At 35.1% G+C, this 72,089-nt stretch overlaps 5 protein-coding genes and 1 long non-coding RNA gene across 21 annotated transcripts in view; 2 read left to right on the top strand and 4 right to left on the bottom strand.

Annotated features, from left to right (window-relative positions):
* LOC125682568 (CD82 antigen-like) overlaps positions 1–4,287 on the bottom strand; it is a 16,543-nt gene extending 12,256 nt beyond the window's left edge. The window contains exons 1-3 of one of the 4 annotated variants that reach the window (XM_048923218.2): positions 4,117–4,287; positions 2,618–2,700; positions 2,422–2,504 (exon numbers count right to left, since the gene is read on the bottom strand). In XM_048923218.2, coding sequence (XP_048779175.2) covers positions 2,422–2,484 — 63 coding nt within the window. In that variant the 5' untranslated portion in view covers positions 2,485–2,504; positions 2,618–2,700; positions 4,117–4,287. The other 3 variants (XM_048923216.2, XM_048923217.2, XM_056155599.1) reach the window with 3 other exon arrangements.
* Positions 4,288–5,314: 1,027 nt separating this feature from the next.
* On the top strand, positions 5,315–9,607 carry LOC125682203 (tetraspanin-9-like). The gene is made up of 7 exons (XM_048922647.2): positions 5,315–5,374; positions 5,529–5,759; positions 6,041–6,115; positions 6,223–6,324; positions 8,131–8,325; positions 8,474–8,557; positions 9,394–9,607. Exons 1-7 carry the CDS (start codon positions 5,315–5,317, stop codon positions 9,487–9,489), a joined length of 843 nt encoding a protein of 280 aa, XP_048778604.1. The 3' UTR covers positions 9,490–9,607.
* A 5,940-nt stretch (positions 9,608–15,547) lies between these two features.
* Positions 15,548–27,556, bottom strand: LOC125682395 (tetraspanin-9-like). 2 transcript variants are annotated; one of them, XM_056155598.1, is made up of 9 exons: positions 27,449–27,556; positions 26,916–26,989; positions 26,650–26,792; positions 26,338–26,568; positions 23,360–23,434; positions 23,138–23,239; positions 17,195–17,377; positions 16,960–17,043; positions 15,548–16,808 (listed from the first exon to the last, which is right to left on the bottom strand). In XM_056155598.1, exons 3-9 carry the CDS (start codon positions 26,707–26,709, stop codon positions 16,638–16,640), a joined length of 906 nt encoding a protein of 301 aa, XP_056011573.1. In that variant the 5' UTR covers positions 26,710–26,792; positions 26,916–26,989; positions 27,449–27,556; the 3' UTR covers positions 15,548–16,637. The 2 variants fall into 2 exon arrangements, with proteins under 2 accessions (XP_056011573.1, XP_048778891.1); XM_048922934.2 differs by lacking the exon at positions 27,449–27,556 and having other exon boundaries at positions 26,916–27,081.
* A 3,068-nt stretch (positions 27,557–30,624) lies between these two features.
* Positions 30,625–31,566, bottom strand: LOC130051990 (uncharacterized). The gene is made up of 2 exons (XR_008800297.1): positions 31,469–31,566; positions 30,625–31,093 (listed from the first exon to the last, which is right to left on the bottom strand). It is a non-coding gene; the product is annotated as an uncharacterized LOC130051990 (long non-coding RNA).
* A 7,804-nt stretch (positions 31,567–39,370) lies between these two features.
* Positions 39,371–49,235, bottom strand: LOC125680860 (uncharacterized). Of its 12 annotated transcripts, XM_056155596.1 has the most exons (6): positions 48,500–48,594; positions 46,261–46,347; positions 46,021–46,126; positions 45,803–45,856; positions 43,375–43,504; positions 39,371–40,464 (listed from the first exon to the last, which is right to left on the bottom strand). In XM_056155596.1, exon 6 carries the CDS (start codon positions 40,452–40,454, stop codon positions 39,519–39,521), a length of 936 nt encoding a protein of 311 aa, XP_056011571.1. In that variant the 5' UTR covers positions 40,455–40,464; positions 43,375–43,504; positions 45,803–45,856; positions 46,021–46,126; positions 46,261–46,347; positions 48,500–48,594; the 3' UTR covers positions 39,371–39,518. The 12 variants fall into 12 exon arrangements, with proteins under 12 accessions (XP_056011571.1, XP_048776612.2, XP_056011568.1 ...); XM_048920655.2 differs by lacking the exons at positions 43,375–43,504; positions 48,500–48,594 and adding an exon at positions 49,132–49,235; XM_056155593.1 differs by lacking the exons at positions 43,375–43,504; positions 48,500–48,594 and adding an exon at positions 48,631–48,716.
* Positions 49,236–62,615: 13,380 nt separating this feature from the next.
* On the top strand, positions 62,616–66,304 carry LOC125680861 (transforming growth factor-beta-induced protein ig-h3-like). Its single transcript, XM_048920659.1, has 6 exons — positions 62,616–62,988; positions 63,878–64,092; positions 65,394–65,580; positions 65,697–65,795; positions 65,921–66,034; positions 66,133–66,304. Exons 1-6 carry the CDS (start codon positions 62,850–62,852, stop codon positions 66,270–66,272), a joined length of 894 nt encoding a protein of 297 aa, XP_048776616.1. The 5' UTR covers positions 62,616–62,849; the 3' UTR covers positions 66,273–66,304.
* The last annotated feature ends 5,785 nt before the right edge of the window (positions 66,305–72,089 follow it).

The following is a 72,089-nucleotide window of genomic DNA, read 5'->3' as shown; positions in this document are numbered from 1 at the left end:
GCAGATGTGGAGGACTCTGTGGTGTCTTTTATATCGAGTTCACATGGATATATCGAATCGACATATGAATGAAATGATTATTGTTGATAGATAATACATCGTCGATATATCTAAATGTCGAATTGAAGGTCACAGCAAGAGATTTTTTTTCTTCTCATGTAGAAGATTTTGAATAAATTCTGCTTCACAGGAATATAAAAACAGGTCAGCTAACAAAGGAGCACAATTTGTGCCCATGGGGATTCCAACAGACTGTTGGAAGACCTGATCACCAAAGACCACGAAGATATTGTCAATGAGGAACTCCAGCATATTTTTAATTTCAACTTCAGAGTACTTGTGCGTGGAATCAGAATGGTGGTTAAGAAAGTAATTTTTGGATGACTGATAACTATATATGAATATTTCCGTTCTCCATTTTTGTTGAAGAAGCAACTGTCTATGATGTCAAAAATGAGGCAATGATATCTGATTCGTTTGAAGCTTATTGGAATAATATTCAAAGGTCGTTAGGGTATATTTCCAAGCCGAAAAAATCTCAAGTCAACTATATACGCAATTCCTTAACTTTCGGGGCTTCCTTTAAGTATGTAAGTGCGTTTAGGATCGAAGTGGATTAGCTACATCCACCAGCCAACCATGGTTCTTAAGCAACCCTTCTAATAGATAATACTTTGACTTTTAAACACAGATGGTCAAAGGCAGATCCTCTAGGTACGAATATCGAAGCATATCTAGAACCGGCCACCTCTTGTGATGCAGATCCCAAAAAATTGAAAGGATGGTGTTTTGTTGCATCTTAAATTTACTTTTCTGTCCCACAATGACACAAAGTAACCTTTCTTTAGTTAAACGGGGACTATTTTAGTTTATCTAGGCTTTTAAGCCGACGTGGATGTATTTCAGACGTAGTCCCGGCTAAAGCGTCCACATCTCATTAAAAAAAAATAGAACTTGGGTTTTCTCTACTCTGTGATTACCATCCATGTAACTCCAATCCTTACTGAGTTATACCGGAAAAGTTTACCATCGTTAATGATTTTAGAATTGAACAGAACACACGATTTTTTTTTTAAAAGTTGGAATGCCTAAAGAATTAAATGTAAAAAAACATTTGTTCGATGATTTTTAGGAAAAACAATAAAGTCAGGTCACTGTATATCAATAAAGTCAGGTCACTGTATATCAATAAAGTTCGGGGTGCATGGTTTAGTAGGGAAATCCAGATTACTGAAGAATATTTCCGCTATTCTTTATAATGACATTTGTTTACTTTTCTGGACGATTACAAACTGCGAAATTTATATTTATATTAATGTTTTGTCAGTAATAAATCTCTGTTGTTTCTATGTATTTTATTTATCGATAAAAACACTGACATATCAACTTCACTTAATATAATTAAAGAAAAATAGATATAAGGAATACTTGTCTAGATTGTTTAGAAATTGCGTGTCATAGCAACGAGACACAGCACACGTTTGAGAGAGGGTAATATTTGTGTTTCGAAGATAACCCCACCAAATTCCCCCCAGGGTTTATGTAGCGAACCACAAGCTACAAAGATTATCAATTTTGACAGTTTGTCAACGAAAAACACAAGATCTTAAAGAGAATGTCCCAGGTCGAGTTTTTAATGTGATAATATTTTCATTGATTGTTGGTTGTTAAAATACGTTACCATCTCTTTGACAGGTACATGCATTTCATTATACTGATTTAAGGAGGAATATTACACCAGAGAATTTTGATGTCGGTGAAAAGTGGGGGATATGTACATCAATATTTTTGAAAATGAAAATTATCAAATTTACTTTATTAGTAAAAAAATAAAATAAAATGCAGTTTTAGTAGAAAGTAATCTGGAAAAAAATTAAAACCCCTGCTAGACTCAAAACCTCGATCTACAGATCAACAGTCGGCACGCTAACCCACCGTTCAGCCATTATGACTATGTAGTATACATCCTTAACTCTTTTTGTTACCCATGCTTTTGCATATAGACTGTTTTACAGTATATATATCTTTGAACACAAATATCGCTATGACGTCATTTCTTCAAAGGATCACACGTTACATATGAATATAATGGTGTACATGTATATGTAAATAGTATATCTCATAGTAGAAGAAAGGATATCTCATAGTAGAAGAAAGGATGACTGGATACATATCCAGCAATGATATCAATGAAAACAACTTTTCAAACCATAATTGCGTAATATCATAGTTAAAATGTTATATCCTAATATGTTCACAACTATTAAATTCAAATGAGCGAATAACCTAGTCTTCATCTATTCACAACATGTTTTGAAAACAAGAAAAAATCATTGCAAAAGAGACTAATTTCAATTTTGATAATCAATGCAAGAGAACACGGACTTTTGCTTTCTTCTACTGAAACGGACACATACTCACCAAGAACAAAGTGTTCAGTAAACCCAGAATAAGTTTGGCACAACATGCTCCCGTACTCCCCATTTCGAATCTGAGATTAATTCCTTGAAATAAAAATTGAAGAAAAAAAAAATCAGTCAATATGATTAAATTTCAAAATGAACGTTTCAAATCCTGGTCGGGCGGAAGCGTTTTAATCACACATTCAGAAGCATACCTAACGAAGAAGATCCTCGAAAGAACGAATTTCGTTTTGTTTTTCCTGAAGCCTCCTGTCAACACCAATCTTTGACAGCTTGTCTGTGCGGGAAATAAAATTTAGATAAGATTTAATTCAGAATTAGTGGAAACGTAAAAACTCATATCAATTTCGTTTATTTGCCTCTACCCCGGACCGGCCATCGATTCGTCGCAGTGTTTGGTTGCACTGATAAAATTGTCGATTCTTTCAAATTTATTTCGAGCCAATACGTTGGTATCCAAGGGAACTTTGGAGGACGTGGTTCGCACAATAACCTTCCTCAGTTTGTGGAAGGAAAAAGAAGATAAAACTGATACGAAAATCATAAATATTTCTTAAATGAGGTCATAACTCTTACCTTACCTATTAATTAAAATAATTCAATCAACAGTAGGTAGGTATTTTTGGTCATAGACATACATACATCATTAAACTGAAATTAAATTACAAAAGAAAAAAAAATGAAAAAAAAATCTACGCTTTGCCTTTTTTTACAAAGTTTTTAAACATTACAAAATCAGCCATAATGCTTTGTTTATTACTTGCAGCCTAGTGAATCGTCCCGTGAAGCTCCTCCTCTAGCAGTACCCGATAAATGCTTTGGCAGCGCGGATACTTCTGATTTCCGAGAAACGTTCAGTCTGGTAGATTATCATGGACAAACAGAGCAATCAAGATTTTACGTTTTTTGTTGTGTATACGAGGACAGAGAGGTGTTGCATAATCGTTTGATATCTATAAAACGAATGCCTGAACAGACTGCAGATTAGGTTTAAGAAAAAAGGTTGTCCCATGTCAAAAATAATCAAATTATCGATACATGAACATACTTTACTGTCAGGGTACTTGCATGGTGATATCACCCTGGGAGTAGAGTACGACAATTAGCGTGGACTATAACGTAGAATGTTCTAAGATGGCAGTGTAACCCCCCTCCCCATATAATACTTTATTTTTTTTAAAAATTGACAGATGAATATATTCATACTAAACCGGTGTTTTTTTAAATCTCATTTTATTGGCAAACAACACCCATTCTATCATTTTTTTTCTCACTTTCACTAAAGCACTCAAAAGAAGTAAATTTCATTAGTGTTCAAGTACGTGTTATGATATTGCCCGAGGATGTACGAGTAACAACTAATCCCGAAGGGTACGAAGAGTCATAAATATTTAGTCATAAATTTATAAGACCGTAGTAAAAGGACACACTTTGAAAACACGAAATGCCTTAAAAGTGTTATCATCTACGCAAAGAAAATAAAATATTATGCAACATGCAAACATCGCACATTAAGTAATAAAAGTACCAATAAAACCGATTCAAGATCGAACAAAATAAGTGTAGATAAACCAAGTCATAATTATCCAGATTTCTGCTCATTATATTCTGGCCAATGCATTTTTCATTAACATATCTTGTATATATTGAAATCATAAAAAAAAATTCTCTCAAAAATATTATGATTTCAAACCTTTTCCTTCTCATCATCCAAGCAGCTAAATAAAGTCACTAGGGATGCCCTTCATCTGCATTCAGCATGATAATGTTAAATGTTAATTTTCAGACAATGTAAACTATGGAAAGCCTGATGATATGGGACTTACGTTGTGGCGCTGTCCTTACGAATACCATAAGCCAATCTCTCACCAGAGGGCGTATTACACCTCTGTCAACGTCTGAATGTCAAGATTCTTGGCAAAACTTATTTCTACCTATTGCATTATAAAGTATGATTTTACAAGTTTTAGTGTTAAGCTTAAAATCTTACAGTATGTTCACAAAAACAATGAATTCCATGATTATTCTAGTATTATTGGATGAATGAATGAATGAATATTTATATATAAAACCTTTTAATTTGCTCAGGTGTCTCATATTTACCAGGTTCTGTGTTTATAAAATTCAGACAAGTGTTTGATTTGCTTAGATATGATCATTACAGTTTGATATGCAAAGTTAGTTTTAGTACGTTTTGATATGATTTTTAGACGTTGACAGAGGTATTAGTGGAGCATAGCAGGAACGATAACTCTGGGTAGAGATTGACCATAAGCAGAAATACCATGAACCGAAACACATAAAATTTAATGACGAGTATGAAATAGTTTTTACGAAAATTTCAACATATACTATTACCCGGCACCAGTATTTTCTAGACTCTGAATTTTATTTTACTTGTAACACCTGATAGATTTATTTTATTAATCATAACTAACCATGGTTCCATATACTTTGAATACTCACGACAAACATGTACAAATATTTTCCTTGCGATGTCTGTACAAGTGTTATTACAACATGCGCTGTAATATTTACTCTGGAATGTAATTCATCTCCGGTTACGCATGATTAAGCATTCAATTTGAAGCATCACTGACACATATTTAGAGTGGTAATTTCATATCTAATTAATGAGCAACCTTCTTGATTCATCATCCAACTATACCGCATCCATTTTAAATGAAAGATTGACAGTCATTTGATCAGAAGGTCAGAGTTTTTCAAGAAGAAAGGTTGGGTGTTTTCGAAAGCTGCTTTCCATTCGAGTGCTCCCTAATGTTGAAAATCTGAAGTCCCCTTCTGGAATAGCTGCTCTTTCTTGCGTTAGTGTGTGGGACGGCGATTTGAAAGTTTGCTACATCGATCTGGACAAAGAAGAAAGCGACAAAATGAATCTTTTAGGACGCGTGGGAACGGTCTTTCTCGTCGTCATTAACATTTTCTTTATAGTAAGTGTTCCCTTTCATTTGAAAAATTGTAAGAAATTGAAAATCTTGTTGACGATTTGTTTGGTGATCTAAAGTTATACTTACATCAAATATTGACAGATGATGAGAAGCAAAGTATTATATTCTAACTTGCAAATTTTATTCCTAACTTTAGATTGCTGGAATTGCACTGCTTATTGGCGGAGCAATCATGAATGAAAAAGGAGGTGCATATGCTGCACAATATATGCCGCTGCTGGAAAACATTTCCATTGGATCTTTTAAGATGGGAAGTCTAGTAAAGGCTCTTGCTGGATTCGGAGTATCTCTCGGGCTCTTTGCAATAGTCGTGGCTATCATTGGAATAGCTGGGGCAATATCGCGCATGAGACTTCTACTGATTATTGTGAGTACATGTAATTAACAATTCTTAGAAATTCATTCGGTAAATTCGGTTAGGATGGGATTTTTGTGTCAAACAGATTCGAAGATGAACATCTGAAGTATCCTATATTAGATAATATCATATTTTAATTAGCATCAGAAAAACGGAAAAGAAATTGTTGCTAAGTTATTTCATTGGTAGATAAACATTGTACACAACATGGAACTCGTCTACAGCCGCTTGCAATGATGCACTGTACAGATATGTAAAATAAATAAGTAAATATTACCCTTATATTTTAGTATGGGGCAATCATTATAATCATCTTACTATTGGAGTTTGTTGCTCTGGGAGGATGGTTTACGTTCAAGCACGAGGTAAATATTCCAGTCATTTTACGTCGTTTCCTTTACGCAAACCGTTAGCGTTAATTCTAAACAACAAACAATTAAGATACACATTTAGCAACTCTTCATCCTTTCAGTTGGTGGCTACAATCAAAGATCAAATGTTAAATCTGGTCCAGAGATACGACGGAAATACCGCCAATCAAATCACGCGGGCATGGAACTTCCTGTTTTTAACTGTGAGTACAATTTGTTTATACAGAGGGATGCTGTGATAGAGGTTCTTTGTATATTTATCACGGTATTACCGCTTTTCTCTACATTAATTTTCAATGTGTCGTCATAATCGAGTACAGTATGCAGTAACTTGGGAAATAAAGACGAATCATAGTTTGTTTTTTTTAAAAGAAAAGTTTTTTTTCACTTCTGAGTTTGCGTCGATCATTGCTAATCAAATCATTTACGTACATTATCACGGTTATTTCATTTCGAAAGAATTTTCAATGTATCGTATAATATGCATTTTTTTTCATATCAAATTTCTTCGTTAAAGTAGTTGTGATAGATATTAGCTGTAAATTTCGACTACAGTGGTAAAGCAATAAAATCATCATTAAAATTATTTTTTCCTACGTAAAGCATCACTTACCGTATATACTCGCCTATAAGTCGGTCCGCCTATAAGTCGGTTGTATTTTTTAAGGTTATTTTGTAGGAATTTGCCATTGACCCGCTTATAAGTCGGTACAAATTTTTGTCAGTTTCGGTTGACAATTTCAAGTCAATGCTCTAGTGTTTTTACATATGTTTCAACAAATAGTTCGAGAAATTAATAATTATGATCTGCTCAATATCCAAGCCATATCTATTGGGTTTAAACGCAACCATAGTTCTATTATGGGCAATGATCCCTTGTTACCTAAGCAATTATGTATCCTAATTACCAGTACCTGACACCGTGTTTACTTAGTGGCACGCGCCTCGCGCAAACTGTTATTGTGGGATTCCGGTATAATTCATTGTATCAACAATAAAGTTTTTAAGACTCAAGAATGATGATCTAAATTATCTGTTAACAATATTCAGTCTGTTATGAAATATATTTCAGCCGGTATACATATGAATATTTCAATATTAAATCGGGTTCGTAATTCAATTTTACCGATAAACGATAGATTAGTTGAATTGAAAGTATTAGTTATCGGTATGTAAATAATTCTTAACTAGATAAAAATATGTAAATACTTGTACTTTATACATGATTTTAGAATACACAAACAATACAATATGTCTAGATATTTGTGAACAATAATCATTTGTGTGGTAGTCCATGATAATCGTCAGAGTTGTTTAAAAAACACTACATTTCGCCGCCCAGAAAAATACCAATATTCTTAGGACGCGCCTCTAAGTCGGACATAAGAGTTTTGGACCAATAATTGACTCCCAAAAATCCGACTTATAGGCGAGTATATACGGTATCAGACTGTTTTGATTGAGTGATTTAACGTTCCTCTCGAGAATTTTTCACTCATATGGAGACGTCACCACTGCCGGCGAAGGGCTGCAAAATTTAGGCCTATGCTCGGCGCTTATGGCCATTGAGCAGGGAGGGATCTTTCTCGTACCACACCTGCTGTGACATGGGACCTCGGTTTTTGCGGTCTCATCCGAGGACCCCCCCCCCCCACCCCCCCACCCCCCACCATTTCGTCGCCTCTTACGACAAGCAAGGGGGTACTGAGGACCTATTCTAACCCGGATCCCCACGGATTATAATTTAAAGTTAATAAGTTCTAGATTTGAACAACTTTATCAGTACAAATTTAGCAGTGGCAAACATGATTATTGCACAATATTTAAATATTTAGCGGCCTGTGATCGTTTTAATGGTGAATTTCAAAATGAATAATCATGGATATAAACTCTTGGTAATCCCAATTAAAAGCAAATTTGAGCTTTCTGCAATGTAAAAAATAGTGAAGATGATTAGTCGAGGAAAGGATATGGTTTCTTAACGGTATGGTTTCTTTGTATATTTCTAGTTTCACTGTTGTGGAGTCAATCCCGTCATTCTTGGTAATGACTTTGTCAGTACCATCTGGTGGCTGAACCCTCTGAGAGGTCAATCTATCATTCCGGGGCACTGCTGTGTGGGAGCGGATCCAAACACTGCCGACTTCAACATCAATCAACTGTGTACCATCAATCCGTCAACCGTGACTGCGTACATCGACAGGGTAAAGAAATATTTGGCGCCTAATCATTTATTTTTGTTTGTCCATCCTTGGGCTAAAACTGTCAACAACAAAAATAGAAGGGGGAAAGGGAAGAAAAGAAGGTAAAGAGTAGTATTTTACATTCACTGTATTTCACAATTAATTTCAGGGTTGTTACAATGAAATGTCCAACATCATGAATCCATACAGCAGTACATTTATCGCCACCGGAGTAGTACTTGTGATTATTGAGGTAAAGAAATTAACTATGTTTTAATTTCACTCTTAATAAATACTCAGTAATGGGTCATAACAGCAAATTTGTCGGGGCAAATTTTCGTGGATGGGTAAAATTTCATGGGTATCTAATTTCGTGGGTTATTGATGTATGACTTTAGTTGTCAAACTTTGTACATTATATTTCTTTGTCGATGTTTGAAATTCGTCAGTATTCACAAAATACCACCACAAACTTGATTTACAAGCTTATATCCTAGTTTAAAATTAGATAAGAAGCATTTATATTCCACCTGCGTTACAGGAGGAATATAAATGCTTATATGAAGATGGTTTTTTACAGATCATTGCTATTGCTTTTGCATTCTTAATGGCTCGTCAAATGCAAAAAGAGGTGGAGTCATAGTTCAACAGAAGGAATCCCACCGACGAAGCATAACATGCGCTGAACTGAACTGTACGATTTAGACACCAAGTTATGCAATATTGAATTTAATGGAACCAAAGTCTGCGTTACAAAGTTTCGGTTTACGGGTTAAGCCTCGTGGAATTTCGTCTGTCTCGTGCATTTATGAATGAGACGAGAGGCCAACCCGATCTCGTGTAATAGACATAATATAATATGTAAATAGTGAGAGAGGAGAGTACGTCTGTAAAAAAAAAAAAAGGGGGGGGTCTTTAATATTTTTATCATGTGCTGTGACACATTTGCAGTAGTTGCTTTAGTCCCCGTATTGTATATATCCCGAGTTCATCGTGTAAATGTTTTAATTTTTGTATGTGGGATGTTTTCTGAGAGCGCCATCCATGTGCTGTGTTCTTTGACTAACGTGACGCTGTATATGATTACAGGTCATGGCTGTCAGCGCAGCATTTGGAATATTGTGTCAAATGAAAAATGGTGTCGAATATGAAGTAAACGAGAAAAAGCGAGGCGGGACAGCATAGATTCTGGTCCATTTTGTTACATCGTTTCGTATCTGGCAGGGACTTGTATGCAATTTATATTTCGAATAGTAATTAATCTTCTACTGATTTGTATTTTGAATACTACTCATAATAAAATATACAAATGTTTATAACTATATTCATCTGGCTTATATCTTACAACAAGGAAAACTGAATTTAAAAAAAAAACCCTGTATACTTGGAGGACATGCTTTGATAGCTTTCAGGTGCAGACCCAGGTTTTTGTTATGGGTCCAGTTATGTTTCTAAATACCTCAATACTGAAGAGTGGATTATTCGTAAGATTATCATGGACTCATCTCATGCAATGTCGACGTTAAATGCAGGTTCAAATCAACAGTGACGCTCAACATTTATGCGCGATTATTTGAAATCACCCGGAAAAACCCAGACATATCTATAGACAAACCGTAAGAAAAAAATGTTCATCTAGTGTGTTTCAGTTTAAAGCTAATCAGCGTATGGTCCGCAAGTTTGGTATATTTTAAACGCAATGAAAACTTTACCAGTGTTTGAAGCAGTCTAACTCGCGTGTCTTTTGATATCATCTGACCACTTTTTCTTGAGAAATACTTCATCTTTAAGTCTTAAGTCCCGAAAAATCTTGTGAAATTCCGACACTGACATGAACTATCTATGACGTATTACGTAAGATTGCGTAATCTTTGGTCAGAAGGACTTCCAACAGTTTGTTGAAACCCCCATGGGCACGATATGTGCTCCTTTCTTAAGTTAACCTGTTTTTGTATTCTTATGAAGCAGAGTTTATTTCCAAACTTCTACATGAGAAGAAAAAAATCGTGATGTGACTCGACATGTAAACTTATTTCTTAATAAATGATTCTCTACCCCACCCCACCCCCCAATATCGTTAAGTTAATGAATACAAACATGAGTCAATATAAAAGTCAGTGTCAAAATTCGTCAAGAATATTGTGATCCTACCGACTGACAGAATGTTTATTTTTCAGTACAAACTACATACTTGTCTATTTTGTAACCATCTCCAGTCACCTTTGTTTATATATGTATATATTTGTTTTTATCTGATGCACCAGTAAACTGGTTTTGAGTGGCTAAAGAAATGAAATTGAGTATCAATCATACACTTGACTTTTAATTACAGTCGTATATCGCACGCATACGCTTTGCCCTCACGATGTAGTGTATTTAGAATGATGTTCACGCCATCAATTTCAGAATATTGGAAATTATAGTTTAAAAAATTATTCCACATATATTTCGCTTGAAAATTATTTTCAAATTTATCAGAAAAATACGGTCCATATAGCTTACAAGGTTCCGAAACCCTGGAAAATGTAAAATAATGGCTTCAGTTCCCATAGACTGATTAAGCGAAAATTTTAAAAATAATCAGTACCTTTTTAAAATATTGTAGTGAATCATTTTCATTTGTTAAAACCTTCTCACAGATACCAATGATAGCATAGCATTGATGATGAATATAAACAAATAATTTAATTCTTATGGTATCCTTGTCTCTGATTGGTCAAATTCCAATTGAGGAACGCAAGTTATTTTTGTATAATTTCAATGTTATTTATTACAATCGTTTTGATTGGACAAAAATAAAGCTGAACAAGAGTTTATACATCAATAAACCCGAAAATGCGATGTATTCATACTCGCCTGAAAACAAATGACATAGTGCGGGGAAACTATTCAAATTTTTGCAATTGTTAATAAAGTGAATGAATTGGAATTATAAGAATCAAACATTCTTTTTGAAGAATTTATCGATGTGTAAACTCCGGACATTTTACTCACAAACTTAACATAAAAGTGCTTCGCACTTTTATTCAGTTTGTGAGTAAAATGTCCGGAGTTTACACATCGATAAATTCTTCAAAAAGAATGTTTAATCCTATAATAACCTGGTTTGGTATGGGGACACACCCCCTTGACAACCAGATGTCGGAACTATTTTTTCCCCTCTCTCTCTAAGTTTACATCGCAGCACTGTTTTCAGCCTTCTATGGAATAGAAAGTCAACGTGCACAATAAGATATTTCGGTTTGATACACATGTTGTTTTCTCGTTGTCAATATTAGCATCTAGGCCTACTTGTACGCAAATCACTTTTGTAAAACATCTTTCTCTGTATGTATGGTCGAATAATACTATTAATAGATTAAAACAAAGATATTATATTCGAATTAATGATTTGCCAAGTAAGCATTACCCTGTTCATTTTGAAATACATTTCTCACTGGGGAAAAGGAGGAGGGGGTGTGTGTGTGCGTTGTTTCATTCCTTGATCCGTCTTTCAACAAAGGAAACAAATATTCATACGTCACATTTTATCACATGACGTCAGACACATTGACATGTTACTTGTTACTTGCTTACATATTTTCTTGTGTCGGATTTACTATTAGCGACAACATTGCATACAAGGGTAAGTTTTCGTTTAGTAGAAGTTTTCACAGAGTTGAAAGCCGTAAATTATTGCATTTTCTGATATTTGAAGATTTATTTTGGGTAGGCCTAAACAATGCAATTTCCCGTATTTTCTCAACCTGTCGGAGATGAGCGACTTCAAAGTCGATCTCTATCTCTTAAGGGCAGCGAAATACGCATTACATGGATAGTCTGCACATATTTTCTATCATGATAAACTTCACTTTCGATACAATATTTTGATAAATGGCTAGGTTCCGTAGAACTAAGATTAAAGATGGCGACCTTTGGCTTCGCAGCTAGACGCTTCGTGTCGCTGTTGCTAAGTAAATCGTTGCGCGGCTTGGTTGACTTGTATTTTTCCGAGTTTATGTACATTTTGATAAACGAAGGTTAGCATCTTTGTCTCTTGCATTAAATTATAAGGAATGACTTTAATTCTGGGGCAAGTTATACTCGGATTATAAAGCGTAAACTGACCCAAACCAGGTTATACTCGTATAACTTGCCCTAGAATTAAAGTCATTCCTTAATTAATTGTTAAGTAAGATTATGTAATATGAAATTTCAGTTGCTAGTCATTTGTAATAAATGACAAATTCACACAATGGTATTCTTTCTCATCTTTTCATTAATGTACAGCAAAAACAAGCTGCAAATTACCAGAATGATTTATTTTCAATATGTTTTGGGTAAAATTGTGAACATGAAATATATTCCCGCTATGGGTTGACCTCTTTAAACCTGGATAGCAGTATACAAACACATGATATACGTTACCTGCAAACAAAATGTATGCATCTAGTTTATCAACTATAGCAAACAAATACTTTGACAGTTTCTAAACCTGTTTACTGCAAATTTGGAGTTTTATGACATGAAAATGTCGCACAGTGTTACAAATACCTGGTTATATTATCAGTTTGATGAGCACTGGATATCGATAAGGCTTTCCCCAAGAAAAACTTTCTTCGAGCACTTGCACATAATTTATGTCAACGGTAAGACAGTGGATTTCAAGTGTCAGTTCCGACCACACAGCGAGGGACGTATTTCGTAAAGGTACAGGAACAACCCTCTCAGGCTGTAAGAAGAGACACTGACAGAAGAGGTTGTTGCCTACAATAACACCCAGCAGTACCTTTTTTGTAACCATAAATTAGTAATAGAAACTGGTAGATGGCAAAATGTTGAATGAAACGAAAGGAAATGCATTTTTTGTGACAAAAATGACTTAGGAGATGAGTTTCATTATATTTTAGTTTGTCTTATTATTTTGGAAAACAGAACAAATGTTAATATTTTAAATACAAAAATCTGTTTCAATCTAAAAATACTATCACTTTGAAAAAAAATTAGGTAAATTTATCACTTATATCAACACTTTGATTACTTAAATTCCATACGCTAGTCCTCCAGAATATGTACATTACATCATGTACATGTTATTTTATGTACGGTATATGCGTAGGTGTACGTGTATATGTGTGTGTATGTATGTATATGTTTTGTTTTTTCTTTCTTCTTTTTCTCTTTTGTTCTACTCTGGATATTGACTTTGTGTATTGTATACTGTAGTATTTGTATTTCTCTATATCTTTTGTTCTACTCTGGGTACTGACTTTGTGTATTGTATACTGTAGTATTTGTATTTCTCTATATCTTTTGTTCTACTCTGGATATTGACTTTGTGCATTGTATACTGTAATATTTGTATTTCTCTATACCTTTTGTACATTGGTTTATGAGAATAAATCATCATCTCAATCAATTCAAGAATGGCACACGTTGAAAATCGTAAATGAATCAAGAACGGTTAATCTGTAATCATATGGTGAGGTTACATTCCTTTACAGATCAATAGAAGTATTTCTGCTACTGTTCACACATTTATATATAGGTGAAACTTGTAGATTCAATTAGCTATTATTGTACGTATTACTTATTTCTTCCAGTTGTACTATTTGTTAACTCAAAATTCATATTAATTTGCATGACATTTTGTATATTTGAAGAGAGTTATCAATATTTCATTTTCTAGTTCAGTAGTAGAGGTTAAAATAAACGCATAATCACTCAGGGGACGAGTAATACATGTATCCAAGCGATTCGCGAGTAAATATAACGTGGAATGCAATGATATATACACAGTTAACGTGCACATTTACGTGTGGGGATTGTTTCTTAGTATGTTGTTTTACGTTCCATTTGAGAATTTTTCATTCACCAGCTGTAGGTGAAGTACTGGAAAACTTTGACCTATTGATATCTCACAGGGCCGTAGTAGTAATATATCTTGAAGACCAGTAACCTTTACTATTAATGTCGGGCGTTTGGCGAAAGAAAGTTTATTTTTTAAATCCGTAAGGAGGAAGTTATGGGGTTCATACGCGTATCAGCTGTCGGAAATATTTGGGCACTGGTATCGGGGAAATATTATTTTGCATAGTTAACTAAGCGCGAAAATTTTCACGTTTACAGAATCATGAAACAATTTAAAAAGAAAGGAAAAATAGTAAATTACTGAAAATACACATTAAATCCACAATATCACGGATTGCTTTGTTCGAGAGTTCACAGTTTGAATTAACGAGATGACAAACAGTGACGAATCTCAAAATCCTATGACAAAGAGGTATAGCGCTTTTGCTGACGAAACGGCCGACTCAGAAATCTGAAGGGAAACCACCGGTTTCCAATAATAGACTGGCATGTTATTTTTAGATATAAGGCCAGCGTTTTTAATGTTTCGTTAACCAAGATAAATAACTCCTACAGTTTAGCATTACTGATATTCATATGAGTCGTTCTTTAATCAATAAACCATGTTCCTATGTGGAATGATGAACAATACAATATTTTCATAGGTGTATTTATATCACACAATAACCCTTTTACATATGGCATCACTTAGCTTACTGTCTTTTTCTGACATGGTTGCAGCACCTTTAATAGATTTCATAAGTCCATTTGCCTTTGGTTGATAATTCGAGTGTTCAGCTTTGCCTATCATATGACAGTTGCTATACAAGTTTTTATATTTACTTTTGAGAAGTCAAACTGTATAAGTTATTTTCCTCCCTTGACCTATTTTTACTTATTACATGTGCACCTGTGTCCCTTTTCTTGTAGTATTTGTTTAGCGTTTCGTCACCCACATTACGGTTTGAAAATTCTGTGCACACAGGAACAGGTTAGTGTAAACAAACGGAACTACAGTGATCTCAGAATAAATTCCTTTTCTTTAAGTCGTAACTTGCAAATATTGGAAGTTATGATAAAATTGCTAATATTTATTAAGATAATGTATCACATTTATACCACCCCCACCCCCACCCCCAACAAAACGACCCCAAAAATGAAAAAAAAAAAAAAAAATAGAATGGGAAAATATTGGACTTGAACTCGAAATGTATGCTTTAAGTGCAAGATTACCGAGCACCTGAACCACTACGCCACCCAGGCATACAAGTTTAAAGGTTTCACATTGACAAACTGCTAAGTCTCAAGGTAAATTCTGAGAACGATTTTTTCATATTTTAGCCATTTTCAACAGGAGGGCCACCTTAAACCAAATTTCCTCAAACGGACTTATGTACAGTCATACTCAAGTAAAACAATTTCAGTGTTTTATTTCTCGTTTAGGGTGGCCTTTTGCAACAGTTTGCCATTTTTAGGCCCATTACGTTACATCTACTACATGTATATACTCTATATAATCACGATGATGTTTATGCTTATCAAATAAAGATACTATCAACATATAGATATCTTTATTAAGTAATTTGGGTAAACACAAATATAAGCTGACATTGTATAGCAGAATATTTGTAAAAAATGATATTTTAAAAAAAGCATTTATGTGGGCGAAATTGTATACCAAGTGCGCCATACTTCTTTTCTACAAAATCAAGAGAAAGGCAAGCACGGACCTCTGCAAATACCAGAAGAGAGATCAGCTACCTGAGAGGAGTAAGCACCCCCTGTTGACCAATCACACCTACCGTGAGTCCTATATATCAATCAGGTAAACATAGTAATCAATGAAAGTCAGTATGTAAAGAACGACAATCAACAGTTGGAATTCCCATGGGCACGAATTGTGCTCCTTTATGAGATTGATCACTGTTCGTTATCTTCACTTTTCATTGTATGAAACATGTAACACAACATTCGACCCAGTGATAGCTTGTAATTGCAAATTAGATAATTATATCGACCATAGAATTTGCGCATTGCTGACTTTAAAGAAGAATGTTGAAACCCCGTAAACATCGCCATATTTGTCAGTTGCCTGCCTCGATTTAAAACTTGATCATATGTAGCATGTCGAATCAGCTGAGAGACATAAAAATATTTGTAAAGAGAACACTTGAAAATTTTTCAATCCTTGGATCTAGCACCGAGATTCGTTAAAATACCTTATGATCTAGCGCTTAAATTCTTATAACAAAACCCGTAGACTAAGTGTATCAATGAATAGCTACTACATGCATGTTGTACATATTTGTAAAAGGTGAGTAAATGACGGAATAAGCGGCACATTCAGTCTGCAAGTAGTAAATACATTGCACATCAAGTGTATGATGATGATGACGATGATGATAATGATAATGATATAAAAAAGATCCTCTTCACTTCTCCGATTCGGAAGTAATCACCAAAGGGAAGACTGAATTCCTCATGTCTTTTGTTAAACTATCTCGTCAAGCAATTGTTGCTTGTGTTGTCTGCTCTGACTGCCTGGTTAACGTCGCTTGTTGTTTCTGTGCGAGTTCAATATCCATGACCCGCCCTGACCTCTCCGCGCCTCGCCTTCGGTCTACATCCACAGTTATTTGCCAAAATAGAATAAGCGAAGCTATGATTGCCATCGCCTGTAAGAAAATAATTCTTCCGAGTACCATTTAACAACAATTACTTTGTAGAATGTAAAATGTGTTGTTGATATAAGAAAATCCGTGGCTATTTGCTAGTCTATGATATGGTACATTAATTCCAAAGACAAAATGCAAAGAAATGATGTACCTCTGTAAACAAGATGAATGTGGATACAGATATCACGGCATCACTGTATCCAGAGAGAATATCATTCAGAAAGTCGTAACAACCCTGTAATGGAGAAAACAACGATAGATCTACATGTAAAATGTAATGTACAAAGATTGAATTCTTTTATCGAACAGTTTATTTTGATTTCAAACTACACCACATATAACTATATTATGTAGGCATACCGCTTTTGATACAAACAGATTCTTACAGAATTGATATAAGCATTTTGGGGCGTGGGGTTTGTTGTACAAGTTGTTCCATTTAATTTAGATGCTGTGGTAAGAGTTGCTTCCTTACAGCAATACCCAGGTATGACGTCACTTCCTCTAGACCATGCCGTTGACTGGAAGTCATCCACGACGGATTGTTTATTCACTCCACAACACTCAAACTGTACACAAAGCAAAGTGTATTTGTAAAATGATAGAAACTTATATCCAACGAAGCCTTAATAACAACCATTAGTGGCAATAATTTGATCTTGAAACCACTAACTTCTGTTAAAACATAACTGATACAACATGATATCTTTTATTACCTATTCTACTGTATAAATTGATATTACATATTTTCCCCCTTGTTTTCCAACTTTAATCAGCAGAGAAAGGTACAGAAAATGAGCAGGGGTGAAACAGTTCATCACGTGACGAACTGTTTCCCAGTCACGTGAGAAACTATTGCCCTATTAGCAGATTAGGCAATAAAACAAATATTTCATGCCTAGTCGGGAAACAGTCAAAAATATTGCCCCTAGGTAGAGGCGAAGACCCTTGAAACAGTTGTCCTCGGCCTACGGCCTCTGACAACAGTTTCCCGGGTCTTCGCCACTAACTTGGGACAATAGTTTTGACTTTTTCCGAGTAGGCATATAATAATTTTACAATATCATCTAGATAGATTATATCTATAATATTAAACTAACGAATTCAACGAGTAAACTAAAAATTAAATAAAACCCTAAAAACAAGAGACCCACAGACCTTATCGGTCACCTGGGTACTAGTTAAAACAATCACTAGTCCCAAGGGCTAAAACTCTGGAAAAAATTCCTGTTCTAAAAGTATCTAAGCCAAATTCTAATATTCAGCAAGAGTATAAAACAAGATGTGTTCTTAAAACTTCAATGCCCTCAAAAGTGCATATTCGGATGAAAGGCTTTACATAATATAATATATGTACTATCATTAAACGATATCACTAATTTGAACCCTTCCTAAAGTCAAAACCCTGGGGTTGCGAATTTCACCATTTTTGTTCATTCTTTTCTGCTTTTCCTAAATATGCATTTAGTTTTAATACTGTATCCTGTATCAGTGAATTTAAAGAAATCCCTCAAATGATAAAGAGAGTATTGATTATAATAATAATTTTGGTTGCACTCTGAACCAAATCCTTACCCGCTAGGAAAGTTACAATTTTGGCAAAAGACTACCTATTCCTCCTAAATATCTATTTAGTTTCAACTAGCATTAAAGCAGATATCATTCACACGTTTTGCACACATACCAAGTTTGGTCCCGTCCTGTAGTCAAAACCTCTACCCCTGAGATCATGAACTTTACAATTTTGGCACAGACCTTCCTGTTCTATATCACTATGCATTTCGTTTTTCTTAAAGATGTGCAGACGTAGAGAAGACTTTCGAAAATTGATCGATATTTGACAGTTTTTGACCCACCTCTAAGGCCCCAGGGATGTAGGAGTCCTCAAATTTACAACTTATGCCCTTCTTGTCCCAAAGATGCTTCATACCAAATTTGAAAGGAATTGGAATAGTAGTTATAAAGAAGATAAAATAGTTTTATTTTTCACACATTTATATCTGAGCATTTTGACCCCACCCTGATTCCGAACCCCTACTCCTGGGATCATCAAATTTACGATTTTGGTAAAGCACCACCTGGGTTGTTTTTTTTTTTATTAATCTCAATTTAGTTTCAATTTATTATCAATAGCATTACAGATGATGTTATCTAAATGTTTTACACATAAACACTCTATACCAAGTTTGGTCCCGCTCTGGGGTCAGAACCCCTAACCCAGGGATCATGGAATTTTGGTAGAGGCCTTCCTGCTCTACATCACTAAGCATTTAGTTTGTCTTACACATGTGTAGTTGTAGAGAAGAAGATTTTTGAATTTTTTAAATTTTTTTGCAGTTTTTGCCCCGCTCCTACGGCTCTAGAGGTGCAGGAGTCCCGTAAATTGCAATTTTGGCCCCCTTCTCCCGAAAAACTTGAAAAAAATTGGAATGGTAGTTATCAAGAACTTAAGAATATTCTATTGTTTGCACATTTAATAACTGACCATGTTTGCCCCATCCTGATACCAATCCCTTACACCTGGTATCATCAAATTCACTATTTTGGTAAAGAACTACCTGTTCTTTCTAAATATTCATTTAGTTTCAATTTAGTATCAATAACACTGAAGATGATGTTATTCAAATGTTTTACACATAAACACTATATACCAAGTTTGGTCCCGCCATTTGGTCAGAACCCCTAGCCCGGGAATCATTACATTTACAATTTTGGTAGAGGCCTTTCTGCTCTACATCACTATGAAATTAGTTTTTCTTACACATATGCAGTTGTAGAGAAGAAGAGTTTTGAAAATTGGTCAAGTTTTGGCAGTCTTAGCCCCATCCCTAAGACCCCAGGGGTGCAGAAGTTCTGAAATGTATAATTTATGTCCCACTTGTCCGAATTATACTTCATACCAAATTTGAATAGAATGGAATGGTAGTTATCAAGAAGTGAAAATGTTTTATTGTTCACACATTTAATAACCGCGCAATTTGGCCCCACCCTGACACCAAAAACCCTACCCCTGGGATCATCAAATTTACAATTTTGGAAGAGGCTTTCCTGCTCTACATCACAATGCATTTAGCTTGTTCTTCTTTTTTTTTTTTTTTTTTTTTTTTTTTTTTTTTTTTTTTACACGTGCGATTGGAGAAAAGATTTTTGAAAAAAGGTCAATGTTTGGCAGTTTTGCACCGCCCCTAAGGCCACAAAGGAGCAGGAATCCTGCAATTTACAACTTATATCCTTCTTGTCACAAAGGTGCTTCATACCAAATTTGAAAAGAATTGGAATGGTAGTTATCAAGAAGTTAAAAATGTTCAATTGTTAACGCATGACGACGGACGCAGACCAATTGCAATAGGTCACCTGAGTCACTCAGGTGACCTAAAAAAGAAAAACCCCACAAAAACACCCAAACAAACAAAACTATACAGTAATACTCGCAAGCAAGTGTTTGTCTTCAAATATACTCCCCATCGTACGTGTGTGACTAGCAAAGAAGCCATGATAATTACAGCCTGTACCATATAACATACCATTATTCTATATCAAATATATTCTTACTGCATATATCAAGATGCATTGCTTTTATATCTTTAATAAACTCGTATAGCAAAAATATTCTTATTGCGCATGACACAATGCACCGAGCACCAGGTTCGTTGTTTTCCCACACATTTACCCCTCAAAGTGAAATAGAAAACGGAAACTTATTACACATCTAAATACGGAAGCGTATTAGTACCACGTTCTGGGAATAAGGGTTGGTGGGTTTTTTTTTCGTTTAAAAAAAACAAATTGGTTTTTTTTAACCCCCAATTTGCCCCCAAGGTAAAATTAAAAACTTGAAGCCCTATTGAACATCTACATGACGCCACCTATATATTCCAAAACATTAATTGATTATAGCATAAAATATAAGAGGAGTTTGAGGAAGAAGAAAGTGTGACTGACGGACGGACCTGGGTAACAATAACTTTCTTTAATAAGTGTGGGTATAATGAATTATGGTTGAAGAGGAATTGTGGAAGGATGCTTTTTGTTTATAAAAAATCTCCACTGCCACCACAAATACATTCTTGTTGCACATGACACAATACATAGAGCACCATGTTTTTGTTCGTCATTTTCCCACCCCATTTGCCCCAAAAGGCGAAAATAAAATCCGAAAACGTATTGCACATCTAAAGCACACCACCAATCATCTCCTAAAAGATGATTTGGATACTGCATAAAATTTTAGAGGAGTTCTGGGAACTAAGTGTTTCTATAGAACAACGTCATTTACAGGGTGAAAATGAAAATTCTGAAAGCATATTGCACATCTATAGGACACCACCAATTGCCTTCCAAAAGACGAGTACGCTACGGCGTAAATTGTAAGAGTTATGGGAACCATGGGGTCGTAAACAGGTCATTTTTAACCCAAATTTTGGTCCTAAGGATAAAAATTCCGAAGCCCTATTGCACATTTACAGGACACCAGCATTCATCTCCTAAAAGATGATTTGGCTACTGTGTAAATTTTAGGAGGCGTTCAGGGAAGCAGGCTTTTTTTTTAAAAAGAAAAACATCACAAGATTATCAAACATACATCACAAGATTATCGAAAATACATCACAAGATTATCGAACATACATCGCAAGATATAGAACACACATCACAAGATATTGAACATACATCACAAGATATAGAACATACATCACAAGATATTGAACATACATCACAAGATATAGAACATACATCACAAGATATTGAACATACATCACAAGATTATCGAATATACATCACAAGATTATCGAATATACATCACAATATATAGAACATACATCACAAGATATTGAACATCACAAGATATTGAACACACATCATAAGATATTGAACATACATCACAAGATATTGAACATACATCACAAGATTATCGAATATACATCACAAGAGTATCGAATATACACACAAGATATAGAATATACACACAAGATATTGAACATACATCACAAGATATTGAACACACATCACAAGATATAGAACATACATGTACATCACAAGATATTGAACATACATCATAAGATTATCGAATATAACAACGTTTTACACGCCATAGGCTACTGCTTAAAATGAAAGAGGAGTTCGAGGAAGAAGAAAGTGTGACAGACGGACGGACAGACTAAAATTACAACAATGTAACCGAACTTTCTTTAGAAAGTGCAGGCATAAAAACCTCATTGATTTTTCATTACATGTATATTGTTAATACTAGTATTTGAATTTGTCACTAATGGAATAATATTCTACCCTTTGTTATAAAGTTAGTGACATATGAATTTATTCAATCAGTAATGTGTATATGTGCACATAGTACATGTTTTGTGATGACACAGACCTTGAAAGTAAGTAATAAGTAAAAGACTGTCCAATATGTCTGATATTGAATGGTCCGGGACTGTTCTGGGAAGTTTGCGTCTTATAACTTAAACATTTTACCGAAATTAAGCTGTACACTACCTGTACCTGACAATGTCCAAGAAATCAGGTCACTGTTTATAATATAGCAGTTTTTCTGTTTGTCATTCATATAGTGTATTACGTTTTCGATTATTGCATTTGACGACAAAAAAACTATGTGTATTCATAATTTTGTCTTAAATTGTCGCACTGGATAAAAACTACCATTATAAACACATTCGCAATTTACTGAGCTTCAAATATTGCAGTTATGAAAGACCGTTTATTTTGTCTTTGGTCAACTGGAATTCGATTGCATTCGTAAAATCATTATCTAATTCTAATTTCATTTTTGCTGTCGCAGGGTAGTTTATCGAGAACGAAAGTAGGTGTTTAATTAATTTTACGACATTTACTAATCAAGTAAGATTCTATTATAGCTTACGGACTTCACCTCACATATCAAAGAATATTAAAGGTGCAAGCAGTAACTCTGAAGCAAGTGTTTCTGAGTTTGTTGGCAAACTTTGTTAATTTATAAGTATAGATAGATGTAAAACTTATACGGTACCAATTTTGATGCACCAGATGCGCATTTCGACAAATAATGTATATCGTCCTATGCAATCTAATTAAAATTAGATGTTAGATCCGCTCGCGTACTCGCATACATAACGTTATGTATGCGAGCGGATCTAACATCTAATTTTAATTAGATTGCGTCCTATGTAGAACATTATAATATTACACATCATATACTTTACTGTTAATTGCACTTACGGGGGGTATTCATCTAGAAGATCAACTACTAAGCGAAGCTAAAAATAAAATTAAAAAATTCAATCCCATTGATCTGTCTTTAGTTTGATTGATGTATAGGTGATGTGAAAACTTACCAGGTAAAATATAAGGTTCCAAGCAATCGAATAGACGTCCACTTCATAACCTTTGTAATTAGACAACAATGTCAGCAGAGCGCTTTTGATGGTATCGTTAAGCTAAAATAAACAAGAGTATCAAATACTAATTATTTTACCTTTTGATCTAGGACCAACCATGGTAATCAATGTTTTGAAACATTATTTCTATTTTCAAAGTGCAAAATTAGAAATCCTTACTTTGTTTTTTAACTTTGCCACTTCAACGAGAACGAAAATTTCGACGGCATCACACAAAAACACTGTCACTGCATACTGAAATATGACAGAGTGATAAAGAAGGTAAACGTGTGAATTTGTTATCATGTTTAAAGATGCACGTGTTCTAATATTAATATATACCTGAAGTATTTTCGATTTCCACTACATTTTAGCTGATCAGAGCTGAAGCAACAGTGATAATTTCTGATTGAGTTTTGTTGGCTGTATGTGTCTGGCTAAAACTTCATATTTTCTTCTCAATAACCATTGATTAAGCCATAAACCAAACTTCACATAAAATATCATGGGGTAAACGAGAGGAAGGTGTTTTTTTTTTAAATTAAGAAATCTTAAGATCCATTGAAACAGAGAAACTACAACCTGCATAAAAGCCTCCTCGTATAATGATAAAATCATGACGCGTGGGTATAGGACAGGACCAAAATAAGGTTTAATGTTTTACATAGAAAAACGATAGGAAAAACACTTTACAAGTATGAACAAGTGAAGATAAGGAAAACTGATCAATCTCATAACTCCTATAAAGAATACAAAATTAAGAGGAAGGCCAACAAGAACCCCTGGACACAACAGAGGTGGGATCAGATGCCTAGGAGGAGTAAGCATCCCCTGTTGACCGGTCACATTCGCCGTGAGCCCTGTATACAACGTAAATTGTCAAATTCATATGTTAACATCCTTATGTAGTATATCAAGCGTGCTCAAACAATGATCTCAAGGATCATGTTTGAAACACAACAAGATTTTAAGGAAAATGTAGAAAAGTCTCTTATAAAATCTTTCTTAAATTTAAAAGGATGCATTCTGACAATTTTTAAACAGACCCCGTCATGAATTGTAGATTCAAGTATGTTCAAGCCATGACTCTTATTGTCAGGGTGAGGTCATAAACAGGGGTGAGAGTTTTCTTAACAAGAGCTATATAACAGGGTAAGTACCAATTGTCAGAATGGAAACTGGTCCAGTGAATATGTAAGTTTGTTCAAACTATGAGCCTTGAGATCAGGCTGATCCCATAATATATACAAAGTAATGCGCAGTACATACAGAAAATTCTCCTCGGGAAGAAACTCAGGGGCGCAATTCTTCAAACTAATAGTAAAAAATCCCCATATAGTGAAAAAAAATCAACCTTATTTCAAATAATGGCGCCACAACAGAGGCTAATTTTTTGTTTAGAAATCTACCGTATATGAAAATTTAAAAAAATTAAGTATTACAAAGGTTCATAAAGCAGCACTATATCAGTATGTTTACAGATTCTGTGTAAATGTATATAGATCAAGAAGAATATCGCAATACTCAGGCTAGCATTGTGGCTCATGGACCCCTTTAACCATTGGTGATAGGTTATGCATTTATTTCATTGCTGTCCGGGTATGTTTGAGCCTTGAGACCATCAAAGGAGAGTAGGCTTCAGTTAAAAATTTCTATTTGGAACATTTCCGATCTTTACGGATTACAAGGCATAACACATCAGAATATTGAAACATACTTTTAAAAACAGCAACGCAAGGCGGATTATCTTTGCTTGGAAATATATGAAATTAAAAGGTTATCATAAAAAATGACTTTGGCAAAGGGGAGCACTTTCTGATTTTCTTTTGCTTTCACATGGACAATGTGTTGCCAAGAACAGAAAAAAAGACTGGATGTTCCGAACTCTGTTCAAATAAGGAGAAAAAACTACTCATGTACTCAGAGATACATATACAGTAATACTGGGCAGGCGCGTAGCTGCCTATACGCAAGTACGCAACTGTGTCCATATCATTTGAGAGAGAGAGAGAGAGAGAGAGAGAGAGAGAGAGAGAGAGAGAGAGATATTTGCCTTTAAAATACATATGTATTTGTGCCTCAAACATAACTGCATTATACAGTCCCAGTTTATAATTTAATCAGCATTATAATGTCCATATAGTCAAATTTAAAGTCGCATCAAATATCTCTTAATTTGATGTACATCATAAGTGTAAATATGTACATGCAGTAGACGGATTGGGGATATTCTGTACCAGTTGGGGAAAAAAAAACGAAGAAAAAAAATGGTAGAACGAATGTAAAGTCAGTCCACAAACGGTGGGTTGGCATGATAAAACACTTTAGAAAATAATTCTGTGAATTCTTTTAATTTTGGGTTTGGAAATTGGCAAGAAGCCATGTTTCCATGCACAAAAAATAGGTTATTTCATTTGTAAAACCCAGTATCTTGCCCCATGGACCCCCACCGAGGCTTTGTCCTGAACCCACTGGGTGTCTCAAGGCTCCTTCCAGACCCCTTGTCTTACTTTGCGTGCATTTTTCTTTCTGGCTACGCCTGCTTGGTTACAGCGAACACACTTATAATGAATTCACACTTACAGCGAAGTGATTTTCATTCCCTGTAGTTTTAAAATGTATCATGAATTTATTGGATATAACGAAAAGATGAAGATAATCAATCTCATAACTCCTATAAAGAATACAAAATTAAGAGTAGGACAAACACAGACCCCTAGACATACCAGAGGTGGGATCAGGTGCCTAGGAGAAGAAAGCATCCCCTATCGACCAGTCACATCCGCCGTGCGCCCTATATCTTGATCAGGTAAATGAAGTAATCCGTAGTCAAAATCAGTGAGTGAAGAACGGTATGAAACATGTCACACGTTAATAACGAATAAAAAGTGTTCATCCTCAGCACTTCGCTATAAGCGTGTTTTACTGTACATTTACTTCCATAAATGCCATCGTCAAAGTGAAAATAAATATACATGTACTGGATTATGCAGCGATTCCTTTAAAAAATCTTATCAACTGAACCCCCTAAATCCATCGTTACCCATTTTTTATTTAAAATCCGTTGATTTCGAATAGTTATATAATCAACAAACACATGACAACCGTCTAGTTGATTTCGGAGACAAAACCATAGTAAAGAGTTTTGATATACATACAACAACAAGAACGGGTCGGTTTTTTCCACATGCTCCGACGATGCCCGACCCAGAGACCAGAAAGGTGAAGACCCCAATCACTATGATGACGACAGCGATGATTTTGATGAGGTCTGATAAAGTAAAATCTCCACCAGTTATGGCATTCAAGACGGGCGAAATATCATCATTAACCAGCCCAGATTTCTGGTATATAAGGGCTCCTATGATTAGTAGTCCAAGGCCTAAAAGCTGAATGACACAATACATTAATGACTGCATCTTACGATCAGTGTTATTATCGCCATTTAATATTATGTCACTGCTACTTACAATGACCACAATGTTTAGAATGATCAGGAAAATGGCTGCTGCGGTTCCCAATAAATTCATGCTGCATTCAATCTTCGTACTGCCTTCCGTACTTCCACAGTCCGCCCCACGTTGTCACAACAAGGGGCTAACCAGAGTTAACACTGTATAGTAGATTCGGTTCATTTTGGTAAACATAACGAAGTTTGTATAAGCAATCTTAATTTATCACAATGTATTGAAAATTCTAAAATTCAATGACACAAAATGTAAAACGTGTGACTGACCTTTCAGGTCCAAAATGTAAACATTCCCACAACAATGGAAGTAATGGTCACGTCGGTCTGCATCTGGATGGTCGCTACCTCGGAAAGAAAATATCAACGATAAAGAGTGCATCACACGGAGGGAGAAAATGTGACAGCTTTGAACAGGATACCTTTAGAAAATACATGTAGGCTTACTGACTTTTCAAGACGGGGGCAATAGAATTGCAGTGAGTGGGAAACTTCCACAATACTGTCAGAGTACTATTAATAGCGTATGTATCTGCATATCATCATCACTTTTTCATTTACACCATTCCATGTTTAAACCAAGTATTTCTCAATCATGAAATCTGAGTTCATGGACTAATCCATTTAATTAAACATTAGTTCATAAACCAACAAACGTCAAGTTTTATAGGCCTACATGTATGTGTTTAGAAAAGCGAAAAATTCATCTTCGATCGATCGTCTGCTGTAGTGAAAGAGTTACCACACACGCCACAAGAATAGCCTTACCAGGACAGTTGAAATCCATTTATAGTTAGGCCTACCTCAGTATTGTTTGACGTATTTAATATTCCATTCTTCCTTTGATTGCTCATTTCTAGGTTAATATTGTCGGCAATGTATAAACGGATAAATCATTTTGAAGGTAGCCATTTACATGTAAGCCGGATCGGTCACAGGTGAATTCATCGACTGTTTAGACATGCTCCATATCTTTCATTTGATGCATGGTGGAATATTCATGATCAACGTTTACATTTAAGAATGTATGTGCTTAACACTCGCTATATGCATTTTGTAAGTCCTTAAAAATGCAAGCTCAGGTACACCACGCACTACACCTGTAGTACTAAAGTGATGAAGTTTCTAGAAGTCAATTCGACCTACATGTGTTTTAAACTCATTTGAAGGACTAATATAATCCTTCATTAGTACGAGTGTGGGATAGGGAAATTCCACCGAGGGGACAAGATTCGCAGTCTAGGACGAGGCTTTGCCGAGTCCTAGACAGCGAATCTTGTTCCAGAGGTGGAATTTCCCTATCCCACACGAGTAAATAATGAAGGATTGTTTTTATCACATTTTACCTACAGTTTAGTGCATAAATTTAGGAGCTTTGAGAAAATTCTAAATTATCAAAATCCTCATTTGAACTTCGATGCAAAAACTAATTAGATAGGCAGAAAGAGCATATACCCGAAAATGGTTTACACTGTAAGTGTAAACTAAAAAACCCAAGGTTGTCCAATGACAGAAAAATCTCACATGGCTGTCTCACATGGGTAAAGTCAATCTCACACTGGTGATTATGTGAGAAAACTTAATCTTATGATCGATCACAAGAAAATGTTTGCGTATGTACAGTTGTGATTAGGATAAAATGTTAAAAACCCTCGTTCGTTTTCATTGGATTCCCTGAAATAACCCCGGTAGAATCATTCAATCATGGAATTAAGGACTAGGTCGAAGGAAACTTGGGAAAGACAAAATCTGTGATAATTGGAGAAAAAGTGAGACAGATTAAGTCCACTTCTTAAATTAATAGAAAATCCCACTTTTCTTAGAATTATCATGTCCCATATATTCTGGCTTTTCCTCGGATAGCCCCATTCTTGCGCACACTCCATTAGACTCAATCCCACTTCAACACGGTTAGGTAACTTTATTCTCACTGGTCTACACTTATTTCCCAATCACAATCAAATGTCAAAATAAATCATATTTCGATGAACTCGATTTTGCCTGTTAACTATCACCCACCTTAAAGCATTTAAATGAAATATAATTGTTGTGACATTTGAAATAAGGATAGTAAACGAAATACGAGATGCCTAGTCACAGGAGATCAGCCTTACTATCACGTACAACTTTTTGTAATAACCGAACAAAAAGGATAAAAGTTTCTCTACCATACGCCTCTATACGTCTCATTAGAAGAACCTCTTTTTATTTAAAAAAAAAATTAACTTAAAAAAAGAGGCTCCACCATGTCACTCAGTCATAATTAGAAGGGACTGTTTTTAGGATGATAACATTTACTATCAGTATAATTTTGGAGACAAAAATATGTACCTTTGGTGTACTAAAAACCACAAGAGGTGCAATTTGTCAGTTTGAGACGAATAAATTATAATCAACCCCATACACCCTAAACTTTATTTTAGTACATGTATATATAGTGAATACATGTTCTATCAGAATTCCTTTGTTCATCGTTTAAGTTGGTGCATACATGTATTAAAAACAACCTAAATGCAGATTTATTATTCTACAACAAACCCTGTGGTTACGAAAGCATTTCGGATTACACCCAGAACCACCACTGGGGCTCCATGGTATTTTAGGTTCGCTCTTTCTAGATTTATTTTGATATGTTTTTACATTTTCCTTAGAATTCTTGGAGTTTGTCATGGAATTCTTTGTTTTGTAAATGGAAGATCTACCATTACCAGTGATAGAAAACTGCTGTGCTGGAACACGATTATACTAGTCTTGAGAAGCAGCTTGAAGTTTATGAATTTTGAATGTTGTCTTATCGATGATTTGTACTGCATATGGAATCTTTGGCCATATATTGGCAATACAATGCATCTATTTTTCTATTTTACGAATTAAACACTATCTCACTAATAAGCTGTGGTGTTTGTTCTTTAAGAGAAGGCGAACATTTCTAGATTAAGTACGACTGTCATAACATAAACACGTTTCATTCGCTTTGATAATAACACGAAATTATTGAAAGATATCAGGGAATTCGCGACAAGTTCCTCGCTTGAAAAGTGTGTTTAAGGGTAGATTCTTTTCATTTTAATTTGACGAATTGAAATAATACATATTTTATTCGACAATTCTAGAATATATGCATTCTTTTGAGATACAGAAAAGTGGGAGTTGGGGTTCCCATCTTACGTGTCAAGGTCGCACTCTTTGTGGGAGTTGAACTTAGTTCAGCTACCCACGTCATCGGGCAGAGCCGCACGGATATTTTACATGGGACTTTCGAGTGAGCCGCATCACACCTTCAACTTACTTTGATACATAACAAACGTCTACTGAAACATATAATCCCATTCTAATACAGAAAGACGTAAACAGTGTCACATGAAATAGAGATGCGGGTTGAAAGAAACCAAAGAAAGCATTCTATCTTTTAAATAGCACTGGGGCAATAAGATATATGATAATATAAAATAAAGTCAATCGGATCATAAAAGCGTCGAGAGAAACGGATTTTCTAAATGTTTTTCCGTCGGAAAATATTTGGAGCAGCTCATTTAAAATTACCCCCAGCATGTTCCAGATACCATACAAATTTACCCCTCCCTGTTACTTTCGTCAGTTACGACTTATTCTCTTAGTTTGAGAACATTTTCTTGCTTTGATTTTATTCTACTGGAGACAAAAGGATTTTTGTTCAAATAATGGAATGAACTGAAAAGTTACTACAGTGTTGGTTCGCTGAAAATATAATCTTCCATAATTCAAGTTACTCGGAACCCGCATCAGCATTTTAGACTAGGAAAGAGTAGTGTGGTTCCATGACCCATACGGGTTATAACTGAAAAATACAGGCACATATGGTGCACATCATTTAATAAGTCTTCATCATTAAGGAGTTCCCTGCAAATTAAACTACCAGACGTTCCATTCCTCACATGAAACATATATGTGTATCTCAAATGTGAGGAAAAGACCTGAGGCCTCAATACATGTACTTCCATTTTTCTTCTTTTTAGTGGGGACGTTTTTTTTTATTGAAAGAAAACAAGAAAACAAACACTATCATATTCGCATTTCAAAACTTCTGTCTCAGAGCGTCTTAAGTTTTTAATTCTTCTTTTGTGATTTCAGCATTTGGGTCTCTAGTGGAATCGTAAAGCACAAGGAAATCATTTCCCATCACCCCAGCATTATGCATTGTGTCTTTGGGAACCTGTATCATATCCCCTGGGCCCAGAATAACTGTTTGTCCATACATGGAGAATTTCATTTTTCCTTTTAGAATGGAGTTTTTCTTTGAAACTCCATGTTTGTGGTCTGGAAAATCCACCCCCGGAGGAAAATCATATCTTGTAGATGTGTAACCTTGTCTTCGTAACTTGCTTTCCATGTTGGATTCTGTTAATTCTCCGTCCTTCTCTTCGTTCCATTTTTCGATTTTTAAATCACCCGGTTTAGCGTTGTCCATTCTGTAAAAGAAAAGTACACTACTATATATCACACACTGACTGTCCATACGATGACTATTAAAGTCTAATTCTGTACATGTACTATGATAAATACTATTAGTTTTTCTATATCTTCATTGTACATTCCATTATGTACTAAATATATGTATTCAAAATGAAAAACTGCATCCCAAATGTTGGGAACATGCATGTTAGAAAAATGTTCAGGAACTTTTCTGTAATTAGTGAAACCCGACAAGAAGGTGGTCACGATTATGTAATGCATCGATTTTAACCTCCCCCCCGCTTGATTATTTACTCTACCATTACTTCGTTGTCTTACCACATACGACGAAATCATTTGTCATTATTTAAAAATGTACAAAAAATACTTACCGTTTGTATACAATTTGGTAACCAGCAGGGTAGTAACGAAAGTCAAGAGCGACAACTCGCAAGAGGTTAAGTATGGCGGGCAGATAACGTCAAACTCTATATGGTTTTTGATTCGTCGAAAAGACTAGGGTGCATTGTGCGAGTCTTTTGGAACATCAAAATTAGAACATTTTTCCTTGCTGAAACTTAAAGGGACTGATTAACGATTTCCCCCCAAATTTTAAAGGGACTGGTTCACGATTTTTGATAAAAATATTTTTCATTTTTGATGTTAAACATTAAAAATATAACTCATTTAATGTTGACAGCCAAGATTGTGACCTTCTGAATGCAAGAATAAAAGCAATATTTTAGCCTTAAATCTGTGTTATGTAAACAAAGACTCGAGTCTTTTTATGTAAACAAACAAGTGAAATATTGATTTTGCAATATAATGCATCTTAATTTTGCATACTCACAAATTTTAACTTTTAGCTGACACATTTTATCCCAAAAATGCTTGAAATGTGAAAAGTATAATAAACTTAGATCGATATCCATTTCTTTTGAAAATTTTGTAAACAATATCATACCGCACTCTTTGTTTACAATACAAATAATAAATTCTCTAAAATGAGCTTCTGTGATAATATATAACCTTAATTTTCATGTGAAATATCTCAAACACAATAGACAGTAGATTTTGATCATTAAAAGTGAAAAACAAAATTTTGGGGGAAATCGTGAATCAGTCCCTTTAATGATCAAAATCTACTGTAAAAAGAATTGATATAATATATTATGACAGCTCATTATAGAGAATTTATTATTTGTTGTGTAAACAAAGATTGAGGTATGTTATTGTTTACAAAGTTTTGAAAATGTATTTAAGTTTATGATATAGGACTATATCACATTTCAAGAATTCTTTAGATAAAATATGCCCTCTAAAAAAAAACAGTGTGTCTGCGCAAAATTCGGAGGCTTTAAATTCCAAAAATTGACGTTTCATAAGTTTGTTTGTACATGTAAACATAAACAAGGTCTGAGGCTTGTTCAAATGACACAGAGTTCAGGCTAAAATAATGCTCTTATCTTGGTATTAAGAAGGTCCAAATTTTGGTTGTCAAGTTTAAATGTTGTTTTTAAAATTGTAGAATAGATAGCTCTGGATATACATGTAAATTTTTTGATTGAGAGAGACCCTTGTAGACTCTACTCAACAGTTTTTTGTATGATAAAACGTGATACCAGTCATTCAATGCCAGTATGCAATATGTATTACCTTTATAAGAGAATAGGACGGTCATTAACAGGCCTACATGTACATGCGCACTACAGATAGTCTTCTTCCTTTTTTCGATTGCTTAGATTGCCTATAATATACAGATGGTCATTTCATTTGTGTATGTATTTCTTTTCGCCAGTTGGGAGACAACGCTCCCCCTCCACCCCCCCCCCCTCTCTCTCTCTCTCTCTGGGTATGTGCCAGATTTAAGATATTCCCAGCGTAAATGATTTAACACTTGGAATCAAATGAAAGATCACCAAAACAATATTTATCTCGAACATTGATGCAAAATTGATCAGAAATTCTAAATAACCGAAATTTTTATAACAGGAATTTTCTACGTGGTAACCTGTCCTTAGCTGCAGTTAGGTAACCCTCTCCATTTTATTTATTCTGGCGTTTTCGGAAGAGGCCTACAATTCCAAAAGATATTAGTAATGGTGCAAAATAATTTTATGAATAACCCATAATAAACTCTATGTATTTGTTTCTCATGCTGTTTACACTGAAAGGATTACTAGCCTCGCGCTTGGGTATGTCTAATAAAGGTGGTTTTCATTAAATATCACGTACAGGCCAATCTCATCGTCTGCTGTCATGCTTATTATCGCTTGGTCTCGTAAGTGAAGGATGATGATGGTGAAGATTTAAAGTACAGACTGCCAAGTAGGGGCCCTGCTACACTATAAGTGAAGGAGACGGAGTCTGTCCATATTTGGATATCACACTGAAAAACCAAAAGATTGTTGACAATCAGTGTGAAAATGTGCTAAAATCTCTACAAATGTAGTTGTTCAACATGGACTCGAGAAAGGGAAATCATATGGGGGCAGAAAAGGTTTACAATCTGCTGTTCTTTTCTTAACTTGATATCAGCCATCCAGCCAAGCGCTCATCACGCATAAGAAAATAAGACAAAAAGTCACAGAAATGTTATGAAAGTAGGACAAAATGTCACAGGACAAAAGTAACTTTTATTAGAAAATATTGATTTTGATAACATATCTGTTCTTTTTGTAAAGTTTAAGAAACTATATATGCATTTGGGTACCATGCACCTGTAATTGTTAGCTTAAAAGTATATATGGAGTCTCATTTGCTAAGCCAATCATCATTCCCAAAATGAAACTCATGCAGAGTACTAAAGGTGGTTCGAAGTTAAGGTGTAAAAAAAAACGTTTGGTAATCTGTGGATATTAAATAAATTGTGAAGTCAAAGAGCAAGAAAAACTACAAAGATTGGTATGCATATCAGCATTCTATATTTTATAACAGAATGATTTTTTTTTTTCTAATTAAAAGTAATTTTTGTGACTTTTTGACCTGTGACTTTTTGTCCCGTGACTTTTTTATCCTATCTGATCAAAAATCATCATTGTGACTTTTTGTCCTGCGACTTTTTATCCTACCGATTTTGTAACTTTTTGTCCTGTGACTTTTCGTCCGTATACCAAAAGGAACGCGTGCGCAAAAGTGGAAGGGAACTTTCATATTTAAATTACACTACGCAGAGATATGATTTTGAACTAAAAGTATCTGGATTATCAACTTTAAGAATTCTAAAGAAAAGTCCAGTCCACTCAGCATCGATATCAGAATACTTATTCCGTGGTTGATCAGATAGTGTTTTATATATTTCGCAATTTTGAAATAGAAAACTCACATATAAGCAGAAACACTGTTAAATACGTAGCTCAGTTTTTGTTACTGGAGTATTTAATGAAACAACATAACATTTTAAGTGAACATGTAATTTATTATCGTGATCAAAGAAATCATCCCGTGGGGATCCGGGTTAGAATAGGTCCTTAGTACCCCTTGCTTGTCGTAGAAGGCGACTAAATGGGGCGGTCCTTCGGATGAGGTCGCAAAAACCGAGGTCCCGTGTCACAGCAAGTGTGGCACGATAAAGATCCCTCCCTGCTCAAAGGCCATAAGCGCCGAGCATAGGCCGATATTTTTTGCAGCCCTTCACCGGCAGTGGTGACGTCTCCATATGAGTGAAATATTCTCAAGAGGGGCGTTAAACAATATTCAATCAATCAATCAAAGAAATGACGTAATAAACCAAGTTCAAGTAAATGACCAGCCAATATACATCTAAAAACCCACTAATAATATCAAAAAGGTGGCGCACAAAATAGGCAATGTTCAAAGCAATAAAACATGCGAACAAGTTGCACAATGTACTATACTTTATTTAGACTGAATATATTTAGAACTGTAGAACATGCAGTTTCCCTATTCCGGTTTATTTCATCATTGAGCCAACAACTGAGAAATTTTTCAAAATTGCAATGCACATATTCTTGATCAAGTCATTGTTCAAAATAAACTTCTTTCTAAAACAATATGATAGAAACAAAAATGATACTCACAATCAAGCTGCTTTCTTGATTAAAGAAGAAAACATAAATACATAATTATGCAATGTGCATGTACTGGTACATATAAATTGTACATATACAGATATTTCTCACGACACTTATTTACCGTATAAATTACTTGTTCTAAGAAGTGTTCACAAAAACGTTATATATCTTAAATATCTGAGGTTTTCCGAATAAGTCCGAATAAGTCGTTGCGTTCACTGTTCGCTCTTCGTTCACTTCACGCTTGCGTCTGTGCCCCGTTTGCGTTCTGTGTTTGCTCACCGTTCAGCTATCGTTCACTAAGTTGCGTTAAATGCGTTCACACACCCTTCACTCGCCATTCGATCTGCGTTCGTTCAAATGGGAAAGTAGAACATTTCAGGGACTGTGTTCAATTAGCTGCAATAATGTAGCCCTATCCAATTTTTTTTTTAATTCTGACGTTTTCGGGATAGGGCTACAATTCCATAGGATCTCCGTAATGGTGCAAAATAATTTTATGAATAACCGATAATAAACTCTGTGTATTAGTCCCAAATGTTGTTTACACCAAAAGGAGTACCAACTTTGAGCTCGGGCATGTCTAATAAAGGTGTTTTTCATTAAATATAATGTACAGCATCTTCGTCTGCTCCGCCATGCTTGTTATCGCGAGATCTCGTAGGTGGATCTAATGAAAAACCTAAACATTGACAATCAGCGCGAAAATGTAGTTACTCGAGCCACTTCGACAAAGAAAGGAAAATCATCAGAAAGAATTTACACTCTGCTGTTCGGTTTTTAACTTGATATTAAATTCAAACCTTTTCAATACCGACGAAATAGCTTTCGCCTCCATACTTGTCCATTGATGTAAATACTACCTTATATGGCATATGCAAATGACTTGACAATCGGAAGTTGAAACTTCAGTACATCAAACATGGCGCACAAATGTGAATCGAGAATTTGGAATTTATCGAAATTGTTGAAAACGGTAGAATAGAGCCTCACAAATCTTAAGTTGCAGGTTGTAAATTTATATATTGACTAAGAAACATAGAATATCATTTTATTTACGTAAAGAAAGTCGGGAAATGTTTAGAATGAGCGCAAATGTTGCGGGAGTGAATCACTCCTGCATTTGTACCATTACGGAGATCCTAAGGAGTTGTAGCCCTCTCCCTAAAAAAAAAAATCAGAGAGGGCTACATTATTGCAGCTAGTGTTCAATGTGCTTGTTTGATCTGTCTGCATTGTGTTTATTGGAGACATGTCTCTAAGAAGAATGAAGCTGATAAACTTTACAAATACTGAATTAGACCAAACGTTACATATAGAAGCGCCCCGATGGGGAGAGGTAAGTTGTCAAATTCTACTGGGCTTGTTTTGGTTTGGATTTTTCGGTCACCCGAGTTATTTACTAATTGCTATGTTATTAAAGGACACACGATGCAGAAAGGATGAGAAACAGTAAAACTTGAAACATTTATTGACAACTGCAATATTTGGTGGCGAGTGTTTGGCACAATGCGTTTAAAATTAAAATCTACCCCTGCGGCCAACCCGGGGAATCACTAAGCACCCAGGGATTACCTCCCTTTGACACTGGCGCAAAGCGCCCCCATAGGTAACTGTGATGGGAACAGGAAAAATTGTAAATGCTGCAAATGATCAGTGTCAGTACAGGCTTGATTACATGCTATGCAATATTATTAAACATGGTCGCCAAAACGTTTGAAGTTGAACAAGGTCGCAGGAGTTGTCGCACCTGCCCATGGACTAAAGGCATTTACTCTGCGCCCGTCGTCGTACGTTGATACTTGAATTTTTAAAAACTTTTTCTTGATACCTTCCCCTCCAATGCTTTTTAAATTTGATTTAATTCATCTTTGGGATAAGGGGGCATAAAATGTAAATTTCAGGACTCCTGCACCTCTTGGGCCTTAATGGTGAGGGAAAAATGCAAATATGACAAATTTTCAAACAACCACACATGTATAGTTATTTTTCAACAAAAAAATAATTAAATCAACTCATGTTGCTTATTCGGAGGGGGTGGGGTGGTGGTTCCTGAACCCAAGCACCTGTGGCCACACCTGCTGTGACACGGGACCTCGGTTTTCGCGGTCTCATCCGAAGGACCGCTCCATTTAGTCGCCTCTTACGACTAGCAAGAGGGTATGGGGGCCTATTCTAACCCAGATCCCCACACAAATAGTAAATTGAATATTTAGATATTTAGGAGCAGTTTAATCTACTATAACCGGCATCTGTCCACAGTCGATATGGATGTCATAATCCCATGGATAGGTGTTCTGTCTCTAGAGCAAAGCCAAAATGGTAAAATAGTATACAAGTATACAATGTTTAAAGTATTTTTATATACTTATGCTGATACTGCATAAATACTAAATGCATGTTTAAAACCTGGAAGACATCTACTAAAAGTTTAAATTTCCTGACCCCATAGTAGGGGTTCTAACTTCAAGGCAAGCCCAAAATGGTCATGTGATATGTATAATGTTTGAATATTTTCTTCTTGCGCTAATGTTGAATCAGAGATGAATGCACATTTTTGACAAGAGCGTGAAGGCCACTACCAAACTGGGGTTAGGGTTCTTACTCTAGGGCGGGTCCAAAATAAGGATATAATATTAATATAACATACTATATACTAATTTATTATATACTTTCAATTTCATCTCTTCTTTTTTCTTTAAAAGTTTGCGGGCATATATCGTGTGATATATGCCCGGAAACATTCCGGCCCGCAAACATTACACAAGCAAATTACTACGTCGTTAATTTTCAAAGTTTTCGTGTTTTTCATCTTTTACTCAGTTAAATCAATAAAGAAATTGTTAAAAATAAATGATTGATAGTTTCTAAATGAAATTGAAAGTATATAATAAAAAGGTTATAGACTTTGTATGGGAAAATATGACGACCTCGTTTTTTGTCGCGGACGGACCTCGCAAGCTCGGTCCGTCTACGCGCCAAAAAACTCCGTCGTCATATTTTCCCATACAAAGTCTATAACCTATAAGTATATTAATATAACATGATACATGCATATCATATCATATCATGAAAAGTCTTTCATCGGTATGGTAATTTTCGGAGGAATTTATGATTTGAAAATACATATTGTTTTATACTCCTGCTCAACATTAGAATTTAGATTAGATATACAAAACAAGAAAATTATTATTGATTTCATAGCCCTTTGAGCTACAGTGATACTTTACATTTGTAGCTACATGTAAATTTCAGGTGACCAATAAAGCCTGTGAGCCTTTTCTTAATTCTATTCTAATATTTTTTAATAAGCATATTTTACACACACATGCTGTTGAGAATGATAAAAAAAAAAATTCTTAGCTCTTATGATCGGGATCAAAAGAAAGCAAATAAACTGCCACTTGACAGCAGAACGCAGATATTTAATATACTGTTATCATTTTTAATGCAAAGTTTGTGATCTGACACCAGTTCAAACGCTGAAAACTGGTATCTCTGTTAGTAATATACCTAGCTAGGTATTCAGAGAGCCTAAGTTTGGTCTGTCGTTATATTTTCCTTCCTGTTCGGCTATTAGACCTTGGAAACATCACTTACAACGAATTTCAGAAGCAGTCTATGTAACATTCAGACAGAAACTGGCATATCAAATTTCTGGGATCAAAATGTTTTGAGTAATTTAGAAAAACTTTATATATTGTTAGTTTTTCCCCTTTTAATCCTCTTTAAAATGGAATGCATCAAGAAATGTTCTATTACTATGTTTCATTATAAAGGGTAGATAACTCTTACTTCAGCACCAAACTTTGGTTGAATATAAAAGGATAGACGTAACATATAAAATCCAATCCAATGAATTCTGGCAAAACTCATTAGGAAGGAAATACTGTACATAGTAATCAAGTGATAACACGACACAAAAATTGGTGGCATTTGATATGCCATTTGGCAACGACATTACAAATTGTTCCATGGACAGCATCTTAAAGTATTATAATCATCTAGAATATGATTTCTTTTAACTTCTGCAGCCTGGTAACTTTGACGCATTTCTTGTTCTATTTTATGTTTTCAACCTGAACGAATTCCAAAAATATAAGATTATTTTCCTGTCTAGATCTAATATTTGTCCAAACTCTAATTATCTAACGCTTTGCCAGTTTCCATGAGGTAAGTGACAGTCCTTTGTACTGCACATGCATTATAAAGTAGTACCTTCACGGTATACTAGTGCCAATGTCCCTTGAAACAACAATATTATACGTGAAACGATGCTTTAAGACAAAATAAATTATTGAAAATACAAGTTCATGTAATAAATTGGTAATATTTCATGTACACTTCTAATAATTTGACATGAACATTTGATTTTATTACAAAAGTGAGAAGAAGAAAAAATCGTCAATCAATATGCAATTTTTGTAGCAGCTAATTTTGGACGTTTCTTCTGCACTGGAGTATTTGGAATACTGGAAGAAAATCGAACCGATTTCATGGTAACTACAATAGGGGCACGAGCATAACCTCTCGGTGATTTGCCTGCCTCTTTTGCCTTTGAACTATGATCTCTAACCTTCGCCATCTGAGTAATGAATGGGGTGAATTCATCATCGCTACCCTCATGAACGCCATATAAAGAATTAATGTCCTGTACCTCTTTAATTGCAGTAGAAGCGCGTGATTTTGGTGTAATAGAACGGGGCGGCGTTTTCGATTTTCGGAATTCTTCTAGTCCCTCCCTCTGAACTTCGCTGTCTGGAGTGAGCCGTGGTTTGTGTAACGCCCATCCCATATGTAGATCACTCTGTTCTCGTTTGGTCAGCTGAAGGCAGGGCTTGACCGTACTATGGAACACCGGCGATTCAGTTTGATCCACTGCGTCTTCCCATACATTCTTTTTCTTCTTGTTTTTGATAGTGAATGCGTCTATGGTGTTAAGAGTTGAGGGAGTCTTCTGTTTTGATCTCAGCTGGCGCATGTAACGTGGGATATTTTCGTTTTCAAAATGTTCATTATACTCATCTTCATCTAATCCCATTGACATTGCTAACGCTTTCTTCTTCATTTCCGGTGATGGCGGTCTTTCAACTAATATTATGGGATCGTAATTCAACACATGACAAGATTTAACAAATGTCTTTTTCCGTTGGCTCATTTGCAAACTCATGCTTTTAATTTCGCTTTCAATTTTACGAAGTTCACGGAGAAGTAGCTTGTCTTTCTTAGAGTTTATTTCCGCCAATGAAATTCCGAATTTACTGGCACCTGGATTGCGAGCACCATCTACAGCTTTTTCTCTCTCTAGCATAGAACGCCGGGAAGTATAACCGCCTAGGTCCATGGTTTTAGATCTGCAAAAAAGTTAATCATATTTACCCGAATAGTTAAGATTTAGTTTATTTGAAAGTACAGGCGCCAAAGTCCAATTTACAACACCAAATATTTTGATTTTGTTGGCAAACTGTTGTTCAGCCGAAGAATTTACGAAACTTTACAAAATGCAGCTTTTGTGGAATTATGTCCCCTGTTTTACATCAAAACAGAAAAAGCCTACGAACATAAAATATAATCACATGGACTCACTACATTAATATTCGTCTACATTAGAAAAAAAATTATGCCTTTTATCCCTAAATCAATTTCTATATTTTTTAAAAATGAAAAGGGCTGCAAAGATATGTACAATGTTTTAATTGATAAAAAACGGGTACCAATTACTTCTGTATCAAAATGAGTTGAGAATGGTGATCTGTTTAATGAGATAGAATGGAATAAAATATTTGAGCTCCCCTTTAAAGTAACAAAAGAGTCAAAGTATCAATGGTTACAATTTCAAATACTTCATAGAATAATTCCTACCAGTAGTTATCTTTTTAAACTTAAATTAATAGACTCCCCCATTTGTACAAAAGTAACATAGAAACTATTGATCACTTCTTTGTAGAATGTTTTGAAGTAAAGGAGATCTGGTGTGCAATTGAAGACTGGTTTCTCAATAAATTTAATAAACCAATTATATGTTATAGACAAGCCATACTACATGTATTTGGCAAATACAATAACAGAAACTTATACAAAGTACAATATTTACTAATACTCATTGTTAAGTATTACATATTTGCAAGTAGGTATAAAATGGCTCCAAAACTAAATGTTTGTGCTGTCAAAAACATATCATTGATAGATTTTATATAGAAAAATCTATGTTGCTAAAAAGCTGTAAATATACTGAATGTGAGAAATACTGGCAGAATATATGTGATTTGATTTAATTATGTACAGTTAACAGATAACAACTGCTTTATATGAAATGATTGAGACTGATCAGAAGACCAGGCAAAATTCTTCCCCTTACTCCCCTTATCTCTCTCTCTCCCTGTCTCTCCTTCTCTCTCCCCATCTTTTCGAAATTAAATACCTTTCACATTATACATGTACATATGCACTCCTAAATATACACATATATGTTTGTACTTGCTTGAAATATGTATATACTATATTATCATGTATTGTTAATATGTAAATGTTTATTTATTGTGAAAGCAAAAAAAAAAAATAAATAAATAAATAAATAAATAAATAAAAAATAAATGAATTACAAAAAATAAAATAAAAAATATTTGTCTACATGTATTTGTAAAGAGTTTTGAAACGAATGTTCACTTTAAATACAGAAAGAATTCATAATATTATTTCTCATTGACATTTAGGATGAGTTGTCATCTTCAAAGCTTGTTCTTATCCACCGCTTGGTATTAGGGCCATCAGGCGAATGTATCTGTTGTTTCACATCAGTAAGTTGGTATCATAACATCGATGAGAATATGACTTACATTAAACAACATACAAACACATTAGCTAAGTACAGAAGTCCGTAGCTAAGCAATGTCTTCGCTACATAAAATATTTGAGAAGATCTCCAATAAATTGTATGAATTTGTAATTAATTTCTTTTAAAAAGAAAAATTTGGTCTTCGAACAATTGTTGCTCTACATACTATTTGAATATTCAAAAACTTCTACGTGAGAAGAAAAAAATCTCTCGCTGTGGCCGTCAATTCGACTTTTAGATATATCGATCACGTTTTGTCTATTAACAATGATAGCTTTCATTCATATGTCGATTTGATATATCCCCGTGAGCTCGAAATAAAGGACACCACAGAGTCGTCCACTTCTGCTTCATACTTAGATATTTTATTGAAAGTAGACATTAACGGCAAACTGACAACTCAACTGTATGACAAACGGGATGATTTCAGCTTCTCCATCGTCAACTTCCCATATAATATTTATGTAGCAATATTCCATTATCACCTGCATATGGTGTTTATATACCTCAACTGATTCGATATGCAAGAGCTTGTTCTGCGTATAGTCAGTTTTTAAATCGAGGTAAGCTACTGACAAACAAGTTGATGGTACAGGGATTTCAACAGTCTCGATTGAAGTCAGCATTTCGCAAATTCTATGGTCGTTATAACGATCTAGTTCGTCAATACAACCTTGCATTGGGTCAAATGCTGTCTGACGTGTTTCATACCGATTGTTAAGCCGTTCTTGGCACACTGATTTTTACTGCGGATAACTCCGTTTACCTGATCAGGATATAGGGCTCACGGCGGGTGTGACCGGTCAACAGGGGATGCTTACTTCTCCTAGGCACCTGATCCCACCTCTGGTGTGTCCAGGGGTCCGTGTTTGCCCAACTATCTATTTTTGTATTGCTTATAGGAGTTATGAGATTGATCACTGTTCGTTATCTTCACCTTACATGCGTATATATGGTATACATGTACAATCAATCAATCATGCCGGCGTTTCTCCAATAATCGATCTTTTCATTTTTACATGTATGTTAATTACAATGAATTATAGATTGTGTTTTAAAGGGACATGGACACGACACTCTCTGAACTGAAAATTTTCATTTATTCCCTCATGCTTGATGTTTACGATGCTTAATAAAGGTATATCTTATGGTCAGCAAATATTTGAATGTCAGTTGTTGAGTTACAAGTCACAATTCTTTGTTGTGTATACAAGGCTCGTGTCATGTTTTTGTTTACATATGTATTGCTTAATAGAAAATATGATGACTGTTTAAAACAAAATGAGATGTGGCAATCACTAAAAACTGTTTAATCTGCTTTAAACAAAACTTTTACAAATATATTAACCTGTGTAAACAAACACATGACACTAATCATGACCTATGCTAGGTGCCTAGGGCCATTCCCGGTGATCCTGCGAACACCTACCATTGCAAGTTCAGGTCTCAGACGTGCGATTTTCACTTGTAATGTCGAGTGCTTGGCTGAGGAACTGTAGAAACCCAATTTCAACGACCTAGTTCTTACTGGATTGAGCTCGAATCCATAACCTCCCAATCTCGAAAAAAGTAATGAAGACCGAATCATACACAGGACAAGCATACATGGACTAAGTCTGGCATAACATAAAATCCTGCAGATAGTCAGGGGCGGATCAAGGAATTGCGGTTACGGGGGCACCACTTTATGAGGCAGGGGGTCTGGGAACCCAGTGGGTCCAGGGCGAAGCCCTGGTAGGGGCCCAGGGAGCGAAGCCCCCGAAAGCTCCTGGATTTTACTGATTTTATAGGGCCTGAAATATGTCTCCTATTTAGTCATTTGTACTATATTTTATCATTTTTAACAAGGTGAAATTAATAAAATGACGCAAATTTTAAGGGTTTTGAAAAAAAAAAATTAAGTTCTCATAATCAAGTAATTCAAGAAATCAAAAGATTTTGTCATTTATTTCTCTGGGAGTGGAAGAAATTATTGCTTCTTTTATTGTTTAGAATGTTTTTCTAAACAAGATTTACATAAAATTTTAACATTTTAGGGGGGGGGGGGCGCCGGCTGCGCCCCCCTTAAATCCACCACTAATAGCCATGCCTTAGATAACTTAGACAGTATACACACACACCCTTGATGCTAGTTTACAATCTCATGTTTATCTAAGTTATATTCATTGTTTAAATTAGATCAATACAGGTTGAACCATGAAAGCATTAATCAGTGATGAATCCAGGATTCATTAATCATTGGTGAATCCTGGATTCATTAATCAGTGTTGAATCCAGGATTCATTAATCAGTGGTGAATCCAGGATTCATTAATCAGTGTTGAATCCAGGATTCATTAATCAGTGTTGAATCCAGGATTCATTAATTAGTGGTGAATCCAGGATTCATTAATTAGTGGTGAATCCAGGATTCATTAATCAATGGTGAATCCAGGATTCATTAATCAGTGTTGAATCCAGGATTCATTAATCAGTGGTGAATCCAGGATTCATTAATCAATGGTGAATCCAGGATTCATTAATCAGTGTTGAATCCAGGATTCATTAATCAGTGTTGAATCCAGGATTCATTAATCAGTGGTGAATCCAGGATTTATTAATTAGTGTTGAATCCAGGATTCATTAATCAGTGGTGAATCCAGGATTCATTAATCAATGGTGAATCCAGGATTCATTAATCAGTGGTGAATCCAGGATTCATTAATCAATGGTGAATCCAGAATTCATTAATCAGTGGTGAATCCAGGATTCATTAATCAGTGGTGAATCCAGAATTCATTAATCAGTGGTGAATCCAGGATTCATTAATCAGTGGTGAATCCAGGATTCATTAATCAATGGTGAATCCAGGATTCATTAATCAGTGGTGAATCCAGTATTCATTAATTAGTGGTGAATCCAGGATTCATTAATCAATGGTGAATCCAGGATTCATTAATCAGTGGTGAATCCAGTATTCATTAATTAGTGTTGAATCCAGGATTCATTAATCAATGGTGAATCCAGGATTCATTAATCAGTGTTGAATCCAGGATTCATTAATCAGTGGTGAATCCAGAATTCATTAATTAGTGTTGAATCCAGGATTCATTAATCAGTGGTGAATCCAGGATTTTTACGAAAGGGATGTTTTATTTTAAATTCTTTCGATAAAGAAACACAAAAAAAAAACATAAGTAAAAGAAGAGAATCATATTGAGACGTCGCCAATGGTACGTGAAGTACAGTACCACTCAGGATAATTATTTACAAGCCAAGTCTCACTCCAAAGTTCTAAATGCCAATCGTCTGTTAAAAGAGCTGTCACAATATTTTTACGTCTTATGATTGACGCAGTCAAAGTACTTGTATGAGCGGAGCTCGAACCCTTGACGTCCAGAACTCTAAAGTGTAAGAAACCATTCTAATAAGAATAAAGATTTTCATAAATTCAAAAACTGAAATCTCCCATAATTAAGCTACGTGATTATACGCATTGATAGAAAACATGGCGAAAATCAGATTACACCAATGACAGGTTAAATCAATTCACTGCGTATGTATCTAGCAAACGGTTGATTCAGGTGAGTCACCGAATATATTCAACAATTCAAAGTATACCAGCGAGGAAATTTGGTCTTAAGAATCAATCAAAACACATGCATATTTTTTCCACAAAAAAGAAGAAATAGATGGGTTGAATCCCCTCCCCCTCAAGACATGCATATTTCATAGATAAACCTACACCAGAATACACGTACTATGTAAACAAGTCATGAAATAAAATATACATGTACCTGTCAAGGAACAATTTTGGAACTATAGCTAAAATTTGTAAACCTATATTTTTTAACACATCTTTTTTACTGGTAGACCTACCTAGGCATTTTGGATCAGCCGACACGGTGCGGATAAGCAGCTTTTATTTCACACCTGTAGAAAATAAAATACATGTAAGTCTGGAGGCTTCAGAAGGACCCGAGCGTTTTACAACACAATTGAGAAAGTTTGATCGACGAAATACCACGTCAACACGTTTTCCACTAATACAATCCATCCACACAAAAGTTAGAGACCAGATTTTTATCTCGAATTACCTATCAAAACGATACACTGATTGTCTGTTTGCCTTTGGAAAGAATATCTCTGAATCGATGGCTAGATTTTAAATTGCTGTCAAGCACTCCATGAATGCCCGAAAACCTGAAAGGTAATTCTTGATATCGATTAGAAATTATGGTCTTTGTCGGAAAATAAGAAAGTCATTAGGCGTGTATACAGATTCACTCTCCTGCTATTGGGAGACCTGTATGCCTACTGAATGCCAGTATACTTACAGATATCAAAGTACAGCCCCTCACCGATTATTTCTCATCCCTGTGTTCGTCCCAATTGCTTGTATATAGGTTCCACTTGTAGTAGCGCTACAGAAAAACAAAATCTTTATCTGCAAAAATATCTGTTTAAGGCCATTTAAATGTCATTCAAATGAACTGCATGGATATGTGAAGTAGATGTTTGATATATTATCGTGATACTGCGGAGCACTCGCTCAAGCAAGGACCAACAAAAGATTTAATAAATGTTTGAAAATCATTTTAAAAAATAATACATTTTCATATGAACGGGTAGAGTGACCGACCTTTGCTTATGTTATTTTAAAGCGTAAACTAAAAGTTAGCTTTCTTATTTTGGAAAACATTTTTCCCGTCACGCACACACCCTAATATGTTTCGGGTGATGAAAACCACGATTCACTTTCACAAACTGTCATGAAAATCTTTATTGTAGGTGTAAATAAGTATGAATTACAGCACAAGTCGTCAAATAGATGACCAGTAAATGATTATGTGTCCACCCATGTCATTAATCGATGATGCAATTATCTATGTTAGGGTGTTGGTAAATTGCCGAACTAATATCACCTAAATCAATGTGTTCTCTTACATACTGACCACATCGTCAGTGCACAATATTCATGTGTGTTGATAAACTTACGTCTGTTGATGAACTTACGTCCTTTAATAAACTTACGTCTGTTAATAAACTTACGTCTATTGATAAACTTACGTCTGTTAATAAACTTACGTCTATTGATAAACTTACGTCTGTTAATAAACTTACATCTGTTGATAAACTTCCGTCTGTTAATAAACTTACGTCTGTTAATAAACTTACATCTGTTAATAAACTTACATCTGTTGATAAACTTACATCTGTTGATAAACTTACATTTGTTAATAAACTTACATCTGTTGATAAACTTACGTCTGTTGATAAACTTACATCTGTTAATTAACTTACATCTGTTAATAAACTTACATCTGTTGATAAACTTACATCTGTTGATAAACTTACATCTGTTAATAAACTTACGTCTGTTGATAAACTTACGTCTGTTGATAAACTTACATCTGTTAATTAACTTACATCTGTTAATAAACTTACATCTGTTGATAAACTTACATCTGTTGATAAACTTACATCTGTTGATAAACTTACGTCTGTTGATAAACTTACATCTGCTGATCAACTTACATCTGTTAACAAATATTAACTGGATTACAAAATGCGTGGGTATTGTTTTTTAAATGGCTATCCGGTACAAAGGAAATGCATACAACAATATAGACGTCTGAGGTCTTATTCTCTCAAACTATTTTTAGAACAGAGTACGAAAAGCAAAGACAGAGAAGCGCCATTATGATAAAAATATTTTTTTTGCATTTTAACAATGATGGTAATCCAAGAACTGATACTGAATCAGTCGGTCATATCGGGATCTATGACATACGTGTACAAATAATTCAAACCAAAATCAATACACATCAAACAAAGTAAAGCCTTTATCTGCGCAGTTCAATTGAATGTCGTGTTTTGATCTTCTATTGGGGATCGCGGAGGAACATACATTTCCTGTAGTGAAAAGGACATCAAAATGAGCGTATCTCATTGCACGAGATCTGCTTTCATTAAAAGAAAAGTACTGTAAACCTTTTCCCACAAATTTAGAGATCAATGACTAGTTCTCTTCGGTTATTATGTTGATTAATGATTTACTGTCTCTATATTTACCTAATTTAGAGATCAATGACTAGTTTTCTTCGGTTATTACGTTAATTAATGATTTACTGTCTCTATATTTACCTAATTTAGAGATCAATGACTAGTTCTCTTCGGTTATTACGTTAATTAATGATTTACTGTCTCTATATTTACCTAATTTAGAGATCAATGACTAGTTCTCTTCGGTTATTACGTTAATTAATGATTTACTTTCTCTATATTTACCTATTTTCATAATAAGTCACCAAGTAAAACATCATAAAAATTCTTCCATCTCTATCATGTACATGACTGAAGTGTATTTGAGTGCCATTTCACTCTTTCCTTGTTCCCAAAACACAATGAACTATCACAAGTTGTTTATGCATCTAACATAAAAGATCATTGAAGGAATTCGTAATTCAGATTACTGCCATCGTCACGTTACAAAATGTAACTTAGTCACATAAATTAAACTAGTGTTGAGAATCTGATTATTCACTAAAACAAGAAACACTGTTATACACTTACCTTAAACTTTAATTCGATGCCAAAATCTTCGAACTTTTCAATTCAAACCAACAATAATATAATGAAGATAAATCTAACACTGCACATTCCATGCACTGCATTTAATTCTATGAAGAGAAAGTAAATCCTACCTTTTGTAGCAGTTCTTTAAAATCGCGACAAAATAATAAATCAAAACGACTTTAGCGGTGCACAGCTGTGGCGGATACACATGTAATATTCGTACAAACACCACGGAAGAGGTCGTTCCTGCCAAACTACTATACAGAGTTTTAATTCATGGGACAATGAACCCTCAGTTAATTTCTAATACACTAAACACTATATTAGAGAAATTATAATTACTTGAACTGTTTAAACAAACGAAATAAATACACGTAAACACAATCTGCATACATCAGATGTAAATTAAGGTCAATTACATGCCTACTGCCAATACTGAGACATAGTCAAGGTCGGTGGAGACTTGTTTTTGTGGCCAGTTTACTGGCAAATAAAACCATTCCATTTTAACCAATATTACATATCTTACAAATGTTGAGATTAAGGGTAAATTTAATAGTACACAATATATCATATCTTACAAGATATGTTACAGATTAACAATATGTCTTCTTAATACAGGTACCTACCTTGTAATATGGGATTCTATTCCCTCGTGTCCGTGGTGCATTACATTCAAATTAGGCCTAAATGGGGAGTGCACTGAAATCTATGTACATAATTCGCTGTCTAAATAATAAAATGAAATAGTCAATAACTTTTAAAAATATTTAATGAAAGCTTGGCCATCACTTTAGGACTCGGGTTAGTGGTTTCAATGCGGTCCCTTTAAACTTTTAAAGTGGTTGGTTGGTTTTTCATCCCTTTTAAGAACAAGGTCTACCAAATCTCTCTTTTAAGGTACAATGTATAATAGTATTTCAATTTTAAAAATATCTATTGGGTTATGAAGACGAGAGAGCTTTGATCGAATCATCTGAACTCAAAACAGAAATGACAGACGACCTTTTAATTTCCGCAGAACATTTATAAATTGCGTAGTAATTATCCTTGAATTATTCAAATTTACAGCTGTGATAATACAATGCATTATAAATTAAATCGTCTCCAGAAATATCATTTTCTTTTGCTTTTATGATTTCAGGGTGCACAAATAATCAGCAGAACAATGCAGATGACAGGAGTTCCACCGTGGAACCATGGTCAGCCCGTTTGGGAATTACACACAATCATCACAAATCTTTAAGAAAAGTGTTTGGAATTTATATCCGCTCTGTAAATCCCAATTACACATAAAAATCAGATCTAACAGTCATTGATTGCATGGAATGTTGTTTTTCAGTATCTAAATCGGGCGAAAGTTGTAAAAGTATTGATCTGTAGTTAAGGGGCTGTGGAGGACCTATTCTTGTATTGTAAGAAATAAAATTTAATGAAACTTTGAATTGTGTTTGAGTTTTAAATCATAAGCGTGACCAATGCATTATTTCGGCTATATATATTTGACATTTGGTCTACATAAAATTAATTCTGTCCACATGTACATGTCTATTGTGGATACATGTATATGTAAACTCAGATGCCTGAAGTTTATCCATATCAATGAATAGAAAAAACACCCATCTAAAACTTTAAATGATGGCTATTGGCAGTCTACTGTTTAACGTCCATCTCGAGAATCTTTTACTCATTTGGAGACGCCGGCGACGGGCTGCAAAATTTAGGCCTATGCTCGGCGCTTACGCCCCCCCCCCCCCCCCCCAACAGAGAGGATCTTTATCATGCCACACTAATTTATTCGGTCTTTCCTATCCCCCTCGTTTCTGTCCAAACCTTCATAAAGTATGTGGGAAATCAGTCGTGCTTCGATTGAATTTATTTTAGGTTACCACGTCTATCTGATGTGAATCGTTTGAAAACTTATATAAATCAATCCATGAATGATTTTTCCGCAAGTGAATTCAATTGAAACAATATGTTTGAACAACTAAAGGTACCAATGGACGATGCATAGGTATAAATATTGTTATTGCATCTGTATCCATTTGCATACACCTTTCAATCATAAAAATGTAAATCATAAAAAGGTAAACAGATTTGTTCCTCCTCGTACCAAAAGTTGGGGTTAAAGAATATTCATACATTTGTAAAACCCTAATGTACATGTAATACATATACCTGTACATAATATGTAGACTCTCATACATGAACTAGTCACAATACAAGCTTATGAATTTGGAAACAGACACAACAAAGATTCTTGGATTTGTTATTATTCATTCATCTTCCCAAGTCAAAGGTTTCTGATCCGCTCCTCTCCTGTTTGTGAGGAGAGGAGCGGATCAGAAACCCTTGACTTGGGAAGATGTTATTCATTAACCATATAAATTTGTCCCAGTCTTGTAGACAACTGAAATTAGAACATTCTTCATTCATTGTCTTTATAAAAACTGTCTCAATATCTCCCTAAGTTGTTATGTACACAAACATGTAAATGGAGTAGGGGTGGAGGTTGTGAAAAGAACCTAAAAATCAAGTACTAGATTCCCCCTCTCACAAATTCCGGCCTGGATCCGCCTATGTCATGCTATGTCTTTTGCACTTTTTTATCGTCTGCATGGAGTTTATTTAAAGTTAAATACCGATTAAACATCCTTTTAAAAAGAATTAAAAATGACAAACGAATTTACAATGTTTATTGATAAAGGTTCAATGTTTGACAAAAAACTAAAGTCACATAGTCTTCTTCAACACCCCCTCCCCCCTTAAAAACGAAAAGTTGAAAATAGTAATCAGTGTACATGAAAATCGATGTCGGATTACATAAACATACAGGCCTTTTGAAAGTCTTCCTATTTGAATTTAGATTTTGATCCGACATTGATCATTTGATCTCTCCCCTAAAAGAGTTCAATTGATTCTTTTCGAATGCATGTGAAGGAATCTCTTTGTTAGATAATTGATGTCCAGTTTGATATTATTGGAGGTAAACATTCATTAATGCCACTCCAGAAAGTCTCTGTTTGCCCATTGTGGAACGTGAGTACGTCTTTGTACGCGTTGAAATGAAAAGGACCTTTCTGCTTTGCAGTTGGTAACGGGTAAGGTGCAGCCGATGAAGAATTATAATTTCTGCAGGTTGGAAGACAGTTCTATTGAGTTCCTACCAACATTCCACTTGACATCAACAGAATCTACAAACTGACCGCTTTCGTTTCCAAGCCCTGACCTCGTGTCGGAGAGACGTTGGCGATTGCAAGTCATTTGCCCGCATAAATAAACTCTCTCCCGTACCGGAATGCAATATATGCTAAAGTTAACGAACTAGGACGAACTAGTATTGTCGGCATGAAAAACAAGGTTTTCCTGAAAGTAGACATTAACAGACGACGCAGAAAAAGCAAATAAAGTGGCCAGAGGGAAAGGTGTTAGGAAAAAACCCATTTGATTTCATCACCGACCTGATATGATGCTGTAGGTTTGGAAAAGAAAATACAAACAAAGCGCCCCAGTATATATATATATATATATATATATATATATATCGCGGAAGGGGAAATAATTATAATGGACGTCGATGCATTAGACAAACGGGGAATAACTGCGTATTGTACTGTCTTCGATAAAACCATTTAATATATATGCGAATTAGATACAAGTAATATACTTATTAATAGATCTTGGATTCAATGACATTTGGATTAATATAAAAAAAAAATGACAAGCATATGTTACAAATTGTGCAACAAAGAATTTTTGGTCAAGTTAAGCAAGATATTTCTTTTTCAAAAATCAAAAATTCAAGAAAATGTTCATTTTACAATTCTTTGATTGATATATGGGTTATATCTTCAATAATTTCTGTGACGTTGCAAAAGTGTATATCTAAAATGCGATTATCCTCGTGCCATTCAGCCATAGAAACAGGTAGATATTCTCATACAATTAGAGCAAATAGATGATGTACGTTTTGTGTAAATAATGTCGAAGATGAATACCATCAATTTGTCCTGTATATACAGAATTACGGGAAAATATATATTAAGGAATATTACTTTAAAAGACCATCAATGATTAACACGGGAAATTTCAAAGATCTTTGTAAGCTTGGAAAATTTGTAATTACGTATGTTTGTTCTGCAGTAAATGTACCACCGTTATATCTATCTTGTTTACAATATTGAACTGATAACCTGTAAAGCTTAAAGTAATAAAGAACTTGAAATACCCTACAAGCCTGTGTGTAGATTATAGTGTTTTAGAAATTTGTATAGATCTGCAGGCATACTATCGACGGCATGCTACATGTAAGACTAATATTGAACAAAAATTAACCTTAAGAGATATATTATTCTTTTAAGATTGTTGGTTAGGACTGAATTTGAGCTTTATCCTCAAAGGTTTCTTCACCTCAGTATGGCTGCAGAACTGGGCTTCCCTTGAAGGAAGTCATTTTAGACCGTAAGAATGTTCTTCTCACTCATTTGTAAACGAACATTAGATACGACCTTTAAAGGATTTCTTTCGAGGAAACATCTCATGGTATGCCTACAGATGCCGGTTACTGCTTGTACGAATTATAACAAGAATATATATGGGTTACCCCATATCCAAGATATTCGACTTTTAATTTACTTGAATTTTCACTATGCTCAGCTGATCTCTAAGAAAAGACTGCACTTGTTATGAAACTGGTGTATAGTCCTTCATGTCCGTAGCAAATACCGTCACCAGTCTTTTGTCACTAGCAAACAGTGCACACACCGGTGCTTGCAAGACATGAAAAAAAAATCAGTATATGCACCCAGGGGTGCATGAGCCGAGTTGCATGGGATACATTGTTAAGCCAGGAATGACGTGGTATATTTATAATTGTGAAGAACTAATTTCAGTTTTAAACTTTTCGAGTTACTGTTCAGAAACCATATTTGTCTGAAGTTTTCAATCTATATTCGGTCACTGTGACCTTGACCTTTGTTCTCCAAAATCAATAGGGGCTTTGCTTTGCTGGTATCCAACAATATATCCAAGTTTCATTTGATTCAAATTAAAAAATTTCGAGTTTTCCTTCGGAAACCAAAATCCTTTTGGAATTTTAAATCTATTTTCAGTCACTGTGACCTTGACCTTTGACCTATTTTATCCAAAGTCAATAGGGGTCTTCCTTACCTGGTACATAACAATATCGTCAAGTATCATTTGATTCGGATTTAAACTTTCTGAGTTATCATCCGGAAACCAAATATTTTTGAAATTTTCATTTTATATTCGGTCACTGTGACCTTTGACCTTTTTTCTCCAAAATCAATAGGGGTCTTCCTTACCTGGTACCCAACAATATATCAAAGTTTCATTTGATTTGGATTTAAACTTTCGGAGTTATCATCCAGAAACCAAAATTTCCTGAAATTTTCATTCTATTTTCGGTCACTGTGACCTTGACCTTTGATCATTTTTCTCCAAAATCAATAGAGGTCTTCCTTACCTGGTACCCAACAATATATCAAAGTTACATTTGATTAGATTGTAAACTTTTCGAGTTATCCGGAAACCAATTGTTGACGCCCGCCCGCCCGCATCACCAAACCTTCGTTGCAACTCGGCTAAAAATGGATAGATGGCACAAATACGGTACAAAGATATTTATGCTTTTTTGTCGAATGATAAAGAAGGAAATCAAGGAAGTTGGGGATTAGCAAATTTATTAAAATACAGCAGAAAAGTATAGCTTTAAAAATACTACATGAGAATGCGTATACCTATTAATACAACTTATTGGGGCACATACTTTGTGCAGGCTTAATTTTTGCTAAAAATTATCATTTTTATCACAAAATTTCCCTATCAAACCAGTCTTATTTCATCATTCTTCCCAAATTTTTCCTTTTATATCTGTATGGAAATTCAAAGCAAAGACATGAAAATATTCAAATCTCTCGGAATAAATACAATTGTACTCTAAATTTTACCATGTAACAAATTAATGTGAACTTTAGAATGGCAAAAACAAGAAGGATTGATGTAATCTACACTTTCTCCAAATTTTGTGTATGGTATAACCTTAACAGCAAAGAAACCCTTAAAAAAATAAATAGACATGTATATGTCACACTGAATACATTGCAAATATCTTCAGACTGGTGACCTTCACCTTTTAATTGTGGTCCGAATCCAGGTGTTGAGTGTTGTATACGCATTCCGTCATTAAACAACGGGAAAACTCCACATAAATTAATGATTAACATTCTCTCTCAGAAGAAATTATATGATAATTAACGAACAATATTCATCAAAGTAATATAATTGTTGCAATAGTATAATCAATCGTGAAAAATTTTTCAATCGAAGAATGACCTATATTTCGTGAAAAGACTGAGGAGGCAGCTAGCGTAGGAATATGAACACTTCTTATATACATTTCTGGGGGAAAAGAGATTTTTCTTAAAAATATTTGACTTTAATTTTGTTTTCTCCCACGTATTACATACACATCGATATTCTATACATTTGTTGTAATCCTGTATCTGCTGATCATGAATGGAACTACTGTATATTTTTTCAGAGCAATTGTTTGAAGAGTACCTGAATCCAGTAATATATCTTGAATAGATAGTATGCACTGATCGAATATATTAAAAATCCACATCTAGTTGTTACGCAACTCAGTAGAGTACACCATGGCAGTTTTATCTTTTTAATCTACCAGCAATTTGTCAGTAACTGTGAGATATTAAGGACAATTTTAGCATTTGATTTTTAGCTCAAATGTCAAGTTTTCATTCATTTGGTAAAATCGTTCTTTCGCGAGGACCCTAACGTCTACGCAGAAAATATATAAGCGAAATGAAACCGGATGAAATGGGAGGGGGGGGGGGGGGGTAAGCTTGCGCATGTACAAGTGCATGTTTTCACCGGAGTCAATCGGAACATCGCTTGACCTTTTCCGTCTTTTTCCACTTGGCGGAAAAGGTCCATTGATGTTCCGATTACACCGAAGGTTGATGACGCGACCTTGATAGGGTAGCACGTGGCCTTACATATGTGTAATTCAATCTCGCAGGACACAAATGGGAAGACATGACAGCAGTGACCATAACAGCCTGTGGGCCTCTTGTTTAAATTTACAATTTTGGTAGAGGCCATCCTGCTCTACACCACTATGCATTTAGTTTTTCTTACACATGCACGGTTGTGGGGAAGAAGATTTTTGAAAATCGGTCAATCTTGGGCAGTTTCCCCCCGCCCTTAGGGACATAAGGAGTGCTGGAATCCTGAAATTTACAATTTATGTTCCCCTTGTTCCAAAGATGCTTCATATCAAATTTGAAAAGAATTGGAATGATAGTTATCAAGAAGTTAAAATTTCTATTGTTTACACTTTTAATAACTGACCATCTTGGTCGGACCCTAATTACCAAAACCCTACCTCTCGGATCATCAAATTTACAATTTTGGTAAAGGACTACATGCTCTATCTAAATATCCATTTAGTTTTAGTATCAATAGCACTATCGAAGATGTTCTTTAAGTGTTTTACACATAAACACTATATAGCAAGTTTGTCCCCGCCCTGGGGTCAGAACTCCTACCCCTGGGATCATGAAATTTACGATTTTGGTAGAAACTTCCTTGTTCGTCATTACTATATATATATATAGTAATGACGAACAAGGAAGTTTCTACGCTAGATGCCCAGGAGTAAAGAAGACGATTTTTAAAGAAATACATCAATTTTACAGTTTTTAACCCAAAATTAAGGTCCATTGAGGTGAAGTGGGGGTCATGAAATTTACCATTTCCGGTTTCCTGCAACTACAGATGCTACATATTAAATTTGGTCAAGATTGCCCCAGTAATATATAAGTTCTGAGAAGAAGTTGTTAATAGACGACGCACGACGCCGGACGCAGACCATTAGCTAAATTATAGCCAAATGCAAATATTCCCAAGTTATATGGATTTTTCTTTATGTTCCTGTGACTATAGTCGAGGATATATTTTTTTGTCTTGTCTGCCTGTCTGTCTGAAACTTTAACTTTTTTTCATAACTTCTGAATGGTGAGCAATATGACTCTCATATATTTTATATACACATTCTTAGTGACAAGACCTTTGTAATACCTAAGATTTTAACCTTATGACCTTGAATTTTGACCTCCTTTTAATGAAATCTAACCCATTCAAAATCCTCAACAATTTTATGGTAGGTCTTTTATAATTTGCATATAGATTTCCTATGGCGAGGCTTACGTTTCATACATGAACTTTGACCTTGACGTTGGAGTTTGACCCATATTTGAAAAACTTTTACCTTATGCATAACTTTTTAAAAAGTGAGAATAGGGCTCTCGTATTTGGTGTAGGTACATGTATAACTTGTTACAAAACCTTTTTGTTTTCGTATCAAAGTTTCTAACTAAATGACTTTGACCTACTTTTAAAGTTGTATGGTCCGAATTTCGACAATTTTTTTCCACCTTGTAAACACACTGTTTACAAACAACCGCCACTCGGCTATTTCAAGTGACAGTCACGTGTCCAGTTCAGACTTTCAGATCACGATGGTATGGCAAACCGTTTTACTATTTATTCGAAAAAGAGATATCTCTTTAACTTTGAGAGATATCTTTCTAATTTGAAGATATTAAAAAAGCTGAGAGTGCAAGTCATCAGTGAACTCGATCAGAAGGTTAGTTTGAGATTTCTGAAATCTTTCTCGTTTTCGGAAGCAGAAGTAAAACTCCTCGGTAGACGAATCTCCTAGCTTTAGATTATAGTAAGCTTCTGTCTCGGCAAACTATGATGTAATGAGTGTCACATCTACTTTAACGACTCCGAGAGAAGTATGGTCACGTATATTTCTGAAGGAATTCCTTTGCCAACGAGGGCTAGTACGTTTTAGAGGTGTAAACCAAAGGCATGCTGGTCCAGCCAAATTCAGAAAGAAAGTTGAGAATTTAAGATGATCAGAGTAATGTCCTGTAATGTCATCGCTGCCATAAAGTTAGATAGATACGTATGTCCTACTATCTTCATGGATGAAACCACTACATTTGGAAATTTTGATGGGGATTATTATTGTCTGTATGTCCGCTTGTTGTGATACCACTGTACGAACATGAGTTGACTCACGAGATACGTTTTACGTTACATGTATTATTATTCCGATACTTTCACAAATCTAAAACTCCGGTATATTTGTTTTGAAAACACACGAGAGCACGAACTGTGACGCTTTACGCCCGTATACTTTTACGCTTCATGAAAAGTATTTTGAAAAATGAAATTTATTTATATAAAAACATTCTACTTTCATTTCTGGCGGAATAAGCAGTCGTTAAAATAGATGTACTATATTCAAAAATATTTATGCGCGCATTGTTCACAATGCATCACATCAATTGTGACAAAATGTCTATCATTATACTGTTATTACTACAACTGCCAAACATATCGTAGGCAAACAAAAACCATATTGGAAATGTGAATATTGTATGACAGTCGTTTTGAAATATAGACATAGTTTAGTTGGAAATAGTCTGATACCAATATTTCTTCGTTAGCATGGTTAGAAAACCTTTTTCCAAGCTTGCTACGTACATGTTGATGAAAGTGAATCCTAAAAACGTGTCTATTAAAAACTTCAAAGTATAAGTGTATGTCGATAGGCTGCAAATGGTTAAATAGGACGCTTTATCGATTGCGAGAAAGTCTACCAAGTCGTCCGAGTTTGACATTGCATAATGTCTGATTGCTGCTATCGAGACACAATTAATTGACGTCACTAACAAGACTAATCAAAAATACGCATCTTTATTCAAAACTCTTAGGTAATGGGTAAAAAGACGAGGACAATGATGATTTTTAGTTCTGAAATTATCATACCCCCGCAACAAAGTTGAGGGGGGTACAGTGACTGGAGTCGGGTTGTCCGTCTGTCCGTACGTCTGTATATGTAAAACTTATACGGTACCAATTTTGATGCACCAGATGCGCATTTCGACAAATAATGTCTCTTCAGTGATGCTCAACCGAAATGTTTGAAATCCGAAATAACTATGAAGTTTTAGAGCTAAATATAGCCAAAAAACAACGTGCAAAAAAAGTGGAGCCAAATTCGTCCAAGGATAAGAGCTATGCATGAGGGAGATAATCCTTAATTTTGAAATGAATTTCTAAATTTTATAACAGCAATTAAATATACATCCGTATTTTCAAGCTAGTAACGAAGTACTTAGCTACTGGGCAGTAGAGACTATATGCTATATGCAATTGTTTCCGGGCTCTAAAGCGTTATCTTTTCCACCTACAGTTACCATATCATACATATGGACTACCCATGGGACGAAGATGTTCCCCATCCAATTTGGGGTCAAAAGGTCAAGCGCACTGGACATTGAAGTAGCAATGTGGTTTCCGGGCTCTAAAGCGTTATCCTTTTCACCTACGGTCACCATATCATACATATGGACTACCCATGGGGCGAAGATATTCTCTATCGAATTTGTGGGTCAAAAGGCCAAGCGCACTCCTAGAGAACAAACTACCCAAGGTTTAGTCATACCCTTTCTTTTTTACTCAGGAAAAAAGGTAATTTATACCTATTAACAACACCTTTTGGGAGATTGGGGTATTCTTAGTGACCATTGCTCACAGCACCTCTTGTTTTAAACTCAAGAGGGAAAATATCAGCTATTATAGCTGATTGTGCTATGTCCAATGATACAATGTAGCCGAGAAAAGTAGATTGAAACAAAAAGAAAATGAAGCCAATGGGTAGTCCGTGTCATACATCCGGGTATTGTCAGGTATACTCGGATGAGAGTCCATATCAAGATACATTGTACACTCTCTCTCCTATAAAGCCAGGGTTTCATGATTCAATGATTCCTCTGCCCCTTGTTTTTATAAAGAATGGAAATCAATAAAGTTTGGTAGTTGTTTCTAGTGAAAGGAGTTTGAGCATTCTGTACATGTTCGAAGCTTGCAGTTAATTCCAGAGCATGATATTTATTAGGCATCATATCTTTTGTTGAGGATACTATTCCTTTAGTGTTTAGTGGGAGTTTTTCTCACGTGGGTTGAAGATTTGCGGTTTCTCCTTTCATCATTTATTTTTATTTGGTTACCTTGTTGTATTGGTTTTTCTGGAAGATTTAATTAAAGAGTTTGATACTCTTATTCTTATACCACTTGTCTATATGTACCACCTGCTGTGTAATTATATGACAATTGTACTAGATACCAACATCAGGAAAGGAACTCGGAAGTTTTGAGTACCGGGTACTTGTTTCCGATCCTTTTGTACTAGTATATCGAACACATATACAATGAAAGGCGAAGATAACGAACAGTGATCAATCTCATAACTGTTATAAGCAATACAAAATAGATAGTTGGGCAAACACGGACTCCTGGACACACCAGGGGTGGGATCAGACAAACACGGACTCCTGGACACACCAGGGGTGGGATCAGGTGCCTAGGAGGAGTAAGCATGTTCAAATCAAATCATGGATTTTTCAGGAGAATGTTGTGATATTTAAAAAAAAAAATGTTTGTCCTGAAATTCCGGATTGGGAACTCGAGACTGCTTTTGATCCAGTAGCTGCTCTTGCGAGGAAGCGATATATAGTGTGAATTAATATTAAGGAGAGACTTCAAGTTTTTATACCATGTGCCAGAGGCAGAAATATGATAGTTTTTAGGTCACCTTAGTCATGATATATTGCTAGTAGTTTGCATCCGTTGTCGTGCGTCGTCCGTTAACAATTGAGCATTTTAAACTTGATACTACCATTCCAATTCTTTTCAAACCTGTTAAGGAATCATTGTTTGGACACCCTTGACAAAAGATGAAAATTTCAGGACTCGTACACCCCTGGGGTCTTGGGGACGGGGCACAAACTGCCAGAATTGACCAATGTTCGAAACTCTTCTTCTCTAGAACCGCACATCTGTAAGAAAAACTAAATACATAGTCATGTCTAACAGGAAGGCTTCTATTTTCATGATCCCCGCAGCATAGGTTCTGATTCCAGGGTGGGATCAAACGTGACATAGTGTGTATGAGTAAAACATTTAAATAACATCTACTTTAACACGATTGATACTAAATTGGAACTTGTGGATGTTAAGGAAGAAAAGGTAACCGCTTTACCAAAATTGTAAATTCAATCATCACAGGTTTAAGGATTTGGTGCCAGAGTGGGGCCAAAATGGTCATAGTGATTAAATATTGTTATATTTATACAATATGTTATTACAAAGTACTACTATTTCACTAGATTATTTTACTCAAAACCTTATAGTAACAAATGTACTGCTATTTCACTAGATTATTTTACTCAAAACCTTATAGTAATAAATGTACTGCTATTTCACTAGATTATTTCACTCAAAACCTTATAGTAACAAATGTACTGCTATTTCACTACATTATTTTACTCAAAACCTTATAGCAACAAATGTACTGCTATTTCACTACATTATTTTACTCAAAACCTTATAGTAACAAATGTACTACTATTTCACTAGATTATTTCACTCAAAACCTTATAGTAACAAATGTACTGCTATTTCACTAGATTATTTTACTCAAAATCTAATAGTAACAAATGTACTGCTATTTCACTAGATTATTTTACTCAAAACCTTATAGTAACAAATGTACTGCTATTTCACTAGATTATTTTACTCAAAACCTTATAGTAACAAATGTACTGCTATTTCACTAGATTATTTTACTCAAAACCTTAGAGCAACATAAATTCATTCCATGTCCACGGTAGACGCTCTGATAAAACTATTTACCATGTCTGTAACTTCACCATATTTACTCTAACAGATACCGCCCTTGGACATCTGTCGAAGTTATCACTTGTTATATAAAGGTGAACATAACGAATTCGATGACCTTGTTGAGATGCTATGCTTTATTCTTACAAATATTATTATGACAGAAAGTTGTACGATAGTAGGAGATAGAGCGACTCCGAATTGTATGGTTATTCTGATGAGGTATGTTCTTTCTCCTCCTGAAGGAACAATGAACATTTCTTGAACAGGGAAATTTGTTTTTCACTGAAAACAGTTCAGACAAACCACTTTGCAATTACATTTTAATTTAGATGAGTCTTAGTTATATGTCTGGGCATTCATTTGTAAATTTTGAGTGAGTATTATTCAGCATTCATATTAAAATCATACTTTATAAAGAAAAGATACCTAACAATTAATACTGGAGTACATTATACTTAAAAGAACCATCATATGCTTTTTTATGGTCACCTGAATAAATGAAGCATTTTTGAAACAAGGGTGATATAAACTTGCACTCCCAGGGCCTTGGGGCGGGGCTAATAATGTCAAAAATTAACCAATTTTCAAAAAAAATTCTTATCTACAACTGTTCATGTATAAGAAAACCTAAATACATAGTGATGTAGAGCAGGAAGACCTCTACCAAGATTGTAAATTTCATGATCTCCAGGGTAGAGGTTCTGACTCCAGGGCGGGACCGAACTTTGTATGTACCCTGGTACAGTATGTAGTACATGTATGTATGTGTAAAACACCTTCTATAATGATATTGATATTACATGTAAATTGAAACAAATCACACCATCCCTGTCTTTTTCATCTTAACTTTTTGTCATCTGTGAGTGAATGTTTGCTTAAAAGATAGATTAGAAATGTTTAAGGAACGTATATTCACCATCTGTTTGTTTTAGTATTGACAATATCATTGTAAATATTAAACAGTCGACAAAAAATAAATCAAATCATTTTTGTTGCATTAAATGTTTTCTCAAATGTACCGACACATCCAATCTTTATTATTTTTTTTAATTGACCACATTTTCTGGTGGTCATTCTAATCAGGTGTCGTGTTTCATAATGTATTTGATTGTGTACATTCTCGGGAATTTCAACGTGATACTGATACCATGACACGGCGCTGGTAAACGGACACATTCCTTATGAAATGGCGAGATATTATTGAAGGCCCGTAGCGGTTTCCCCTTATCTATATAATCTAGTTAAACCAACACTCTTTTCATTGCAAAAATACAAACACAACTAGGTAACTATATATTCATAATACCATATCCCAGAATGAAAATCGACTGCATTATCCAATTCTTTTTGCTCATCAGACCCCTTTGGTGCCCATCAGCTCTGTGAGGACATCTACGGGATTTTAGATGTCACGTTTTCAAGACGAATGCAAGACTTTCGTGTTACATAAAGCAGTTCCATTGCATAAATTGTGGATACTATATAACCTGCTACAGTTTCTTTGTACTTCATACCAAACACTCAACAGAACAAGAAACGATCCAAGATGATTGCCTTCTTCGCATTAGCCGTGTTAGTACAGAGTGCATTTGGAGGAAACCTGGTGGAAGTTTTACAAAACAACGGGGAGACAACTCTCATTGCACTAGTACAACAAGCAGGACTGGCTGATGCCCTGTTGGGAGGTTTGCTAATAATTAGACTATAAGAACAGATGTGATAAAAGCATTTCTATTCCCTGAAATTGATTTCCTCAGATGGAAAATAAAGACTTATTTCCCAGCAAACTTCTTCCGATTTTCGAATATGACGTCGCAAAGGTGATATTGTGTTTTCCCCTGAATTTGTAAAAATCTATTAAGGTAATTCTTCAAGTAGAAGTCAGAGGCAACGTTTACCCCTGATGCACTGTTGGGAGGTTTGTTAATTAATTAGACTAAAGGATTATGTGCGATAAGAGCCATTTCTCTCCCTCAATTTTTATCTTCACATCCTCAGAAATTCCAGCAAAATTATTCCGATTTTCGAAAATGGCGTCACAAATTTGATGATATTTTATGTTTTTGCCCGCTTTTGTCAAAAATGGTATTGTCACCTATTCAGGTAATTGTACAATTACATATGTAGAACTCATGGGCTGCCTTTAACAAAACTATGTTTCAGCAACATCGGAATACTTCATTTTCTTCCAAATTGCAGCATAATCTTGTTCATTTTTAACATACTGTAACAGTTGTTATTTGTCAACAACATGAAGTTCATTCTGGTAAATTGCTAAAATGTCCCGCTATATACATGTAGCAAATGGTTTCTTATATATGTATATTCATTTACATGTATGTACATGTAGTTTGACCAGTTCAAAATAGTTTGGTCAGTTTAGATTATAACTAATATCCATTACCATTTCATACTTCAATAAACTACTATACAAAAATCAATAGCAGGGTATTTCCTCATCCAACGGACAATTTTGTTTTAAATGGTTTCTCACTAAGATTTGCTAAAAGAAGAATGTCACATTCCTTTAAACCTTCATCATGGGACTGTATAATGTTACACTTGCATCTTCAGGAGAATTCACCATTTTTGCCCCAACAAACGCCGCTTTCTCCAAACTTCCCCAGTCCACACTTGATAGTCTTCAGAAGGATACGACAGCTTTGGCCAACATTCTGAAATATCACGTGGTTAAAGGGTCTATCCACAAGGCCGATGCTTCTAACGAGCTTCAGTTGGAGACACTAGCTGGAACCAAGATTAGATTCAACATATATTCTCATAACAAAGTAAGTTTATTTTTCAACTATTATGATCAGATTGCTAGAATACATGCCAAAGCAAAGGGTTGCTGCTTGAAACTTGCCACCAAAAGTAGCTGGAGTTAAAGCATTCAAGGCCTAAAAATGGTCGTATTTAATTTAAAATTATAATGTTTAAAGCTATTGGTTAACGTTTAACTAACTGAATCATTCTGGTTAGCAGTAAATGAACCCTTCACAACTAGCTGTATCAAATCAATTGAGAACTTTCGTACCACCACCAGCTCCTTAAAAACCGGTTGCAATAGGATAATGGATATGGAGAGAGATATGGTGACTGCTTCTTCGCCACGTAATGAAAGTCACGGGTGTTTCTGATATGACCCTACAAAAGCATGTTCCGTGAGACAGTAGGCGTTGGCACGATAAAGAACCCTCACTATTATGGCCATGAGCGCCAATTATGTCAAAATCTGTTGCATTTTACCTAACGCTGATAACTTTTTGAATTGAACATAAAACAACATACCAAGTTCCCCTAAACATAGTCTACATTAAGGGTTTGGTTCACGTTTTTTGAAAATATAAAACACCTCTAGTTTTGATGTTAAGCATTAAAAAAAAACAAAAAAAACCAACCAAACAAATATAATTCATTTAAAATTGATAACCAAAATTTGGACCTTCCTAATGCAAGGATAAGAGCAATATTTTAGCCTTAATTCTGTGTTATGTAAACAAGACTCGAGTCTTATCTATATTTATGTCGGCGCGGGTTCAAATCCTGCTCGCGCCGTTAAGTGAGAAAGTTTCCCAGTTTACTTTCGGAAGGTCGGTGGTCTCTTCCCAGGTACATTGTATCTGGGTTCTCTCTTCCACCAACAAACACTGGGCGCCACCATATACATGTAACTGAGAAATTGTTGAGTGTGGCGGAAAACATCAGTCAATCAATTATTTATATTTAAGGTCAAACTAGTGAAAATTTAAAGCATCCTAATTTTGCATAGACACAAATTTAACTTGTAAATGACACATTTACTTGAAATGTGATATACCTTATATCATAAACTTAGATCGATAGCCATAACTTTTCAAAACTTTGTAAAGAATAACAATACCCCAAACTTCGTTTACACTACAAATAACACTCTCTAAAATGAGCGTCTGTCAAAATGTATAACGTGATATTTTTTGGTGTGAAACCTTATAAACACATTAGACAGCAGAATTTTATCCTTAAAAGTGAAAAACAAAATACTCAGGAAAATCATGAATCCGTCTCTTTACACTATCATAATACAGAATTGCAATGGGTTTTTTTTTAGGCCGTGACTGTTGAAGGGTCTAGAATCACTCATTTTGATTTAACCGCCTCCAACGGTATGGTACACGTGATCGACACCGTGATGATGCCTCCACAAGGAAGTATCGTGGATCTGGTGGCAGGCAACAGTGACCTCAGCACTCTCCTGTCCAAGGTCCAGTCAGCCGGACTGGCCGGAGCTCTTCAAGGTATTTCCATCCTCTAATTGCCCTTTAAACTGCTATGCTCTCGTTGCCCTCTAAACTACACAACTTTATCAACCTACTTTTTTGGGGGTGCAAACGTCAATGTTGTATTTCTACAGGGGATGCTTTGACAGTATTCGCTCCAACAAACGCAGCTTTCGCTAGACTTGGAAGTCATGTTTTGGATAACCTAAGAAGAAATCCTCAACTTCTCAAAGGTACATATTCATTTCTTAAATTATACAGAAATGTTATTGGAATATCTTCGTTAAAGCTTGCTATTTCTGATACAGGTATCTTTTTTAAAATGCCATATTCATGTAAATTTATTCGTATCTATTAGAAATTTTGGAATATCACGTCGTTCCTCACACTGAATACTCAGCTGGTCTTTACAACCGCGAATATCTCAGAACTCTCGATACTCATCATGACGTCATCCGACTAAGTGTCAGCAGTAAGTTCGATTGATACTTCTGGAAAGGAGTTATGAATTTTCTCTATTGTTTCTGCGAGATGAAGTGGTATAAATATATATTTCTTGTTTTACTTCAGGTGCTGGTGGAGTAACTGTCAATCGCAATTCACACGTCACGAAGGCTGATATCAGCGCCACCAATGGGGTAGTGCACATCATAGACCACGTTCTGATTCCTGGCCGTTATTTATTTTCCGCTATTCTTGGTAGAAAGTAATCATCTGAACAAAATTCATTATCATTTGTGACATTTTATCATCCTATTGTACAAATGTAAATATGTGTTATTAGATATATATCTTGAAAATGTATAAAGAAGAAATGTTACTGTTATTGTTTTAAAATAAATCAATTACCAAAATAAATATCGCATTTAATTGTCACTTTGCATAGAGTAAAATTGAAATTTGGGTGGAATGGTGATTTCATTGAGTGTGCGCACGCGAAATTATAAAATCACTCTCTATTTTAATGTGCGCATACCCCAACGTGGCAGAACAGTCAACCAGATGATATATCAAAAGTAGAAATGTGTTATGATAAAGAAAGTACTTATATACACAGGTAGATGCAGATTGCACGAGCTAGTTTCCTTGATTATGTAACCTCTCGAGTTTTTCATATATAAACATGACAATGGCATGTTGTCCAGGGTTGGATTAGAATATGGAAAAGACATAAAGTCAGTTTGGACCGGGAAAAGACTTGAAGAAGTGGATATGATGGACTTGACGAGGACCAGATCTGATGTCTTCCGAGTGCAGGCACGAAGACAGAAAAATTTACATGCATGTTATAGTCTCGCATATACATTGTACTTAAGCTGGACATAGGCAGTGTCGAACACTGTCTCCAAGTCCAACGTATGGTTCTACTTCAATTAAATCCTTAACATAAAGGTGTAGCATTTCCTTAACAAATCCTCAAAAATTGAAGTCTGAAAAGGACTTGTATTTAAAGAAAAGAGCAAGCTTGCAAGTCCCATTTGGAATACTATGAAGCGAATATGTATGTGGTATCCAACCTTCCTGCATTAGAATATGGAATTCGTTTTAAGGTGGGACAGGGATGATTTTTTTTAACATTTCACGATTTTGAAGCCCAAAAGTTGCTAATGTAATATTTAAAACGGCCTGTCTCACGAAAAAAATACTACGCTCAACTATAGAGCGTTGCTCGCAGCATTTCCTACAGCTTTTCAAAGTCGATGTTGTTCATTGAATATTTCAGAAAGTAAGAAAACTTAGAGTTCAGAATTGTACTTAGTACATAAGCCGATATCAGTATAACCAGCTGTGTAAACACGTCATTATCATATTCTGATTTTTCTTTTGTACAGATGTTATTAGCCATATTATTATGTAAAACTACACATTGTAGTTGTATCTTGAGAAATATGAAATGGATAATACTTTGGTATGTCGAACTATACGGACTTCAATATTGCCCAGACAGGAAGGTACTGCGATACAGTAGTTTGGATTTGAAATTATTCGAGTACAGAGGCTCTTGAATATATAGAGAGCTGGAGATTGCAAGTACAGGTATACTTATGGTTAGGTGAAGATAACGAAGAGTGATCAATCTCATAATATACCTATTTAATTACACATCTGCTTCTCGATTTTATACTGAAGAAATATGTTTCGTCAGTTATTCCGTAAGCTAGTAAACATGGCACGAGCCTTGTTTTCATAACAAAGAATTGTAATTGCTGTATCTCATTTGTAACTCAACAACTGACATTAACATTTTTGCAGACCATTCAAAATGCATTGTAAACATTATAAATAGGAAATATCAAATATGAAAATTTTCAGTTCAAATCGTGTCCATGCCCCCTTCAAAATTGATTTTTTTAAAATAGTCATATGAATTTTTATATACCCTCATTACGTCCCGTATTATGTTATGGCGCTGTCCGTGCGTCTGTTTATCTGTCCGTCCGTCCGGGGTCATGCTTTCCGGACTTTTTTCCGTAACGGATGCCTGTACAACTTTGAGAGGTCACAATTTTCCCCTTAAGAATTGTAAGAGTGAGTTTGCAATTCAGCTGGATTGGTTCATTCATGACCTACTTTAGGGCTATAAATAGGTCAAACAGTTTTCCGGACATTTTTTCGTTACAGATATATATATTGTCCTGAAATTTACTCATAAGATTCCAATCCCGTGGGGATCCGGGTTAGAATAGGTCCTCAGTACCCCTTGCTTGTCATAAGAGGCGACTATATTGGGCGATCCTTCGGATGAGACCGCAAAAACCGAGGTCCCGTAACACAGCAGGTGTGGCACGATAAAGATTCCTCCCTGCTCAATGGCCATAGGCGCCGAGCATAGGCCTAAATTTTGCAGCCCTTCACCGGCAGTGGTGACGTCTCCATATGAGTGAAGTATTCTCGAGAGGGACGTTAAACAATATACAATCAATCCTTTCAAAGGAATACAAGTTCAGTTTGCATTTCAGTTGGATCGGTCCGTCTATTTGTGACCCACATTAGGACTAAAAGTAGGTCAAACCGTTTCCTGGCTTTTTTCATTATGGGTACAGATATTGCCCTGAAATTTAGTCACAGGCTTCCTCTTGGAGGAATACAAGTTCAGTTTGCATTTCAGCTAGATTGGCCAATCCTTGACCTACTTTTGGGCTAAAAATAGGTCAAACAGTTTCCCGTGCTTTTTTCATTATGGGTACAGATATTGCCCTGAAATTTAGTCAGTCTTCCTTTTGGAGGATTATAAGTTAAATTTGCATTTCAGCTGGATTGATTCGTTCTTGACCTACTTTTGGGCTAAAAATAGGTCAAGCAGTTTTCTGGCCTTTTTTCCATTACATATACAGATATTGCGCTGAAATATAGTTAGTCTTCCTCTTTAAGGAATACAAGTTCAGTTTGCATTTCAGTTGGCTTGATCCATCCTTGACCTACTTTTGGGCTAAAAATAGGTAAATCAGTTTTCCGGGCTTGTTTTCATTATGAATACAGATATTGTCCTGATATTTGGTCAAGGACTTCCTCTCGGAGAAAGACAAGTGCAGTTAGCATTTCAGCTGGATTGGCGCACTATGATCTACGGTACTAAAGTAGAAGTAGGTCAAACAGTTTTCCGGACCTTTTTTGGCATGATCACAGGTATTGCTTTGAAATTTAGTCATAATCTCCTTCTCAGATAAATACATAACCAGTTCACATTTCAACTTAATTGGTGCACGATGACCTACTTTAGGGCTAAAAGTAGATCAAACGGTTTCCCCGACCTTTTTGTCATCATAGGTAGATATTGCACCGACATTTTGTCTCAACCTCAATCTCAGGGAAATACATAATCAGTTCACATGTCAGATGGATTAGTGCACCATGACCCACTTGAAGGCTTTTCTATTCAGAATATGTGTTATATCAATTCAGAGTGCACAATATGCTTCCAGGTTTAATTTCACTGTCCGACGGACGTATACTGTATTGTTTGCGGTACTCTTGTTCTATTTCATTAGAGATGAAAGCTACTTAATACAGTGGTAGCTTACTCTTCCTAGGCACCTGATCCCACCTCTGGTGTGTCCAGGTGTCCGTGTTTACCAAACTATCTATTTTGTATTGCTTATAGGAGTTATGAGATTGATCACTGTTCGTCATCTTCACCTTGCATCTAATGCAATGAGATACTATCTAAAATGTAAACAATACTCTTAGCCTACCAGAATAAAATATATGGCGAGGACTGCAGGGAAAACAGGCATCGATATAAAACATGAATGTGCCTACACGATATGCCTTACTTAGTTTTGATAGTTAACAGGGGTTGCTTACTCCTAGACACCTGATTTCAGCTATGCTATTTTCAGGGGTCAGTGTTTGCCCTACTTCCAATTTCGTATTTATGAGATTGATCACTGTTCGTTATCTTTAAATTTTCACTTTACATAGTTTTGAAGCAGTTGTGACCGAATTTTGACGCTTACGTCAACACGATTTCTTATACTCATGGTCTTGCCAAAAACAAAAATGAGAGAAAAAAAAATTAAAAATAATTTTAAAAATGATAATAACATAAAACAAAACAGTATTTGTACATGTCGTTTATGTGTGCAAATCCTCAATATGTACACATATACTGACATATATAAATAAGAATGCATAATGTTATGATAGGGCATAACATACTATGGAACGCCATAGTTGTCTTATGTTAAGTTAAAGATTTATTTGATGTGATTGAATAATTATATGCTGTGGTTTTATAATTATATGACGTGGTTTCATAATTATGTGCCGTGGTTTTATAATTATGTGCCATGATTTTATAATTATGTGTTGTGGTTTTATAATTATATGTTGTGGTTTTATAATTATGTGTTGTGGTTTTATAATCATATGTTGTGGTTTTATAATTATATGTTGTGGTTTTATAATTATGTGTTGTGGTTTTATAATTATGTGTTGTGGTTTTATAATTATATGTTGTGGTTTTATAATTATGTGTTGTGGTTTTATAATTATGTGCCATGGTTTTATAATTATGTGCCGTGGTTTTATAATTATGTGTTGTGGTTATGTTATTATGTACTGTGGGTTTTTTTTTAATGATAAGCTGTGGATTCTTTATCATGCATGACTGTTGTGTCTTTAATATTATGTGTTGTTGATATTCATTTGTGTGCTGTGATTATATTATTAATTCAATTATATGATGTGGATTTATTATTATATGCAATTCTGATATTATATGCTGTTGATCTGTTATTATAAGCAGTTCTGATATTATAAAGTGTAGATATTCAATCATGTGTTGTGGTTCTGTGCTATGCTGTTATTATATAGTGGTTTCGTATTTATATAAAGTGGTTTAACATTTATATGATGTGTCATTATTTGGGTTACTAGCATGAGGTCTATCACGATGAGGTTCTTCATTATGAAAGGTGAAGATAACGAACAGTGATCAATCTCATAACTCTTAAAAGCAATACAAAATGGCGAATTGGGCAAACACGGACCCCTGGGCATACCAGAGGTGGGATCATGTGCCTAAAAGGAGTAAGCGTCCCCTGTCGACCGGTCACACCCACCATGAGCCCTATATCTTGATGAGGTAAATGTTTTAGAATCCACATTTAATTTACACCACTTCTGGCATATGTAGTTGCACAGTGCGTTTGAAGTTTCTCCCTCACAACTGTTAATATTTTCGTGAGGAGCAAAGAGAGGGGCTTGGTAGAACATTTACCGGATCCAGCAATGTATCTTTGTAAGGGTTTTTATGAAGTTTAGAAATTCAGTATAGGTACGGTAACTCATATTTATCCGACCCATTGACTGTCATATTAAATGTGTCTAAAACTGAAGCATGGTTTTGAAGAATTTCGTCTTTTGAAAGGGCAGTTGGTGTATAAGTACGATTGCCAAAAGTGGAAGTTCGTTTAAAATACAGAGGTAATAATGAGCCTTACAAAGACAATGCTGTTACAAGCTTTGTCAACTGGATCCAATACTTATTCCTTCATGTAACCTATCTAATTATTTTATATATTATGAGATGTACGACAATCCGAAAATGTTTTTAGAAATAATGAAAGCATAATTCAGATTTAGCAAATCTCAAAACTGTACTAATTTCATTTGATAATATCCTACTGTATCAAGAACCATATCAACAGCATATAATAATAGATCAACACCATGTAATAATATATCCACACCATGTAATAATAGATCCACACCATGTAATAATAGATCCACACCATGTGATAATAGATCCACACCATGTAATTAAATGTCGACACCATATAATAAGAGAATCACAGCACATATTTGAATATTAACAGCATGTAATACTAAACACAGCATATAATGAATCCACAGCATATACATGTAATTATAAAATCACAGCACATAATCATAAAACCACAGCACACAATTACACAACCACAGCACATAATCATAAAACCACAGCACATAATTACATAACCACAGCACATAATCATAAAACCACACCATACCATTACACAACCACAGCACATAATCATAAAACC

This window comes from Ostrea edulis, chromosome 2 (genome assembly GCF_947568905.1).
Source record: "Ostrea edulis chromosome 2, xbOstEdul1.1, whole genome shotgun sequence".
NCBI classification, from domain to species: Eukaryota; Metazoa; Mollusca; class Bivalvia; order Ostreida; family Ostreidae; genus Ostrea; species Ostrea edulis.
The sequence above is the reverse complement of the archived record's forward strand: the minus strand, read 5'-3'. Positions and strand labels throughout refer to the sequence as shown.

Bases quoted from the DNA above. Each gene is read 5' to 3' on its own strand.
- LOC125682203 (XM_048922647.2), top strand. From the start codon at position 5,315: ATGAATCTTTTAGGACGCGTGGGAACGGTCTTTCTCGTCGTCATTAAC. The intron at 6,116-6,222 runs GTAAATATTCCA...TCATCCTTTCAG, and splicing joins GGTTTACGTTCAAGCACGAG to TTGGTGGCTACAATCAAAGA. The intron at 8,558-9,393 runs GTAAAGAAATTA...ATATGATTACAG, and splicing joins TAGTACTTGTGATTATTGAG to GTCATGGCTGTCAGCGCAGC.
- LOC125680861 (XM_048920659.1), top strand. From the start codon at position 62,850: ATGATTGCCTTCTTCGCATTAGCCGTGTTAGTACAGAGTGCATTTGGA. The intron at 62,989-63,877 runs GTTTGCTAATAA...TTGCATCTTCAG, and splicing joins GGCTGATGCCCTGTTGGGAG to GAGAATTCACCATTTTTGCC. The intron at 66,035-66,132 runs GTAAGTTCGATT...GTTTTACTTCAG, and splicing joins CATCCGACTAAGTGTCAGCA to GTGCTGGTGGAGTAACTGTC.
- LOC125682395 (XM_056155598.1), bottom strand. From the start codon at position 26,709: ATGAATTTATTGGGAACCGCAGCAGCCATTTTCCTGATCATTCTAAAC. The intron at 23,435-26,337 runs GTATGTATATCA...GTCATATTTCAG, and splicing joins ACCGACCCGTTCTTGTTGTT to TATGCAGTGACAGTGTTTTT. The intron at 17,378-23,137 runs GTAAGTTTTCAC...CTTTGTGTACAG, and splicing joins GGAACCTTATATTTTACCTG to TTTGAGTGTTGTGGAGTGAA.